Source organism: Ctenopharyngodon idella, chromosome 10 (genome assembly GCF_019924925.1).
Source record: "Ctenopharyngodon idella isolate HZGC_01 chromosome 10, HZGC01, whole genome shotgun sequence".
Lineage (NCBI taxonomy): Eukaryota > Metazoa > Chordata > Actinopteri > Cypriniformes > Xenocyprididae > Ctenopharyngodon > Ctenopharyngodon idella.
In genome coordinates, this window is record NC_067229.1 from 18,745,945 (window position 1) to 18,818,033 (window position 72,089).

Here is a 72,089-nt window from a genome sequence, read left to right on the forward strand (position 1 = left end):
GTCTTGAAGGTGTTTTCAAAGCCCCATGCGAGTTGTTCTAGCTTGTGAAATTTTGAAACAATGCCTCTGTGTTTGGGTTGTAGATATCCTACCTTGGTACATCCTAAAACCAGCACTAAATTATTAAAGTGTATACTTTCTTCAGAGCCCACCCTTAGTCTTGTTGGTCCAACTTGTTCTCTTGTTAAAACAAGACCACCTATAAACAACACTCTGCCCAGCAACACCAAAATAGACTTGCTGGTCTTGCAGAGTTTAGCACAAACTCCAATTCATGCGAAAATGTATTGCTACATGTTCCCGTTCACTACTGCTGTTTAAAAGAAAGCTAAGGCTTGAAACTGATTTGTAAGGCTTGCTTTAGCCAAGAAGGGGTTGAAGGCATTGTTCTGGAAAAAAAATAAAATAAAATAACTGCAGCTCAAGCGCATCTGTTTGGTCAAAGCAACACAATCGGGACTGTGGCATGAAAGGGTGGGGGAGTGCAAACCTGTCAGCACATCTAAATAACAATGACCAGCCAATAACAGTCTGGAATAGAGGCAGCCTGGTGGCGTAGGGCCAATCTCTTCTCACTTTGCAATTACAAAGAGCAGAAGGTTTCAAGTAATCACACCATTGATCTACTTCAGAACGTCCAAATGTCATTGATCTGGTTTAGAGGGATTCTAAAAGAACACTTTGAGATGTTTGAGGCATGTTCATTTAGTATTCTATATCTTTGTATCTGGTATGGAAGTCTGCAGTCTGTTCAAGGCCTTACTCCCACACTTTGACTGTGGGAGTATGTGGAATTCATTGGGTTGGATGGTAGGCGAGGTTTCAGTGGGGGTTGACCTTTCCTCCATGGTTCAATAAGTTTTAAGCAGCCGTGACTGAGTTACTTAGGCCTCAGCGCCATGGAGGGGGTGAACAGGTGGTCAATGGATTACCACAACCATGAGAATGTGCACGGACGCAATGTGAAATCAATGCATTTTGATCTTGAGCAGAAAATTACCCAAAAGCAAGTCGTGCAAAAGGATTCATTTCTGAAAAATACGTTCCTGCTCTTAGGCTTTTAAACATGACTGATGGGACAGCAGTGAAAAGTGCCTCCTTGAGTGCTTTTAGAGACAGTATACTATATTTGTCTGTAATTCCCAATTACACAGTTGTTTAAGTTTCATTGGTTTCTTTCTTCACTAGCCGTGTTTGAAATGGGAATTAAGTACAATAGCATTAGCACATGTTGATTATTTCTGAATTTGATTTTTTCATTTTGTAGATGTTTACACTGTCAAAACTGAATTGCAGTTGTTACCTTAAGGAACTATTTCCACCACATCAGACCCTTAAAATGTACTTTTTAGTGGTATGTAAATGTAAACAGGTTGATGTCATTATTAAATAATTTTGTTTGAATTATTTTTAATTTATGTGTATATTTTTTTTTCATTGGTCATTTCTATGAGCATTTTCATTAGTCATTTCTAATTTTGTAATTAAGGTTTTCATTTTGATGGTTGTAGTGCACAAGATTTAACTATACAGTGTAATTGTGTCTTTATTTACATTATATATAATATTATTTATATTTTGAATTAGCTTTTATTTTTGTATTTCCAGTATTGTTTTAATTTTAGTTTACTTTTTAGTAATTTTTCTATGAGATTTAAACATTATTTGTTTGTTTGTGTGTTTGATTGTTTTTTTTTTTTATTTTAGTTTTAGGTTTTATTAATTTCCCGTTAGTATTTCAGTCCTTCAACTAAATTTGGTTGACTGAAAAAAGTTTTCATTTAATACTTGTTTTATTTTATTTTATTTCAGCTTTATTTAAATGACTAAAAATGTTTTTAAGTGTTTGTTAGTGATAATAACCATGTTTTGCACAATAACAACTACACATAGGAAATGATAAAAATGACAGTACGCTTTCTATTGTTGGTGAATTTGGCATTTTATTTGGTTATGTGTATTTCAGGAGTGCAAACAATAATAAATCGATCGTCTAGATGTAGTTTTTTTTTTTTTTTTTTTTTTAATCCACTTAGGCCAATCAATGAAATGTTTGAAAGACATTTTGCGCCCTTGTCACAAACAAAATTCTCCTACCACTTTCTCCCATCCAACAGTATTATTGTACTGGTTTGGCAGTTATCCTCCATGACCCTCTTCATAAAGCATGCACTTTTGGCCTCACATGATGCTGCGTTCACATGCACCAATTAAACATAAAATTAGAATGAGGAACCATAATTTTGGGTAATGACATGCATGCAAGATAACAGAGCCAAATTATATGTTGCCTAGCAACATTCCATCATTTTAACCTCTAATGTTCACTTTTAGTCCTTTCCTCGACCTAGAGCAGTGTTGCTATCCCACAAGATTTGCATTGCAAATTTATTCAAGACATATTCAATTGAATTAAATTCAATTGAATCCCTCAAGTACAGCATGTACCTGTAGTATTATGAGTCATATAGGCATCAACATCCTGGAAGTCTTGAACAGGCATTTGGGAATCTTTGATAATAAGGTTGGAATTTAAAAAGTGATTTTGCATAATTGAATTGAATATGTATTTATTATTCATAATGACATACAAGTGTACGACAAGAAATAGCCCTTAATGCAGGGCTAGATTTAATATCAGCGAAACAGCATTACGCTACCATCTCATAATGCGATTCATCTAATTCATTTCAATTATCTCAATCTAATGTAATTACTGTACTACAAAATCATCACCATAGAAACAGAGACGTTACTCTAGGGCTTGTGTACACGCATGACTGTAGTCTGGGCAAACTTGACATTCCCAGACAGCCGGTTTCAGCATTTTGCGTCATCCATAGGGCTCCGGTGCAGCTAGAGCTCGGGCTTTATTGTGGTCTCAAGCAAGTAATAAGTCCTTTCCTATTGAGTGGAACCACGATTTGGGAATTGATCAGAAGCTTGATACGCACAAACAGCCCCGGGCTTCACTAAAATGTCATCGTGAGATAGCCGAGATCCAAGGCAACTGATTTTTGCCTTGCCTTTGGACAGGACTGCTGGGAGTGAGGCTGCAAATGTTGGTTTAACAAAATGTAAATTATGGCTCCGAGATGCACTTGTTTACTCTCAAATCGATGGATCATAGGCTTGCATTCAAAGAAGTGTATCTGCCACACTCCTCTCAAAGTAGCTCGCTCACAATCTGGTTGAAAAATGCATTTACGGCCAAGAATTCCCATAAAGGATTCAAAAGAGCCAATTACTTACTATTTACTTTATGGCTCATTGAATACGCCCAACACCCAGAGAGTCCCCCGAGTGTCTTTTTTCTGCTTTACAAAGATAGTGACATCATATAACGCAGAACAGAGTTAAGGGCTTTGCTTTTGCAACCCACTCCAGTGCACAATGACAGTAATTTTCAGGCTGAATAATGATATGCGCAGCTACGAAAACTCTAACCCCTTTCAGATGTGTCTCAGGGAGGTGACTATATTTTGCAACACCGTCTGGGATTGAATTTGCTGTGGAATGCCTCCACGGCTCGAAGGCTTTAGGGTGCTGTTTTTGAGGTTTCCCTTAAGGGATCTCTTGGCACTAAGCAAGCATTCCCTTGGTCTCTACTAAACGCAGGGGAATGTTTGGGGATAAACAAGCTTCTTAATGAAAGAACAACTGATAAGCAAGGTGAGACGCTTCTAGTTTTGGTGCCCTGTGGACGTACATGCTTCTCTCAAAAGAAAGCCTCAGGTGACTACAAAAGGCTGGAATTCCACAGATTGGCTGAAAATACCAATGTTAGGTCAGGGCTTTTGAAGGAATCTCCAAAACAAAAGATCAATGGCTTGACTCCATATGTCGCCCCACTTAGAAACTTTAGTGACCCGTCCTTGCGCCCCAAGGGAACGAAAAGGAGAAGATCGAGGGGTGTTACATGTAGGATAATGAGGGTCTTACCAATTTTCCCATTGCAGAAGGTACACAAGTTAGGGCGGATCCTGTTACCTCCAGGTATTTACAGGTACAGGTACAGATGCATTTCAATAGGTACTAATAGTGTTAAGAAGGATCATACGAAACAGATCTTTAAATAGAAAGATCATGAATAAAATCTCTTTGATATCTCATTTGTTTCTTCCGTCTCCTGCTTCTCAGGTTTGTCTCCTGGGAAACAGACCCTAGGTACCAATATACTGTAGACTTTCAGAAGTCTCCAATCACAAGATCTCAATATCAACTCCAACATTCTGGTTCTCAATGATCTAAGCTATACTACCTACATTCATTATCTAGCTCTTACTGTATGCCTTTTTTATTTTTTTGTTTAGGAACATCTCAGACAAAGTACTTAACCTCTGTATTAGTTTGACCCAAAATGCAAAATTGAGTTGTCAGAAATACTGGTTAACCTAAACTTTTTTGACAATTTGCCATTTAGGGTCATGAACATGCCTGCAAAGTTTTGACACTCTGAAGTGTTGTGTAATGCATGTATAAAATTTGTGATGATTTTGATGCTCGCGGGTCAATTTGACCCCCAATTTCATAGTTAACCACAGCTGCATAGACCCAAAATAAAAATAAAAAAATGATTTATTTTTTTAATGTCAGTTTCTCAGCTACCCTCTGGGGGTATTTAAATTTACATTTATGCAATACAATTTGCAGACACTTTTATCCCAAGAAATGTACACTGTGTTGAGGGCATACATTTTTGTCAGTTCAAGAATGTTAATTTTGCTGGGAGTTGAGATCACAGTTTGAGCTTCAAGAAAGCACACACACACACACACACACACATTTAAATAATAATAATAAAAAAATAAAAATAAAAAATAAACATTTTAAATAAAAAATAGTTACAAAACTGTTTATAATATTCATACTTAAAAAAAAATGGTAAAAACAGTTGTTAATTTTTTTTTTTTTTTTTTATGTTTTTGTTGTAATGTGTGAGAAGTATTAATATTAAAGGTTTACCATTTTAACAGATTTTTTTTTTTTTTTTTTCTCATAGTGATTTTTTGTGAATTGTATTAAATCCAATTGGGTCAATTTGACCCACAACATAAAAATCGTACCCAGAATTCCAACATAATACAAAGGTTAAATGGACATTTTCACCCAAAAATGGAAATTCTGTCATGTGAAATGAAATGGGGTCTGTCTATAAAAGTCAATGGGGTCCAAAACACTCAAAATTGTATGCTACTGACTTTCAGTGTATGTTGTTAAATTATGCTGTATGTTGTTAAATTCTATGATGTTCCACAGAAGATAGTCAAATAGGTTTGGAACAACATGATGGCAGAATTTTCACTCCTGAGCAATAAAAAATGTCCTCAAACCCACAAGTCTTTAATTTGGTAAAGAGACAGGTGCTGCCCCTTTAAAACCTTCTTCCAAACTCTTTTACGAGTCAACATGTCCACTCAGATGTTTATCTTGGCCCCTTGTCATATGATATCAGAGCCTTCCAGCTACCTGAGGGTGACCCTCCCATTAGATGTCGTCTTTTGTGCGCTCAGGTTTCATTGGGAAGAAACGTGAGGAACGTGGGTGTGAAAGTGGGGTTTTGTGTGCGCGAGCGTCTGCACAGGCATAATCAGAGTGATTAGTTCTCATTGTTCCCTTGTTGTTTGCTCAGCTGCTCGAATGTATGTCTGGCGATGCATTTTCTGAACCCAACTGCTGATGTCTACAACTTGCTGAATGATATTAACACCTTTTTTTTAAGAATGAGAAAACAGTTAAAAGCAAATTAAATCAAAGGCAAATTTGTCCATATATAAAAAGATATAATTTTAGCTTTAGTGTTTTTCTTTGTAAATGAATAGTATATAATGACATTTCAAAATAACTTCATAATGTTTAAAGCACATTAAAGATCAATTGTTTTAAATACTCATACAACAGTTAGTTCTGGTCCTCTACCAGAATGTTTTTAAAAACAAATGGTAAAAACAGTTGTTAAATTTAAAAAAAGTTTTTGTTGTAATGTGTGAGAAGTATTAATATTAAAGGTTTACCATTTTAACTGATTTTTATTTATTTTTCTTCTCATTGTGACGTTGTTGATATAATTCATGGATTGTATTAAATCCAATTAGGGTCAATTTGACCCGCAACATAAAATTCCAACATAATACAAGGGTTAAACGAATAATTCACCCAAAAATGACAATTCTGTCATTATTTACTCACCTTCATGTCGTTTTAAAAGATGATTTTTAAAAAACATTTTCAGTCATTTTTGCCTATGAAAGTCAATGGGGTCCAAAACACTGAAAACTGGACGCTACTGATTTTCAGTGTATGTTGTTAAATTATTTTCCATGTTGTTAAATTCTTTATGATGTTCCACAGAAGATAGTCAAATAGGTTTGGAACAACATGATGACAGACTTTTTCACTACTGAGCAATAAAAATGTCCTCAAACCCACGAGCCTTTAATTTGCTAAGAGACAGGTGCTGCCCCTTTAAATCCTTCTTCCAAATCTCCATCTCTTTTAGGAGTCAACATGTTCTCATTAGATACAGATTAGATACAGAATGTCCTGACGTAGAACCTGGAAGCGCTGCACTGTCTATACAACATAAGCAGCATAGGAGACTGACAGGGAAGAGAAGAAATTGTTAAATAAATTTGTTATTTTTGTTTTGTTTTGGCACACAAATAGTATTCTCGTCCCTTCATAACATTAAGGTTGAACCACTGCAGTCATGTTGACTATTTTAACGATGTTTTTACCGTTCTGGACCTTGAACTATGGTAATTACGTTGCTTTCTCTTGGGGATAAGAAACCTCTTGGATTTCATCAAAATTATCTTAATTTGTGTTCTGAAGATGAACAAAGGTCTTACAGGTGTGGAACGACATGAGGGTGAGTACTTAATGACAGAAATTTCATTTTTTGGTGAACTATCCCTTTAAGGAACATGGAAATTCTTTATGATTTTTAGTTTGATCAGTTCTTATTTTAATCTTCTCACATAACAACCGAAAAGGAAAAAAAAAAAAAAAGTGCATTTAGCTCTGTCTTATGATTTAGTATGATTTTGTCTGATTCAGGAATATGGGTTAACCATTGATTTTTTTTTTTTTTTTTTTTTTTTCCCTCTCATTTAGGATTATAAACATTATAAAAATTATGATGTTTGCGGGTCAATTTGACCCACATCTTTCATACGTAAAAGAAGCTGCACAGAACAAAATAAATAAATACATACATACATTTTTGATGTATTTTGTTATCCCCATTTCTCAACTCTAAAGGGTTTATTTATGCATATGGCCGATGCTTTTATCTGAAGAAATTTACATTGCATTGATGCCATATTTTTATCAGTTCATGCATTTTAATTTTGCTGGAAATTCTATTGTTTGAGCTTCAGGAAAGAAATAAGAATAAGTGCCACACTTCAGTTTAAAATGTTAAAATATTTTTAAACATTTTAAACATCACACCCAGATTTTAACATAATAACACACCCACATTGCCTGATTCTGATTCAACTAACATTTAATTTTACAGTTTTTTTTTAGTTTTTGTTTGTTTGTTTGTTTGTTTGACTAAATTTAAATGTCACAACAACACATTCTGATTCCTATCAGTGGTAACAAACAGTGTTTTTAAGTGTTTTTAAATAGATGAGTGATGGATTATGAGTGTTTGTCTTTAAATTCGAGTTAATGATGTAGCTTCTCTAACAGTAGGTGTGCGGTCTAATAGGATATATAACACAGAGATTACATATTTATGTGATTCGTTGGCCTCTGACACACCATTTAGATGCTAATGTGATTCAATCTTTCATTTCCAACAGGATGTTTGTGTGTGTGTGTGTGTGTGTGTGTGTGTGTGTGTGTTGAAAGTACCTGCTCTATCAAAGTAGTCATTAAATAAATGACATATTGTTTTTTTGTTATAATCGTTTTATGTATGTATGTTGATATAATTTTAGCAATGCAGTGTTAGTGTTTTAAAAGAATTTTAAAAACCATTTAAATAAATGACAGTTGTTTTAAAAAATTGTTTTTGTTACAATTGTTATTCATTCATTCATTCATTCATTTACTTACTTACTTCCTTGCTTGCTTACTTACTTACCTCAGGCTGAATGTTTTTCCAAGGCAGTGTTAGTGTTTTAAAAGAATAGATCAATATAACATATATATGATTGCTAGGTTAAGAAATAATAACTTTAGGCGCCACATTGTTTATGTTCAAAACTGATCTTATCAAGGTTATAATTGATGCTGAGCGCTACATTTTCACAATCGCATGTGGAAAATATTGCATGTCACGACAGGCCACCCACAAAGATATGATAATTTCATTTATGAATCTGAATTTTCTGTGTGATGCAGCCGACTAAAATGTTCTAGTCTAGGGAAGCCGCACAGATTGACGCTATGCATTATGGGCTTGCCACATTGCATATGTCAGCATTCATATTTTGCAGCTGTTTTTCTTTTTCAGACATGGATGAACAAAGCCATGTCCTCCCATGCTTCACTGAACTCATTTAACCTAGTAATTGAGACATTTTTGGCTACTCTACAAATAAATTGACCAACAGAGGCGTCTTTATAAAAAAAAAAAAAAAAAAAAAAAAAAAAACAGATGCCATCCTGATGACCGTAAAAGATGTGCAAATGTCCTAATTGGAACAGTTGCTATAGAGCAATGATGCCAAGTTTTTGGGGCGTTCAGCTGTCTTCTTTGTCTGTCTACTAGCTCTCCTCATGCAGCATAGAGCCCATTTGTAGTGGCAATAAATTATTAATCAGAAAGACATTATGTTCACCGAGATGTCCTAGTGTGACTGGGTTAATCGCCTCTGGAGCGGAAAACAAAACAGTCCGTCGCAGGTAGGCATGCGCAAAATGAACGCAGACTTCTTGCCCATCTGCATCTAGGTGTGTGCTCAACTGTGCAGCCAAAACTAAAGCAGACACGCACATTATGTGCAAACGTTCATGCGTCAAAGCATGTAGATGTCATTTTCTAGCCAACGCATTTAAACATAACCTGAGCAGTAAACATATCTTCTGTATTAAATATTCATGGCACTCTATATCCCAGGCAAGCAGATGCTTAATGCTGAGTGCTGCTGCTTTCTGATTTCAAGAACTACTGTGAACAAACTAAATCCTTTGGCGGTGTAGAAACGTTCAGAATCCCATACAGCCAAACTGAAGATGTGAACAGCTGAGACCCAGTCTGATGGCTGGCTTTTATGATACGGTATGATCTGCATAACTAAATCACAATGGGCATGTTTGTTTGTCGCAAATCTGATGTTTCACAGTATTCAATTGTTTATTATAGATGGATAGAATTATGTGAGCTACAATTGCAGTAATTTTTTATCTAACAGTAATGAAATAAAGTGGGTGAATCTCAGGGTCATATTTCACACACAGTACAATAAAGGTAAAATAAATTATATATTGCACAAAAGCACCTTTTTTTAGGAGGATTTATATCTTTTGTATATATCACTTTGAAAATAAAGATGTCACATAATTATTTTCATAAAACAATTGTTTTGATAATTAAGCCCATTTTCTCCAACCATTCTTATTACTGAAGAGTTTTTCGGTTGGTTTACTTTAGAGTTTGCTTCTAAATGTAATTATTTGCTTTGATGATTCTCATTACTGTATAACAGTACATTCAACTATATTTTAATATTAAATTCAGAATTTTGATATTAAACTCAAGGCAGTCAGCACATGCTAGTATTATATATATATATATATATATATTATTTACTAGTGGGTGCAGGACACTATAGTTCATTGATGTAAGTGAGGATAGCAAAATAAAGTAAACTGTGACATATTATACCCAAAAATTCTTCATACAGTGGACTACCAGTAAAATTGATAAAAATTTGGGACAAAAAATTATTCAGACACTTTGACCTGACCATGTTTTGCTTAAGTGTTATCTGACATAATTAAGATTTTTTTTTTTCTGACACAGTTTAACTCTGAGATCTTGTTATAAATTATTACCATTTTTTCAAACTATAGTGAATAAACTGTATTAATGAATTAAATGTTCAAGATGTCTGAATACATTTTGGTTTGACTATGTGTATATATATATATATATATATATATATATATATATATATATATATATATGATCATACTACAACATGTATAAGGATTTAGGATTTAGAGTTATGTTTGGTTTCACTGTGTTTTTGTTCATGTGTTTCAGTTTCCTGTATATCCTTTAAGTTTAGTGTTTTCCTCACCCTTGTTAGTTTCCTTGGTTTATCATGAGGTAATGATTACTTTCACTTGTCGTCTAATTAGTTACCTTGTTATCTCTGTGTCTAAGTACCCCCTGTTTTGTTCAGTTCTTTGTCAGTGATTGTTAACATTATGTGTGGAAAGAGTATATGTTTCTCCTGAGATTCTTCTACATATTTCCGTTGTTGGAATAAAGATGATTTAGACTGAATTCTGTTTCGGATAATTCGGATATGCGGATCCTCCCTCACGGGGAGTAGTCGAGAGTGACTCCGCACTATCTCAGTCTCCCAGGCACATATTCCAACACCAGTAGCAATCTCTCTGCCCGCTCCAGAAGGGATTAACTGCCCCAGCCCAGAGTGTCCCAGACAGCAAGAGAAGACCTTCACCGCAGACCTGATGACGACGTCCCAGCCCACCACAGACCACGAGTGTGAGCCCCCTCCAACCACGAGTCAGAGCCAGACAAAGAGTCCATCCCGGAGCCAAAGCCAGTCGCCACATCCGTCCAGAGACCGGAGCATATCGCCAGATCCAGTGAGGATTTAGTTCCAGTGCAAGAGTCCACAATTGAGCCTTTGAAACCATTGATTAATTTCACTGCAGAGCCAGCTCCCACCCCTGAGCTCACTCAAAGTCACCTGTTCGATATTCCAATCCCACCCTGTTACCTTCCCGTCCCGTTGTCTCCATCTCTGCTGGCTCCGTCAGGTCACAGTCACTCACCTGCTCCACTGGTTTCTCACAGCTTCTCAGCTCCACCCTCGCTGGTGATTACCACCAGCTTTTCGGCTCTGCCTGAGGCCACTTCACCACCAACTCAGCTTTGTGAGGCAGATCTCCTGGCTGAACCTCGGGCCTCCAGACCGGTGTCCCCACCTTGGCCGGTCAGTCCTTCGGGTTTGCCTTGGCTCTTCGCTCCCTCGGCTCCGCCGTGGTCCACCATCACTAAAGCTTGCATACTCGCTGTGCAAGCGTGAAGGTGCATGTGGCAAAAATTACGTCATCGCAGTGTGGGAGGCCATGCGTAAGACCCCATTTGGCTTGGCGGTGTGCACAGCATTTTTTGTAACTTTGCGCGCAACTCCACTTCCAAAGATGCCCAACTTCGAGCCGATTCTGGCCGAGCAGTTACGTCTGTACCGACATCTTACAGGCACCCAGTTTGCGCTTGTCTAAATTAATTGTTTACATTTACAAAATGAGCCTACAATAACAGAAACAAGCCTTTTTAATGAAAATCAAGGTCCATGTTTAATAAAAATGTTCATGAAATTAAATACTGTTTAATGAAATTAGAAAATATTTAAGAGATTGTTGTTTAATTTAGTTTTATACACATGTTCTCATATCCATATGTTTCGTTCTGATGTCACAAGTAATAATCTCAAGGTTTACTGGGTTTTACACGCTTTTTTGGTTCTTTTGTAGCATGGGTTTGGTGAAGTGTGACAAACATTGTCACGTGTACCTTACTTCTTTTCACCTCTCTGCTTCCTAATGGTTTAGAGAACACTTACTCCGAGTCACCCCATGTTGTTTCAAAGAATAGTTCAACGGCGAACGTTGAACGGCAAAAGTATAAACAAAGCTTAAGGCTCCACTGGGCTCCCTCGTCCCTCTGGCTGCACCTTGGTCTCTTGTCACCCTGGTTTCGCTATAGATCCTCTGGATCCTCTTACCCTCTATTTCTGCCTTGGTCCTCACTCCCTCCGGTGTCACCCTATTCTGCCAGGCCCCCGTCCTCGTCTCAGTCCCTCAAGCCAGCGGCATTGCCTTGGATTTCTGGGCCTGCAATGTCAACCCCGTGCTATTGTCCCTGCGGTTTTGCTGCGATCTCCACCTCACCCAGCTCCGCCTCTGTCGATCTGCCCCAAGGATCCGTCCAGGAGAGCCGTCAGTGGTCCCTTACTCATCTTCCTGCAGAGCCCACACCCTCCCTCCATCGCTGTATGGTTTATGGTGCGAGGACACGCCTTGCAGCGTGGGGGGTAATGTCAGAGTCATGTCACTAACCCGGGAAGAAGCTCGTTGTAGTCCCTACCAGCTGTTTGTTGTAGTCCTTAAACAGAGAATTCTTTAAAAGAAAATATCTCCCTTTGCATTGAACTTTGAGCATCATAACTTTGCAGATGTTGATTATGCTCAAACAGCAACATTACACACTAACTAAACTTAAAAAAGTGAAACCACCCCTTTAAGATGTGTGTAAAAAATGCTGAAATTAATTGTCAATTATATGCATATATATAGTAGTCAACAGTTGATGTGGATCAAAAAAGTTCATCAATGTTGTCCTAAGAAGAAGGTTTTAGGACAACTTTGATGAAAGGTTTGGATCCACATCAAATGTTTACTAGAATATATATATATATATATATATACATTTTTTTTTTTTTTTCCAGGATTCACCCTAGTACTTCTTCCAAAGGCTACAGCTGCCTTTTATGGTTTAGTCTGGCATATTCATTCTCTGTGACTCTGTAAAATGTTCTTAGTAGGTTGTTGGGACATGCATACAGTATAGCTGTACAGTATTAGTTCACTACCTCAAAAATCTGTATCGAAAAGAGCCAAGAACAGTATTGTTTCTGGCTTGTCATTCCTTTTTAATACCTTAAGTGAAAAAACAAATAGGATTTGAAGCCCTGCAAACGTGACTGCTCTCAGGGACATTGCTTTGTCACTTTACATTAGACACACTCCTCTGACTTACCTATAAAACTGTGCTACACTGTAGTTTGTGTACCACAATTTGGCATTTGCAATAAATTATTATTTTTTTTTAATCTATTAACAGTATTATTAGCCAGAAGAAAACATCTGATAGAGGTACTGAATAAGAATGCCAGTCATTTATTTTCCTGAAATACTTAACATTCCTAAAGAAGATTAGCTTACCTGTGCGCAGAAAACTGATTTAGTGCATCTGACATGATTTAAAGAGATAGTGCCTTTAAAAAACATTTACTCAACTTCATGTCATTCAAAACTTGTAAAGGCCCATTCACACATAATGTGTTTTTGCATTTAAAATGTGAGACTATCAGATTTTTTCCAGGATTTTTCTCCATATAGTGGACTTTAACAGGGTTCAACGGGTTGAAGGTCCAAATTGCAGTTTCAGTGCAGCTTCAAAGGGGCTCTACACAACCCCAGCCGTGGAATAAGGGTCTTATCTAGCAAAATGATCGTCATTTTCTAAAAAAAAAAAAAAAAAAAAATTATATACTTTTTTACCACAAATGCTCATCTTGCACTAGCTCTGCGATGCGGCACACATTACGTAATCATGTTGGAAAGGTCACGTGTGGAAGTACCGTGGTAGGGCGAAAAACTGTCATCTCATTTTCTCCTACAACTTCAAACCCATATAACTTCAACCCATTGAAGTCCACTATATGGAAAAAAATCCTGGAATGTTTTCCTCAAAAACCTCAATTTATTTTCGACTTAAGCTATAAGTATAATGTGGTTAAATGTAATAACTCCAATTTCATACATAAGAGTTGTGTGTGGTGGTAGTAAATTAAGCTAGACCTGCTGTGACGTCACAGTCGTGTTGCATTGTGGTCTATGGATCTGCCTGAAGTGTACAAATTGAGTAGACCCACTCCCTGGGTCAAAATCGAGACATCAAGGGTCTGTTCAAGTAAACTTCCCTCGTCTACTTAATGAAGTTGAATGCACTTAAAAATGGCGGCGGGGATTTCCCTGAGAGGAAGTGCTTATAGGGAAGTTTGTAAGTGTGTGTCTGAAAGTGGAGTTAAATGCAGCCCTGGAGAGCCACTATCCTGCAAAGTTTAGCTCCAAACCCAAATTAACACACCTGAACCAGCTAATCAAGGTCTTACAAGGCAAACTAGAAACTTCCAGGTAGGTGTATTGAGGCAAGCTAAACTTTGCAGGACAGTGGCCCTCCAGGACCAAGACACAAAAGAAGATGTTTAGCAGAATATCCAGTGCTGGGTAGTAACTGATTAAGCCGGTAACACACTTAATGATCGTAAGACCGATTATGAATGTCATTTGATACTTACGACTGATCATGCCCAAACGCGCCAAGTCAGAGCCAGTTGTGTTCAGTCAGTGTTCACAGTTGGTGTTTAAATGCCGTGTAAGTATTTAAATCTGCTTCAGTCGAAGGCTGCAAGCTGAAGGAAACAATGTCTTTGTGTGTTGAGCTCAGTCTTAGAATGCATAATGGCATAATGTATTGTAATGTTTAATGCACTTTGTGTTGTTGATAACAAAAAATGGAATAAAAATTCTTTGTTTTATATCAATATGGCACAAGATTATCCTATCCAAATCAATGTGATAAATGAGTTAGGTCAAAAGTAATCATTAGTAATCAGTAATCAGGTTATCAAATAGTAGTCAGATTATATTACCTAAAATGTATCTAATGAATTATGTTACTAACTACATTTTTTTTTTTTTTTTTTTTTTATCATGTAATTTGTATTTAGTAATGGACTACAATTTGTAAGTAATCTAACCAGCACTGGGAATATCTAATACGATTTTTTTTGCAGTACCACTAATCACATGCAGTTGGAGCAGTTCTAGAGTAATTCAGATTTTGTTGCAAAAAGCTTTGAATTTAGATTAAATAGGCCTACTAGTGATTTGTATAATTTTTAGCCAGAGATATCAAGCTACTATAAACTATGCAGTAAGGTTGCTTACCGGCCAGCTATATTTTTCTAATCAACTTTTCTGGAAGCTTCCAGGTGTTACCACATCAATCAAATGTCTGGATGCTTTTGGACTATTTCCTTTAAATGTGATCTCAGGTACTGCTTGGGGACATTCACCCTTATTAAAGATGGCCTTTATTGATCTGTGATAGCCACCCCAGGTTGTCTCTCAGATGGCCCCCTTTATATCCAGAAATTGCTGGATATTGATTGCAGAATGAGAAACTGTGGAGATAATCTTATCCTCTGCAGAAAAAGCATAGAAACACCTTGGACCAATGGTCTCCTTGTTTCCCTTCAAATCTGGGTATTCACTGTCCAATTCAAATGCTGGCTGATTCACTAAAAAATGGCTCTAGCGCCAAGGTGTACTGCTGATGATATCTTACCTGGTATTGAGACAAACATTGTGTACATCTCTGTGTCTAAGGGGATTATGTGACCTGTTTGAGACATACAGGGGCCTGTAGACCTCATGAGGAATGAGAAACCTTATCTTACTCTATCCTGGTAAGACATGTCGCGTCAAAGTCATGGAAAAAGTAAGGTTAAGCCTTAACATGGGATAAGAAAGTGTGAAAATATAGAAACACAATATCAATATCTATTTATATCTGTTAATAATAATTATCATTATTATTTCCATATATATATATATATATATATATATATATATATATATAGGGATGCACCAATACCATTATCGGTATCGGCCCGATACTTGTACTCGTAAAAATACCCCGATACCAAAGACCAATACCTCACGTGATGTAACTGACAGAATTATCCGTGCACAGAGACACCGGCGGCAGCAGCAGAAACAATGTCAGCCTCAGGGGTGTCGAAATACTTTAAAATTAATGATGACAACCAACACATTGCGAACTGCATGCAAATCGCGTTAAATGACAGACCAGAAGCGCTCTCTTGCGCGCGCGCTCCCTCTCCTTTTTGCGCGCGATTCCAGTTCTCTCAGACAGCGCGCGATCAGTTCTCCTTGCGCCTGAATGGTCAAATGCACAAACAGTTGTCAAAATGTCCATCGTGTGGAGTATCTCATGTAAATACAGTCGGTTATGGCTTAAGTGGACGCAAACAGGAGGGTGAAAACAGGATATGTGTCAGGATATTACACAGATTCGGTCTTAAAATGAGAGTAGCCTAATTAAATATTTGTCTGTCATTAATGTTAATAAAACAACAAAAGATGTTAATAGATGTTATATATATATATATATATATATATATATATATATATATATATATATATATATAAGGCAGGTTAAAAAAGACTTGATTTTTTTTTAATATTTTTTTTTAATTATGACTTTAATAATTATGCCCTTTGAAGGTTTTTGGACATTGTGAAATATGTGCTTTAAGTTTGTGACAAGAACATAAAAATTATTACTTTTTTCTTTGGAGTAATAATAAAGAAGCTGTCCTGCAATCATTAGTCTCACTGTGTTGTACTTGGAAAACTGCCACATTACCAAAAAAAAAAAAAAATAAATAAATAATAATAATAATAATAATAATAATAATTTAATAAATGTATAGGCATCAGTATCGGTATCTGCGATTACCAGAAAAAAAGTATCGGTACTCGTACTTGGTCCTTAAAAACTGGAATTGGTGCATCCCTAATATATATATATATATATACACTATATTGCCAAAAGTATTGGGACACCCCTGTAAATCATTGAATTCAGGTGTTCCAATCAGTTCCATGGCCACAGGTGTATAAAATCAAGTACCTAGGCATGCAGACTGCTTCTACAAACATTTGTGAAAGAATGGGTCGCTCTCAGGAGCTCAGGGAATTCAAGCATGGTGCTGTGTTGCCACCTGTGCAATAAGTCCATTCGTAAAATCACAGAGCGGGGTTAGCACAAGCTGAGGCACATGGTGCGCAGAAGTCGCCAACTTTCTGCAGAGTCAATAGCTACAGACCTCCAAACTTAATGTGGCCTTCAGATTAGCTCAAGAACAGTGCGTAGAGAGCTTCATGGAATGGGTTTCCATGGCCGAGCAGCTGCATCCAAGCCTTACATCACCAAGTGCAATGCAAAGCGTCAGATGCAGTGGTGTAAAGCACGCCGCCACTGGACTCTAGAGCAGTGGAGACGTGTTCTCTGGAGTGACGAATCACACTTCTCTGTCTGGCAATCTGATGGACGAGTCTGGGTTTGGCGGTTGTCAGGAGAACGCTACTTGCCTGACTGCATTGTGCCAAGTGTAAAGTTTGGTGGAGGGGGGATTATGGTGTGGGGTTGTTTTTCAGGGGTTGGGCTTGGCCCCTTAGTTCCAGTGAAAGGAACTCTTAATGCTCTTAACTCTTAATGCATATCAAGACATTTTGGACAATTTCATGCTCCCACCTTTGTGGGAACAGTTTGGGGATGGCCCCTTCCTGTTCCAACATGACTGTGCACCAGTGCACAAAGCAAGGTCCATAAAGACATGGATGAGCGAGTTTGGTGTGGAGGAACTTAACTGGCCTGCACAGAGTCCTGACCTCAACCCGACAGAACACCTTTGGGATGAATTAGAGCGGAGACTGTGAGCCAAGCCTTCTCGCCAACATCACTGACTGACCTCACAAATGCGCTTCTAGAAGAATGGTCAAAAATTTCCATAAACACACTCCTAAACCTTGTGGAAAGCCTTCCCAGAAGAGTTGAGGCTGTTATAGCTGCAAAGGGTGGGCCAAGAGTTTTATATAATATGATAAATATAAATATATCATATAAATTAAAAAAGTTTTAACACAACAATAATAACATTTAACATTATTATAATGTTTTTTTCATTTATCATATCCTCTGGGACCCAGGAATAGACTTTTGTCCTCTGTAGTGGACATTATATTTTAGTGAATTTCTCTGACAATACATGTCACAGTTTTAAGTCTGGCTGTCTTGTAAAGAGCACATTCAGGGCTTTGCAGAGATACCAAATGTTTGGAAGTTTCACCATGACAACAACTTCTCCTTGGTCTTTAAATATGACTGACATTAATTTAGTGATCAAATTTAGAACTCTTATGGAAATATGATAATATTTTTTAATTATCATTTAAATTGGATTATTTTTAAATTGTTTGTTATAAATCAACATCTCAGGAAAATGTTATGGGGTTTCTAATCAAAATATGACTTTCTGTTACAAAACAGGGCATTGTTTTCATACATGATCTCTGTAGAGGACAACAGGACTTAAATCATGATTATCAGGCATTTTGGAAGACACAACAAGTGAATAGCGAAATAAATTATATATCAATATTCCTATTAATTATTAGATATTATTATGAAAATGTTGCCAATTTTTACTCCCATTATTATACTTTTTTTCATTACATGTTGCTTCAAGAACACATTAATATGCAAATTAGATACAGTGTATAGATGCAATGTATTGAATGGGAAAATCCATGTATGGCCACTTTACCCACATATTGCATAAAGTAAAATGGTATATTGATTCATTCTGTTCTATCTTTCATAACATTGTTGAGAATCATCTTTAAACAAAATTTAGTTAAAAAGTCCTGAAACCTAAAAATGAATTGGTGAATAAAAAAAAAATAAAAAAAATCCATTGTTTTTGCCTATACATGTAATATTTAGTTTTTAAACAACTTAGTCCTGGTGTCCACTACAGAGGACATAGCATAAAATATGAATAAAATATAATTTTTCAAAAATGTTATTTTCCATTTTTTTCTTATGCTCTAAACAATGTAATGATGTGAAACAAAATATTAAATTCAAAAACTTTTTTTTTCTGGGTCCCAGGAGGATATAATATATTTATTACATTAAGTATTTCAGTAATAATAATAAGCATTTTTATCATGTGATATGTGCTAATGTTATTAATTAGTCGTATATATCTAAATGTTTTATATAATAACAAAAATGTTTAACATGTGGTCATCATCATATTTTTTAATAAATATTAAAAGGTTATATACAATTATATATTTGCCATGTTACATAAATATTTCAATAATAATAAGCATGTTAAGCATTTTATAACAAATAATAAAGTATTTGCTGATTTTTAAAGTTTTATACAATAAAAATATATAAATTAAATATATATAAATTATTAATGTATAGGCTATATAAAAATATAAAACATGTGATATATATATATATATATATATATACATATATATATATATATATATATATATATATATAGGCCTATTTATTAATAGTTACATATTTTAATAATATTTATAATAAGCATTGTCATTTTTTATAAACATATAATAATATATGTTGAATGTTTTTTCTATTAGCATTTTAATAATGTAATATTTACTAATGTTGCCTATCTATCTATCTATCTATCTATCTATCTATCTATCTATCTATCTATCGATAGTTCTGTCGTTCTGTCGTTCTATCGTGTGCTTTGTCACGTCAAGTCAGTGGACAGTAGCAGTGAGGTGGAGTCGTGTAAGGGGTGGGGTGTGAAGGTACATGCCTCCTCCTCGTTCTTCTCCTCCTCCTCCTGCATACCCCTTCAAAGCCCAGACACTGAGTTACACAGCAAGTGCAGAGCAGCTCACACTCCGATAAAATACGTTGGGTAGACACCATTTCTTCAGGAACCCTCTTCATCAAGGCGCGAGCCTGCCGAAACCCTCGACATGTGACCGCTCCTGACTGTCGTCATGTAGTTTCATTTTTATCTTTCTTTTTTAATTTGATTTTCTTCGTCATAAAGACTCAAAACAGAACTTGTAATCAAGCGCTGCGCAGTCGTCCTGTGGATTTGCCAGGAATAATTCATCCTCATTTTCCAATTCTTTCTCGTTTGACAAGCGTTAAAGGAACGAGTGAATAAACAAACGAATGAAAACATCACACTGACCTACAGCAATAACCAAACGAGAAGAAATTTGGTTTAAACAACAGTCTGTACTATACGCCATTGAAGAAGCATTGAAACGGATTTTACCACTTTTGGAATCGAGTCTGTTCATCTCCACCGGTGTGAAACGGTAAATATTGCTTGTTTTGTTGTTGTGTGAGAATTGAATCATGATTCACCTCTGTTTTAGTGGTCTCTGGGATCGAGTGGACATACTCTGCTGGTCGAGTCTTGAAGCTGAACAGTGAAAGTTTTTTTAGCAGTACAAATCATTACCAGTAGGCCTACTTTTACTATAGAAAAGACGTTGATATGCAGTAAGGACACAATAATGATGATGATGTTGATAATAGTAGTAGTAATAATAATAATAATAATTAACAATATATTATTAATTATTATTATTATTATTATTATCTAGTGAAAGTTTTTTATATTTTTATTTTTAGTCAAGCAGTACAGTAAGTTAGGCCCCTATAAAAAACAGTTTTTTAATAAGCTGAAAAGCAGATAACAAAATATTAAATAATAGAAAAATAATGGTGTTAAATAGATAAAAATCGAATGTATTTAATCCAGAAGCAAAATTGGGAGCATGTATAGGCCTACTGTAACAAAAAAAAGAAGAAAAAAAAAGAAAGCAAATTAACGTATATGAATCTGGGCTCTGCTGGTCGCGTCTCGTGGTTGCACAGTGAATTGTTCAATCGATGTAGCCGACTCTGCGCTCGGCTGGTCGAGTCTTGAGGCTGGACAGTGAAAGTGTGTGTGTGTGCAGATTGGTTCGTGTAGATGGAGAGAGAAGAGGGGTAGAAGGGCGAGATTTTTTTCTCTTCCTTGCGCTCGGATGCGTCTATAAGCTTGACATCAAGATATTATAATAGCTGCGATGTGACTCCGATCTATTCCCAACGAGGTAAGACATCGTGTAAAGTGCATTTGAGGCAGTTGGACTGAATTATAGCTAATATATTTAGGCTTGGCTGTGTTTGTGCTGCAGAGAGACTGACGCTTCTAATGCAAACCAAATGCAAACAGGTGTAAGACCCCCATCTATACCGCAAACGAGCGCCGACGCGACGCGATCAACCAGGGCGCTTGATTTTTAACCAAATAAGCTCTTTAGGGTCTTTTAGTTTTTCCGCGTCGCGTCAATCGCGTCACGTCGTGAGATGGGCTTTAACGCTTTTACGTTACAGAAGCTGTAATGGTCATATCGCGAATCACAGGATTCACATATTCATAAGATTCGAATCAACGTCGCTTTTGTTCCTGTTTCTCCCCTCTAATGAACGTATAGCGAGCTACGTTTTGGTATAGTTGTGATGTCCATCGTTAATGTTTATTTCAGGAGGTTTAGATGAAGGTCTCGGGCGATCGATTAATTAATCTGTCAAGTTGGTTATCACTCGATATCAATAACCTAAATTTGAAATCGATGTGCTGAAAAAGCGACAAAGGTAACTCGTTTCCGGTATAACACCATTCTCCTCTCTCGCTATTATTATAATCTGGTTATTTATTTCGCTTATTGCCATTTTAAAGGACATTATTGGGTCATTTCAGATGTTATTGTGTTATTGATTACCAACAGATAATCAATAACGTCAGTCTAAGCAGGAAAAAAAAAAAAAAAAGATCTAAATATGTTGTAATGTTAAATATGGGACAGTCAAATTTAATTTCCGCGTTGAATTTGCTTTCCGATGTTGGTTTCGTCGTTTCTTTCTTGAGTTTTTAACCGTTTCTGGCGCCCTTTCAGACTTTTGAAGATTGTATTGTTTTAATACACTGTCTCATTTTTAGTGTTTACACATCAGGTTTGGCTTTGATCTCTTGTTATACGATGTAAATAATATAATGTGTTGTTTCTGACATTTTCGTAAAGAAATGTTGATGAAAGAGGTTTGCATTTGAGTTTAAATCAAATTGTAACTCTCCCATGGTTTTGTGAATTTGTTTTTGTCTCTTCGTCTTCATATAGACATAACAAAGTAACCTCAGTGTGTAGCACTAATGAACCAGGAGGATTTTTTTTTTTTTTTTTTTTTTTTTTACTTATTGGCTTGTTTGGCTTTTTAGCATGTTCATCACGTCTGCCTCTCCATGGAGACGTTTTTAAACCTTTCAGCTGTGTGAGGGGTTTTTTCCCTTCTTGTCAAGGGACACGAAGACCTCCATGCACATGCCAGACATTTGGTTTCCACGCTATCCTTCCATATTTGATTTTTTTTTTTTTTTTTTTTTTTTTTTTTTTTCTCTTACGCTCCTCAGTGAACAGGAAAATGCTCTCCAAGTGCAGTCAGTTTTAACTGAATATATGATTGACTCCAAAACAAGGCAGTGGTGAGACTGTGTACTAATTTGGGAAGAAAAAGCCTCATACAAAGTTTATAATGTTGTGTCTGTGTTTACAATGATTTTAATCAAAAGAATCAGGAATCTGAAGTAACAAAACAATTGAATTGCATGTGTCAACATTTAATCTAAATATTGAATATTGTTGTTTTGGATACAATTACTGATATTTAAATGTCTTTGCAAACCTGATAATTGTTTAATTTCTGCTTTTTGACCCAATAACATCTAAATAATCATTAGTTTCCAACAATAAAAACATGTTATATTACTATTGGAATATTCATAATTCATATCATTATTTTATTTATGCTATGTTGTTTTGCTTTGTTTTTGCTTAAGTTGTTTTGTGTAATGTTAGTAATAGTACATCATAGCTAATAGTTACGTTAAAAATGATGCATTTGAGAACAAATGGATGATGCATAAAAAGTTGTGCAGGTTATGCAGTCGATATAAGAAGCTACTTTACCATTGAGGGGGTAGTGTCAAATTTGAAAAGAAATTTGAAATTTGGTCAAACAGACCATCTGACCAGAAACTTAACATTATATACTGTACATCCAGTTTTCAGTTTATAAAACGACAAAAAAAAAAAAAAAACTCCCACATTACTTTCTCAGTGTTGAGTCGGTTGGTCGTTTAGTCACTGAATATCTCATATGAACGAGGTTTAAAGTGAGTTGTTCTGGAATAAGGCCATATCTCTGCCTTGGCATGTAGTTGAGTCTATTTTCTGCAACCCCCTCATTCCTTCCCAAGGGAAAATCCAGTGAGTAAAGGGGGATAAAATTAGAGGACAGGTATAAGTTTCCTTCCTGCCCTTTTTTCTTGTGTAAGTTCTCTAACATCTTCTATAATTTTCATATTCTTATTGCCGTTTCAAAATTGAACTACGAACCCTATTGAAAGTCTGTGGTGGGGAGCTAATTTAGTCCATTTATTTATTTTTTTTTCCTCAGGTGCCCTTAATTTAATTGCGATTGCAGGTATTGCAATACCCTTTGGGCTGATCGTCTTGCAGAAGATGTTCTAGCCTGTTGTACTGTTGCACTTGTCAAGGGTTATTGATTCACTTGCCCCTGAGAAGAACTCTCTTGGCTCTGTAATTGCATGTTCATTTATGCCTTAATTTGTTTGAGCTAACCAGTGCACGGAGATATTTATTCCTGGTGTACCTTGTAAAAACGTCCTTTTATGGTGCAATCCTTCTGGAGGAGTGCTGAGAAAATGTTAGTAGAGGATGACAATATTGATTTATTTCCTGCACATGTGACTAAGTTGTTGTTTGCTTTTAAAAATAGACATAAGTATGAGGTGCTTCCCCCTGACAGGTGCCTGAAAGTTTATTGTAGATGATTGCATGGTTGAGTCTGTGAAGTACCTATTTGGGCTTTGCACAAATCTCTCCGCACAAATAAAGCCTTAAACTTGGATTACGCCATACCGGTGCTGACCGTGAGGCAAGGCCAAGCGCAAAGGGTGCACCCACGTGAAAATTCCCAGTGTACAGCTTGTGTAGAGTCATGCACCGGACCTCTCATAACTCCAGTGCTTTCGTAATCAGACACGTAATCTTGTAGGGTGATTGGATTTGAGATGACGCGGCGCAGCCCGAGTTGATGGCTCGCTGCTCCTACCACAAACATGTCTTTTTTTCGCACACACATTGTATGCAGATCTATTGTTTATTTTCCAGTAAGCTGCTTCAGTCTTTGGAGGCACTGTCTGCTGCAGTGTGCAATAGTTCACACTTCAATTGCAGCCTAACCTAGATTTCTGTAGCACTGCTTGTAAATAACCCTGGGGCTCTGTTCTGAGGGAGGGGGCTTTAAAGGCAGCGGGAAACGGCTCTAATGCAAGGCTGCGTACTATCGGTACTGTGATAAGACTTGCATCATCAGCAGAGGTGTGGAGCTGAGAAGAAGAAAGCTGAGAAATATCCGTGTTACTGACTGGCACCGAGCAAATAGATTTTCCGTCTAATACGGTGCACTTCTATAATATGCAATAACATGCAGTCCCGCTGAGGAGATGTGCGTTTGCTTAATGAGTTAATGTTCTGCCACATTGCTTTGCCCATGTGGCCCAAGCTTAGTTTGCAATCTCCTAGTGTGTCATAACGTCAGAATTGACCAGTTCTTTCACTGAGGTTTAAAGTTGACAGGAAATCAAACTTGACTCTGTTTACATTCTTAATACACATTCTTGGTCTTATTGTCAACGATTTAACGGTGCACATTAATATCTTTCAGCTGATGTCAGTAAACCCTCATGTTTTTCAGTGCTCTCGTTTCAGTTTTTTGTCTAATCAATTTCTGTTAAATTAATTTACGTTGAATATTCTCATAGAAGAATTGCAATTCTGTTATCATTTACTCATTTACACATTTTGTGAAAGGAAAACACTGGACCCCGTTGACTTTCATTGTACAGATTAAAATAAATTAATAAATAAAACACTGAAACATTTTTTAAAATACCTCATTTTATTTTCCGTAAATGAAGTGCATATTTATATTTGATTAGTACACATTTATCATGGATATTGGGCAATATGACAAATCCTATTAAGGTTGTTACATAGACAAAATTTTAGATGACTTTGAAAATTCTCAATTCATGCTGTGTGACTTGTGACTTTCTGTGTACACACTTATTTGCATGTCATATAAACGTATTTGTTATTTCTTTCGTATAGGGCCATTGCTCAGATGGTTTTTGGGTCTTCTACAAGCTCAACATGTAATGTTATCCTGCAGAACTGTAATGGCAGGGTTCAGCTGTGTAATTCGTAATTGACTAAACCAATATCAGCAACAACAGCTTTACACTTAGTTTTTAAAAGAGAGATGGGAGAGAGAGAGAGGAAAAAGCAAAAATAGTACAGTGTTGAGAAAAAGGGGGAAAAAAACATGTTTCATGTAGTTGTAATGCTGCAGTACAACTCAGGTCAAGACTTTCTGTGGTGTCAGAGGCCTTTAGACTAAAGCTGCACTTTGACATTTTGGAGGAAAACAGCTTTGAGTACATCGTGCGACCTTCTCCTCCGTGTACCTTGAACACAAAGCAGCGATTAAAAAATAGCTTTTCATCGGCGGTCGACATGCCGAGTTCTTGTGGCGGCAAGCGCAACAGTGTTTTTCAGGTGGATTTCTATGGGCTCAATGGAGACGTCCTGGCCTGTGGTCTCAGCAGAGGGAAACCAGGAAGGAAGATTTGTCTTACAGGGAAGGCAGCGTGATTCACTAGCTCAGCATGCTGTAGAAACGCAAGTTTAATGTAGCATAGGATGTTAACGTGATGGCCTGGAGACAGAGACATGTTGTCAGCTCTGGATGGGAGAAACTGGGCAGATAAAGGCCACCTCACACAGACACACTTAAATTACCTGCTTACAAATGCAATAATATTGATTTTTAAAGATGTTGTTTACATATTACCATGTCTGATGTTGTGTCTGGCTGATCGATAACAGTTGGGGGTTGCGTCTAAGCATTTGAGAGGAAAATGAAACATTGGGCCTGTTTAATGTTTGCAAGCACCAATTTGTGTCCAGCAGCCTTTTGGATGAAGGGAGGCTTTCTGTTTACCCCTTCTGAGCTGCTGCTTTGAGTTGATCTTTGACTCCCACGCAAATTGCCTGCTGTTTACCGAAGTGTGACTGTGTCTGTCGTGATCTTTGCGAGAATGCTTTAGGAGGGTAATTGTGGAGTTGTCTTGAGTGAGCTTAGAACTGCTACTACCTTCAGAAATACACCTAGACAGGAGGAAAGCACTCAGTTTGTTAACAGATTAGCCTTGTAAACCGTAAAGAGTGAGGTTGGTTGTGGACTAGAGTGCCAGTTGTATTTAGGCCAGCTGCACATTCACAAAAGTGGTGGTCACGTGAACGCCTTAGGCATTGAAACATCTGCTTGAAGTTAGTGATTTACAATGTGCTGTTTAAACAATGATATATTAACCATTTATGATTTGGCCAAGACTATTTTTCCATCTTCAGCTACTTATTGCATTTAAAAGCTAATATAAGTTGAAACATAAATCTAGGCCTTAGTTTAAGCATAGCTTCTGATAATTTTGGTCATGTGTCTTGTATGTCTGCTTATTGGTTCTCAACCAGGGGGCCTCAGAGTCAGCAATCTTCCAAGGGGGCCCTGAGATGATACAAAATGATTTAAATTAAACAAAACAACTAAAGATCAAGATGTCTTATTTTAATTTACCCCTTCAACAACTCTTATTCCTATGAAGAACCAGGATTATTTAGTAATAAAATAATTCTGTCGGCTGCAAAGATGAAGTTGACGATGCTTCCTCGCCATCTCCGCAGTATAGTTAACGTGCCTATGGAGAGAAATGCACCTTTCATAAGGATTACATAAGCAGAAAGTATTTATTTTTGATTAGGTTCTTTTAAAAGTACACATTTCAAGCTTTCTATAGATATATTTCTCATGTCTGTGAGGCAAGTAGCCTATACGCTGAGTTTCGGTTAATTTTTGTGACTCGCTCTAGTTCCTAGAGACCGAGACGGCAGAAAGCTCATCCTGTTTTTTACAAAAGCACAACATTTTCTTGTTTTTGTGAGTTTACACAAATAAAAGTAGACCCTTTACAGTTTTGAACTGTATTATAATGATGTACTCTTATCTGTATGACCCAAAATGGAGTATTTTAAGTTGTTTCCACTGTTATCAGAAAATATGCAAATGATCGCACTGACGCCCCCATGCCTTGCAGTAAGCATGCTATACTTTAGCTTCCACACAAACACTTGGTTATGCGTAGTGTTGTCACGGTACCAAAATTCCAGTAGTCGGTACCAATACCATACAAATTTACGGTTCTCGGTACCAATTTCGGTACCACAGCAAAATCTGTTGGAACTATTTTACTATTTTATATAGCCTATTTTAAAAACATATTAAATATGGTAATCATACATATAAATATTTGGAGTGTGTGTATGTTTGTGTGTGTGTGTGTATATATATATATATATATATATATATTATATATGTGTATATATATATATATGTGTGTATATACCTCAATGAAATAAATTTTGAAATATAAAAAAAATAAATAAATGTCAAACATCCATTTTGTAACAGACGTGCATGTTTATTTTAGCTATTCCTTCAATGAATTGACACACTACAGCCTGTAAAACTATGAAATAAATATTGGTAAATAATGGTAACCTAAATAATAAGAAAGTTAAATATTATTAAAAAAAAAAAAAAAAAAAAAAAACGTTTTTTTATTTCTACACAAAGATGCGTCATATAGCCTACTGCTCTGCTCTTTGAGAGGGATGTGGGACATGAGCAGGAAAGAGATCATTTCGCTTTAATAATATCTTAATGTTATCTCCTGATGTTACAAGGAACTGAAACTTGTTGTAAAAGGTCTGAAGAGCGAGTTTTATCTTCACACATTCAGGCTATATTTGATTTAGCGCTGCCAGGGAAAGCGAAAGTAAAAATTACCAGCGTTTGTGAAACGCGCTATACAAATAAACTTGACGCGCCTTATAAAGTCTAATAACAAGCACAAACTGTGTTAAATAGAAACTGACGTGCAAGCAAAAAGGTTTCTGTCCTACGATGTTTTTTCTACTTTACCACAGTAAAGATTGCGAATAGCCTATAATAGGCCTAAAAGCGAAAGAAAGAAACGTTATAATCCCCTGTGCGAGTGAAGATTTGGGAAAAGAAACAGTTTCCATGTTCAGTGGAATAACTAGGCTAATGGAATATTGTTAAATTCTCTGCTAATCGGGTGACCAGATCGCGATTCGCAAAACAGAATACAAAGCTTAAATTTATGGACTCGCGTACCTCTCTCATTCGGCATGAACCAAAATGTTTCCATGGCTGCGTTGTCACATTTAATTGCTAACCTATTATTTCTTTTGTAAACAAAGCTTTGTGCTTTACTCGTGTCATATTCAAGTAAATACTGGTACAGCCCTATCAGTGGGTACCGAATATACCCGGATTCTCGGTACTACAGAAATGCTGGTATCGTCACATTTTCAAAATTTCAGTACCAACTTGGTACCGAAGTACCGGTACTTTTGACAACACTAGTTATGCGCCTAATAGCATAACAGATTTATGTAGGTTAAAGTTAGAGCGAGCAGCCATGTAAAGTTGCTACTACTACTTACATGTTTCAAATGATAAGCCATATTTGAGGTTGATGGATGATAGGGGAATGTTTGGATTTCCTCACAGATATACTGTAATTACCACAATGAACCACCATTAACGATCTGTCCCTTACGGACTGCGTGACTTTTTTTTTTTTTTTTTCCTCTGTGACTAACCAACTAAAATTTTGGTCGACTAAGCCTCTTCCAGTCGACCAATCATTAGGGGGCAGCCCTAAAAAATAGAGTGCTTGTTTTTCCCCCCGAATTGATTGGAACTAGAAAAGTGGTCATTCCATTCAGCTCGCTGTCAAGGCTTGCAGCAGACTGACAGTTGGAGAGGATGTTCTACCCAAGATGACAAACTGACCTCATCAGAGAAGGAAGGACATTCCAGTAGGGGAGTACATTTTTAGACTTTAATCAAAGATTACAAAGACAAAAATAAAGTAAATTGTGAATCAACTTGTACGGATGAATTGTTCACCACAAGATTAGTAATGTGCTCTAAGAAAGTAAGTAGGATCAAGAGCTCCCTCTGGCTTACAGATAGAGAAGCATTTACTACTGATCACAGAGCCGTACAGCTCTGACAAGCTGCGCATAAAATAATTGCAGCCTTTGCCAAATTGTGTGCGGTTTAATCGCGATAAATCGTGCAGCCCTAATGCGGGGCCCTGGAGTCAAAAATGTTGAGAACGACTCTAATAGAGTGGAAACTCTTAGCCCACCATTTTCAGTGGATTGTTTTTACGATGTGCAAAAATAGCACCCTTTACTGCCCTCGTGCAGTCTTAACACTCTTTTAGCTGGGCCTACTCTGGAATATTCCTCTATGGTCTTTCGCTTGTTATCAATCTCTGTTTTAACATTCATACGTCCTTTTAGTGTAGGTCATTTGCTCTTTCTTCTCACATTTAGAGATGATCTTCTCATTTACCTCCCTATTAATAAAAATGAATAAATCTTCAGTAGTAAATGCAACACTAAAAACAGACATTTCAACAGAAATGCTTTTGTTATCTTTCCTGAGTTTCTGTCTTCTGCTACCCCACTTCCACCACCAATTGAAATCAGTGTCTGCAATAAGCAGGGGGTCTGATTAGAGTTTAAAATTCAGGGCATGTGCCAGGCTGCGCTCTGTCCGCTCCTTGTGAATCTTAAATCCGTCAATTTAATTTTCCTTGAATGGCACTGGTGTGGAGGAGGGGGTGTCCTCATGCTGCACGACTTGTCAATTTGTGGACTATTGCTTTAAAGAATTGTATCAAGTGCCTAGTGGATTTTACTGTAAACCCACCTTCCCATGAATTCCACAAACAAAGATGTCTGTTCTTTTGAAATAATCATGCAGCATGCACTATGAAAAACAAAATTGTTTTCCTTTTTCATGGCTCATTAGAGATGTTTGCTAAACAAGCATCACTATTATTGCTCATCATTATACCTAACCCTAAGTATTAAACTTTGGGGTTGTGTCTAGCACAGAAGCTAAGCTGTAAAATATGCTGACAATAATTATTAGTTAGGCCTCATCTAACCCAGCAGTCTTTAAATCATTAAACAACTTGGACAGCAAACATCACACTGGCTAGAGTGTGCTTTTCACACTGGCTTTGGTGTCAAGATCTTGGCCTCTGATAATGTATACTCTAAAGAGACGCATAGAGGTGGGGGAAATGGGCCAGACCAGGTGTGTTTGACGCTGACAAACAATGTAACCTTCCAGCTGGTTCATAACTTGTAGTGCTGACCTAGTAAATACAGCAGAACCGCTGTGGAACTTGAGGAATGCATGAGTGTTATTTCTTACAAGTCAACACCACTGTGTGTCTTCACACTGCCTGGTGTCTGTGGAGTCAATGATGGACATTGTACTCATTTTTTGAGACCACCAGGCTCTTGAGTTATTTCATTTTGGTGGATGTAAGTGCTCCCTAGCATAGTGTAAACTAAAACCCAACTGATTCTGATCCCAGTAGCTTCCATTTTGTATGTGTAGAGGGCCTGCCATTGCAAAGGGTGTATTCACATTGTTCAGATTTTCAAATGGGTGTGTGTGGGAAGGTAGTTACCTTGGCAAGGTAAGTCTGCTTCAGGAATGCTTGTCCTCGAGGAGAACGACAGTATTGCTTTGAGAGTATTATCTCGTTATGAATGAAATGCACAAAGTGGGTGGTTGAAAAAAAAAAAAAAATGAAGGCAAGGACAGATGTAAGAAAGAAGGATGGGACGGAAATAATGATGTTCTATAGCTCCATATGACAAAGATAAAGACTTTTCTCATACACTTTGATTTTTATTCATTTATTAAGTCGAGGATCTAGTTCAAGGTTTTTAGATTTCCAAACATCGGTCATTGTTGAATATTTCCATCAACATACCTCTTATGTTAGCTGTAGTTATTAAAGTCTTCTTAGTTTTTCCTTTGGTTACAGGGCTCAATTTTTATTTATTTTTTTTCTGCTGGCCCTTTCAGCCCTCAAATCTCAGGTCAAATTTTGGTGCTCTCATGAATCGGAGATGAATATTTTGTAAATAAAGTTTTTTTTTTTTTTTTGCGCAAAGTAAACACATCACTTCATAAAATTGAGGATAAACCACTAGAGTCAAATGGATTTCTTTAATAATGTCTTTACTACCTTTCTGGGGCTTGAAAGTGTCAGTTGTGTAGCCATCAATGGAGGGACTGAAAGCTCTCAGATTTCATCAAAAAGATCTTCATTTGTGTTCCGAAATTGAACGCAAGTCTTGCGGGTTTGGAACGACATGAGGGTGAGTAATTAATGACAATTTTCTTTTTGGGTAAACTATTCCTTTAATACTTTTGTTGGAAAACAATGGCATGTGCTGCAAAGCATTACTAATTTATGTCACTGATGCTTATTTAACTGATGTTTAACTGACTATATAACTGATATTTATATAACTATTAAATTCTAACTGAATCACATGTCAGTCATTCACACAAATATGACACATCCTGTGTTAATCTTTTAACACTGGCTTGGTGACATTTAAATCAGCACAATTTAACAATACATTGTTAAAATGGTAGAACTAGTATCTAGATTTTTGAATACTTGAATATTTTGTGTAGGGGTGTATCGATTCATGGTGGATCAATGATCCATATGGACCAGGCCCCACGGTTTGGCATGCATGTGATTTGCGGATTAATTGCAAAGTTTAACCATCATAGAGTGAGAATTTATCATTTGCATGTTTTGCTTTGCTAATTTACACGTTCAAGCAATTCCAGTGCAAGAAGAGGGAAAAGAGAACTCAATTCAGTACTCGTGCACTGTTACCTGTGCGCACAGCCACGCACACTCAAAGCACACACACAGAGAGGCGCATTTCATATACACGAACACTGAATTGCTATAGGAATAAAACAGCTTCACAAACTCTTTACAAACACATGGTATCATTATTTCTGTTACAATAATTCAAAATAAAAATTTAAAGTTCAGATATAAGCACTACAGTAGCGATTAAAATAGAGTAAATCACCTTTTGCATGTAGCTTGAAAGATTGTATCAATTACATCATTACACCAGCAGGTGGTGACAAGGGACTGTTAAAATGTGTATGTCATTGAATCATTCAGTCAAGAAGAGATTTGTTCAAAAAGGCTGATTCATCTAGTAATGAAACAAGTGAGGTCTTTGAATGAGTCATTGAATCATTCATTCAAACAATTTTATTTATTTATTCATTTATTTTTTTAAATCAAATTTAATAAAAATGATTTTCAATTTATCCAGCTGTATATCACACCTAAGACTGAAATTATTTACACAATGAATGAATGAGTCTGTAAGCGGTTTGGGCTGATTTCATTGCAGAAATTTGTGGAAAAGAAATTAAAAGTAAGTAAAATTTCAATATAGTGGCAGCCTTCTGCCATCAATGTAATGAAGAAAAGTCGTTTGGTACAGTGAATTAGTTATTTTATGCACATTTTTCAGTTTGAAACTACAGCTCTCTTTAAGCATATGACAAGAAGAATAGGACCACTGGGTGTTCTCATACAAAAAGAGTCAATGTAATTATTTTTCATTTTTGTTCACATTTGGCTTCTCTGGTTTTGTAATATTTCAGTGTGTTTGATTTATGTGGCTTATATTTCAGAATGTTTTCCACAACAAAAATCTATGAGATCTTCAACTGCTGTAGTCTTCTCAAGTATCACAGATATAAGAAGATCTCTCGGCACAGTGTTATCAGTGATTTGCCCTGTTTTGTGTCTGTATCCGCAGGGTACAGTTCCAGCCTTCTTTGTTTCATAACAAACACAAGATATCCTTGAGAATTATTGTCTAACCCAAACCCACTTGTATCTCAGCATCTACGTTAAATACACAGTTGGGTTGCTGATGTCTACTCTGAGGTGTTTATTGACACAAACCATTGATCTAAGACACTTTGTGTTAAACAAATCAGTCGTTATGTCTCTCAGGCCATCTGTTGCCCCCCCCCCCCCCCCCCCGTTTTGGGTTAAGGGCACTACCTACTTCTCTTGCCACATTGAGTCCGTTTACTGTTTGGAAAAAGAGTGGCTTTGATCAGTTCTTGCCATCAAAGTTGCAGCAAGTAAAAAAAAAAGGTTCCTTGCGTTTTGCTGTACTGTCGTTTTGTTCTGAACAAACATTGATCTTCTTTGAAGAGCTCTCCTTTGGTTGCATCTTACTTACGCATATGCTAGAAAAACATGCATGTTTTTGTTGTGTGGATAAGCAGGCCCTTGTCTGGTGGGTTTATAGACTCGAACAGAAATGCTGATTGTTATAGGTGCCAAATACCATTGTTGGCCCCTTGTGAGTTTTCCTTCATTTTCACACATTAGCAAAGTCCAGCGCCCCTCCTCCTCCTATTCCTCACATCTGCCGACCCACCACCCCTCCTGTGCTCCCTGGTCATCCATATCGGTGTGCTGAATGTGACAGTCCCAGCATTGCACTGCTTCAGTCCAGCACCTTGAGACCTTGCAGCTCATTCACAGATATTGCAGATTCACTCCCTCCCTTTGCTGCCAAGAGGCGTTAAGGCCGGTGTGTGTGAAGGAGGGCCATCTGGCCATCTTACGGTTTCAGCCATGATATTCTGAATCCTGAATGAGATTTTTAATGCTGATAAATTCATAAGGCAGGATATGTGTGTTTTGGGTTTGCTTCTGCCAGAAATAAGAGCTGTATCATTCACAGTTTCTTATGTCCTTGAATGGGGTTTTATTGCTGTATCTAATTTAATCTAACCCCCTAATTTAATCTTTTTTTTTTTTTTTTTTTTTTTTTTTTTTTTTTGCATATCGCCATTTCTGATTCATTAGGGCAGGTGATTTGGTTCCCCAACCCTGTGGTTCATCATTCACAGAGCAGTTTTATCCATTTTATGTTTGTGTGCTGATAAGGTGCTGGTGTCTGGTGCTCTTTTGATTTGACCTTGTAGAAACTATTTCTGTATGTGCGTTTGTTGTTTAAAGCCTTCTCAATGATATAAAAGTGAAGATTTTAGCAACAATAACTAGGCCTGTCATGATTACTACTTTTTGTTGTGCGATTATATTGCCCCAGAAATAATTGCGATATGCGATATTGTCATTTTAAGACCATTTTATGCCACTGAATATATCATCATAATATAACAGCATAATGATGCAAGTAGGCCTACACACATTCAAATGACAATGAACTTAACTCTTAAGAATATTTAGATACTGGAATTGAAGCATCAAAAAAATAATGTTGAATAAATAATAAATAAACCTTTGCTAACAAAAACTGCAAAATAACAAGTAGAAAAAAACACTTGCAAATGCACAAAAGGCACTTATATGGAGATTTTCCATCTACAGGTATTTTATTTTCCTTACCCTATTTTTTCAGTAAAGTAAGGGTGCATGCTATTGTCAGATGTCCATATGAGCAAAGACAGATTTAGCAGTCAGATGGCCTGTTGAGGTATCTGTTTTACTAGAGGCGTGTTTGAAAAACTTCTTTTAACTTGAGCGCCGCGTCATGCACGACATGCTGCGAAAGACGCGAGTGCAACAGTCAAACACGTTTCCATGCAAAAACGCGTTCTCTATAAAAACAAACTAGACACTCGCGACTGCCGCGTCCTGTGTGAAACTAGCTGTGAGCGTGCACCATTTCGCACTGTCATGTTTATATTTGCACCAGTAGATTGCGGAAACTGAGTGCATTTGCACTTATTCTTCCAAACTGTCTGTAGTTGTCAGGAAAACACTAACGACTCGAATGGCGCATTTTTCCGCCTGTCGATGTCAGCTCTGTGTATGAAGGAGCTGAGCCCAGCTTTCACCTCGGAGAGCAGACGAGATGACAGAAGCAGCACGATCGGCAAAATGTCAGTGACATTTATTTTTGTGTAAACATTATGAGCAATATATCGCGTCACCAAAAATTATCGAGGTCATGTCCATATATCGTGCGATAAGTCGATATATCGACTATCGCGACAGGCCTAACAATGACCTTTTGTCTGGGTGGCCAAAGACAGTATGGCACGTTTGAAGTATGCTGCTTATGTTTTGCTTATGTTACCAACAGGTTAACATCCCCAATGATTGCAGCTCTGGCTTCTGGCATGCTGACTGTTTACTTGTCTTTTAATATTTGAAATTTATATTAGGCTAGTAGTATAAAAATTGGAATCTAGTATTGTGAAATTTCACTGGTATCTGAAATTTGGTGTCATAACCTTATTTATTAAGGCTGCATGGGTCAGGCACAAAGAAAACAATAACTAGAGCCCGACCGATATATCGTTTTGCCGATTTTATCAGCCGATATGAGCCTGTCGCCGATATATCTGCATCGGTGTATATGGCGGCGATATGGCGCCGATATGAACATTTATTTTTATAGAACATATAACGCAGATAAAATGGTTGTAAATGGTGTGATTATGTTAGTTGTCCAGCAGAGCGCACTCCATTTTTTGCTACTGGCACCAGCCAACCCTTTCACTTCAGTAAAGAGGTCTCTTGTTCAAGCAGCGGCAAGCAGTCAAAGCGTTGTCTTAACGGCAAGTTGCTAACAAGTTTGTGAAATACATAACTTACTGTAAAGTTAATAAACAATGATCCCCCCCATAAGTTTCCTTTTTCAATATAAGTCCATCCAATATAACATTAGCCCCGTCCCTTAAAACTGCCATGTCACTCATGCATATCACATCGCTCACATCACATATCCTAAATTAGCATAGTTTGTCAGTACAGTCAGTTAATGTAGCAGATTGTATCTTTCTGAAGTCCAATAGACCGCGGTGCGGTGGTGGCTTGAGTCTGTTGAATGGTGATTTAATGCTACGTTGTCACCTAGTTGGTGAAACTCACTGCTATAAAGTAAACAAACATGTCCCCATGTTTTACTCTAACAACGAGCTTATCATACTCGTTTGCTACATTAGTAGGATTTCCGTGATGCAGAAAACGCGGACGAAATCACGGTATCCAGTCATAAAACGGATTTTACTGTATAACACAATTTGTCATATTTTTGATGAAGAAATAAAAAACAGGTCAGAACACTTAAATCAAATTGTGATGTCGACTAGTGTCTGTGAATATTAAACTGCAAAAAGACTATTTAAATATGATCCTTATCTTATTATTAGGCAAATATGATCCTTACCTTATATATATGTGTATGTATATGTGTTCTATTTATGTTGTAAAGTTATTTATAATAAGTGAAATTACTGTTCAGTGCACTGATGCCAGGCTTATATTGGATAATAAAGTTTGTTAAATTGTTAAATATCCTGCCTTTATTACATATCTTTATCATGTCAGTATAAGTGTTTGATCGCCACATTTGAGTAATCATTACAAAAAATGTTTATGTATATTCTGTTTAGGTATATATGGTATTCAATATACAGTACCAGTCAAAAGTTTGAACACACAAATGGGAAGTGTGTCCAAACTTTTGACTGGTACTGAACTATAATATACACACAAAGAGTATCGGCCGATATATCGATATCGGACTTTTTTTACTTCCTAATATCGGTAATGGCATCAGTTCCCAAAAACCCATATCGGTCGGGCTCTAACAATCGCTATTTTAGTTGATTTATTTATTACTTTGTGGTGGGGCCAGTGAAAATTTTGGCAAGGCAAGTAAAAATTTAAAATCGTAAACAGTTTAAAACAGCAAAACCACTGGCCCAACCTTACCGTTGAGCCCTGAAAACATATCTAAAATTGATTTACTCTAAGATGGCACATTACAGATTGAAGAAATTTTGAAAAATGTTTTGCAAACACTGTTTCAAGTTGACTTTTTAAAGGTTAGCTGGTTGTCATCTACCATTGTAAATTAGATCAATCTCTGCAATCACGAATTGTGCCAATAATTGGGGGGTTGCCCTTCTAGCAGTTGGGTGTATCTCTTGAGTGTTTTTGGGTCAGGATGGTGTCCTGGTACATGTTAAGAGCCTGGGGGTTCCCAGCTGTCACTGGTATCCTCTACCAACTGGCCCCAATTGTCTATCTGCTCTGCTCCTTTTTTTTTTTTTTTTTTTTTTTTTTTTTTTCTTTAACAAAAATCTGATCCGCCCCTAAAGAGCACCTGCCTGAGAACCAGCCCTTTTAGATCCCAGAGGACCCTCAATGGTTTACTCTTTTTCTATGTGGGAATTCTGTAAAGAGTGGTTATTCTCTCAAGATGGTCATTTCAGGTCATCAAAGTATAGCGACGCTCATCAGACATGATCATAAAGGTCTCCCTACAGAGGCCCGTCTTGCCCTATGTGATTTTCATTTAATGAAGCAAATATTTTCCAGACTTCCAGGTTTCATTCTTGTCCCAGTGTTTCAAGCTCTACTCAAAAATGACTGACTGGATCACCCGAGGACAAATCATTTCATTAATCGAATTAATCGGACAACTCCCTATTAAACTTCTGAGAATACTCCCTGTAGTCTGGATGTAGGCATCTCGAAGTACAGTGCTTTCTTTTTCGTGTCTTTAGGCAAGGTTTGTAAGTAGAGCTTTATGCTGATAAGACATTATCCTGTTACCTACAAATTCTGAGGATTTGACAAGTATGACCAATCTCGTAATTTTGTTGTTTTCAGATAATTACAGGCAACGAAGGAAGCTTTAAAATGGAGCACAGTCAGACTCTTCACAAGCCTTCTGCCATCTGAGAGAAATAGCTGACGACTGACTTTACCGAGTTTTAATCAAAGTGAACATGCGTTCCTTCTCGTTTGGGAAAGCGGCGCAACTCCCTAAATTGTTTCTCACGATTCATTTTAGCTTGTCATCAAATTAAAAACGCGTTAGAGAGGTGTATAGCACCACTACCCTGGCTTTTTTCACATCTTAAGCACAGAGGCATCAAATGCTGCTTTCCATGCAAGATACGAGCAGAAAAATCAAGTTATGTCATTCCTGCATGCCACTATTATGTGATAGGTTTGTTTTCGCAGCTTCTAATGCGTTCAACGTTTATTAACATGATAAGAGAATGTGGGGGTGTACATAACTGCAACATAATCAATTTAAGAGCCTGGTTTTTAAAAACATATTTTGCAGTGGCCTACAGGTGGGCGTTGGAACTCGAGATAGAGTCACTGTAATAAGCCGGAGGCACTAAAGACTCCCATTGTTGTAGGCATGCATGTGGGGTCAATATGTCTTCCACACCCTTTTCTCAAGTATCTGGATGCTGACAGGTCGTCCGGTTCATGTTTGATCTATAAGCATGGACCTATGTTTTTGCGAGAGCGCTTTCCTTTATAAAGGACCCTGGGTGTGATGGTCCATCCCCAGCTGCAGTAGGCCTGCTGATGGCTTTTTATTCGTTCTGTTTCACCCTGTTGTTTTAATATGGATTTACCCCATACTGCTCTTTCCTGTTGTGGACCACAAAGGCTCACACAGACTCACTCATACATCTCACGAATTGAATTGTTAAGGGACATAACATGGCTGCTGTTCTTGGCATGCCTACAGACTAGCATTTACACTGCATTAGGGAACATTGCAAATTCATTGATTTCCATTTCAGGGGATGGCGAGTCACAAGGATATAAAAGAAAAATGAAATACGCCACATGCAACTGGTATTTGCAATTTTTTTTTTTTTCTTCTTTTTCATCATTTTCCTACTGTCAAGGGATCAAACCTCAATTTCATGTAATTTTAAAATTATCGTTTTTTTTAGGTATAGAAATTAATCAAATCATGCAATAAAATATTTAAATATTTCTTAAAATTCTGAAGTTAATATAGTTTATTTTTTCTAGTTATTCTCAGCTCTAAAATATTAAATATTTATCAGCAAAATTCCTCTGAAATCATTCTTTGTAATTGCAGATTCCAACTGTAGAAATGTCAAACTGTCAAAATTACTGGTTTAAAGTGTGAGAACCCTGACTGTCCTTTTTAGATATACAGAAACTTTAATTGTTTCAGTCAGAGTAAAATGAGGGAATGAATTCTTTCTATTTATATCATTCACTGTCTTTGCTCATGTAAACTGGCCAGAGGCTGGGCTGCACTGGCGACTTTTATCCTGTTGCCAGGGTCGGCTTGGTTTTCCAGTCGTGAATGACTTCTTTAGCCAGCCTCTATCTTCTTTTCCTCATGCCCTGCAGTTGCCATTAATAGAAGGCTCAGCTATGTCAGAACAGGGTGGGGAAGGAGTACAGTGCGAAGTGGAGAAGGTCAGCTTTGAGCTGACCAGGGCTTAGGCAAAAGCGAGCCTTCTGATTGGCTCCTGGAGGTTTTCCAGGGGCTGCGGACATCCAGGCTGATTGCTCACGCGTACAGCCTGCTATTGATGGCACCGTATCGGAGTCATTAATCACCGCAGTCAGTCTCTTCAGGGAGAGGCCCGCTCTCCGTTACTCAATCGCCAAATGAGGAGTGTGGTTATAACCTCTGACCCTGCTGAGGGTGCATACCACACTATAATGGGAAAGACTGAGGGTACTGCTGAGGGACTCTCCAAACTAATACTATGACAGTGAGAGCATTGCAGGATTTTAATGTTTTGGCAGTACTTTTTGGTTGGTAGCTATTTTAAGTCTTGGTATCAAGTGGCTTGCCAACACCGGTGAGGAAAATACAGACATGCAGTATGAACTGACCTAAGTGAGCTGTTGCCAGTGGCTTCTAATGTAATTTGTGATCTCTCTCTCTCTCTCTCTCTCTCTCTCTCTCTCTCTCTCTCTCTCTCTCTCTCTCTCTCTCTCTCTCTCTCTCTCTCTCTCTCTCTCTCTCTCTCTCTCTCTCTCTCTCTCTCTCTCTCTCTCTCTCTCTCTCTCTCTCTCTCTCTCTCTCTCTCTCTCTCCCTCTCCCCCTCTCTCTCTCCATGAATACTTCCTTCTCAAATCAGAAATGAATAATTGCTGGTGCACACCTTTCTGCTCATGTCCTTCCTACAATTCTGTATAACTATTTATTTGCGTTTTCGCACAAACAAGAAACTGACAACATAAATTCAAGGCAGTTTACTCTCCCTCCCAAGTTTGTTTAGCTTGAATAAAATTCCTGATTGAGATCACCTTGCCTGTGGTCACATTCTCAGTTCTCAGCTTGCAGAATTTTAATTGTCGAATATTGCTTGAATTTTGTATTTTGCCAGGCTCTAGTTTTATAATTCTGAAAAATAAACCTGAAATTACCTTTCTACGTCAGGTTACTGGGTTTTCAGTCATTGATGTTTATTTATATTGTATTCTTCAGATCTCTTGTGGTGCATTTATATTTTAGTTGAGAGCTCTGAGCATTGGTAAATGTGGTTTTTATAGCATCAACAGTGAATTCTGTATTTGTTCTGAGGGTTGAAGAAAAAAAAAAAAGGAAAAAAAAGAAAGAAAAAAAAAAGTGTATGGAACTAGTCCATACAGTTACAGATGAGTGCAGAATTGTTCTAATCAACTATGAATTTGTATTTGAGTAGATATTTTTTTTTTTTTTGACTGAATTAAGGTGGTCTGACATTACATTGATAATGTAATGAAAAAAAGTGTGCTGTTGGCTCCAACAAGGCACCTTAGCTTATTTTTTCTATGTTGAAGGTCGCAAGTAAACATCTGTGACTTACTCCAACTGGAATATGTGACTCAATGCCTTTTTATAAGCTTGTCCAATAGCATGGGCCCCTGGGGGTGATGAACAAGGGGTGTCACCATGGTACCAGGGCAAAGGGCATTCTTCCCCCTTTGCCAACTAAACTGTTGTCTGCAAACCTATTACTGCTTGCCCTCTCCCCCAACCTACATACATCCCTGTCAAATCCTAATCTCCCGGAGCGTCCAGTGGACTATTTCAGCCCTCCAACACAATGGCCCTCTGTAGTTTTGCTGGCATGTAGGGACTGGCCTTCAGGATTCTCATTTTTTTTTTTCCCACGCATGAAATCATTTCCATTTTGTCTTTGGAACAGAATGGTCCATTTCAAAGACTTCTCTGGACTTTGACTGCTGAAAGGGTCCGAGTCTATTGCTAGTGAGTCTGGCGGCAGGGTTCCTGTGACCAATGCAGCTTCTTGTGCCGGGCTGATCAAGGGAGGAATGCTGTGATAGGCCCCTTTTTCCACCTTTTTGAGATCAGCCCGCCATTCCTGAGAGCTGAAAGGCCGTCTTTATCCGTAACCGGAGATGAGGTTTAAGTTCTTTCATGTACCTGCCAATTTCATCTGGCTCTTTGTGAATGCTCAATAGTGGGACTGTAGTGGAAAAGTGCGGAAAGCTGAAGAGGGTCATGCTACTGACTGTACCTCCAGCCATACCTTTCAGGATAAATGATGTGCGATAAGACTTCAGGCATTCTGCAGATTTCTAATCAAAGCCTTAAAAAAAAAAAAAAAAAAAAAAAAATGGCAAAAGGTGACTGGGTTTTCAGCAGGAGTAACATGAGTTCTCATCTTTAGTCAACAATTCATGTCAAAAAAAGATTGACTTAAGTTTAAAACGGGGAGGATTGGTGGCATTTTAGGCACGTGTTTGGCAGGTTTTACAAACCAGCATGATAATCTGTCTTAGATATGGAATGTGAATTGAAGAGTGAGTGGTTTTTTTTTTTTTTTTTTTTTTTTTTTTTTTTTTGAGCCTGTGGTCTGTGTAATGAGGTACATCAGCAGTCATTATAGATTATCCACTGGCATAAAGACAGTTCCTATTGGAAACTAACAAGTCAGGGACTCTGGACTTCAGTGATTCTTTCCAAATGGCTCTAAACCTGAGAGCAAGCACTGATTAGAGTTGGACACTAACCCCCATTGTATATATCTGTGGTGACTTAATGAATGGCTTATTGAACTGAATGAATCTGATTTGAACTTATTTTTATTTGAAAATCAATGGAGAAAGCATCCCAGCAGTTTGTTGGCCATTGATGATCCTTGGCCTGCACACTGTTAAGTAAATATGAAATGTTTTGTTAAACATTCTCTGAAATTCCTGCTCATAACCTGAAAACATGCCTTATGTTCTATCTCCACATCCCAATGTTATTGCTCTCGGTAGTATCCATGTTTTTCTGTCAACCATGTGTTTTTGATTTTCATTTGATGTCTTTTTAAACATTCAAGGACAGTGTTTTGTCGGCGTCTGGTTGAGACTGCAAAACAAACCTGACTTTGAAAATGGTTGTTGATTATTTGGACTTTGTTATAGGAGTAACTTTCCTGCTGGCTTTCAGAATGAATCTCCAAAAGATAGTGAGTTGGACCTACAGTGTTGTTGTTTGGGAGTCTTCTGAAGAAGCTCCTCTCGAACCCCCACCGAACACAAGGAGTGTTAGAGAGCGTGAGAGACTGCCCCACCCCTCTCGTATCCGCTTCTCTCGTTCATAGGTTGGACATGGGACTAAAGAGCAGTTCTCGGGGGAAATCAGCTGCATTGTATGGAGCTGCTCCCTCTTCAAATGTAGAAAATCTCTAGCCCACCCTGCACTAAACCCATCCCTCTTTTCACCGCAGGCTTTTTCTTCTTCCTCTCTGAATGAAAGACCTGCATGAATAACAAACCTCTAGAGTGTAGAGCTCTCCCCATGAGACAATTCAGATGGGGTGTGCATTCCTCTGAAGTGTTTGAACCAGTTGGTCGCTATGGACTGACCCCCTGTCTCCGACCATTTCTTTCGATACTCATGGAGCAGGTTACTCTTCCAGTGCAGGGTGTTTTTTCAGGGACATGTTCGGTGATGAATGAGGCAGAGCAGGAATGAAAAGCACAGTGTGAGAGGAGAAAAGGGAGAGAAAGCTGTGAATGGTAATCAGATTAGTCTTGATCCACCTGTGTATGTGTGCATGTGGGTAAGCAAGGAGTGTGAAACATCAGCACTGGCAGAGACCGAAGATCTGGCTTATACCATTAACCTAAAGTGATTTACGGCATCGTCATGATACATCACTTATTAGATAGCTTGGTAGTGATCTAACTGACTAATCAACATTTAAAAATCAACTAGTGGATTGGTAAAGTCAACAAGTTTATCTCTTGCACATACTTTTTTGCATCCCTACTCACTATTTTATTTTATTGTTTTGCTTCATGAACATTTAATTTAATATTTCTCAATTTAAAAATGATTGCTTAAATAGTTAAAAACTTATAAGGTACAAAAATAGCTTTGATAATGCATCGCAAGTCCTCTGACTGTTTTAGTCTGCTGCGTCTAGCTGATTTCAAACGCAAGAACGTGTCTTACGTAAATGCCCCCTCAGAAACTGAGGGTCAGATAATCCTGAAATGTAGGTCAGGTAAACCCTAACAAATATATAGTTTTGCACATCTCTAGCTTATACCAGTAACCCATTTCAGGCCGTTTGCAGCGCCGACCTGATGCATTACTGTTAAGATGCGTTGGTGAGACATGTTAGTGTTGTCTTTTGCTATTGAAATGTTTGCTAATGAATTCCTCTCTTTCTATTTCTTAACACAGGTCTTAGAGGCAGCCCCTTAACTATGGGATTTCAAAACTACTGAGGGCACTTTCACAAAAGGAGGGAAAAGAGGCGTAATCGAGAACAAAAGGAGAGGATTGAGCTTTTGAAAAGAGGATCAGTTCTTTCGGACTCTGGGGTGCATGCTGCCCCCTCAACTGAACGTCCTCTTTTGTGCGAGAGAAAATAAAAGCAGGCATGCGCAATAAACTGAGAAAGTTCCGGGATGGGGGATGCCCCATGCTAGGGCAAAGGGACAGGACTCTTCTGGTGCTGCTGATCGCAATGGTGCTGACAGTAACGGAAGTGCGGGCTTCCTGGGATCAGAACCCCATGGAAGTTCTAGGCGACGTAAGGCAACTGGAGGCGTCTATGCACTCGGCGGTGCTGTCGGACCTACGTGAGGCAGAAGCAGCGGTTGTGTCTGTGTCACAGCCCAGTGGCTTCCCAGACTCCTCGGCGGTGGTGGGCAGGGTGTTCCAAATGCGGGTGCCCATCAAAGCGAAGGACTCCAGGGGCATAGTAAAGGTAAGGGGCTCTTCCTTTAAAGTACATGGCATTCTTCAAAATGTGTTGCAAATGTATGCAAACAAATTTGTCCTCTGGTGCTCAGCGGATCGTCCCTGGTATATCAGATAGCGCCACATCAACACTCCCCAGCCAGTGTACTCAGTCAGTGCAAAAGACGTGACTTTGCCCCAAGCACTACTCAAATCTTATTCTACGCTTTCCTTATGACTGATGGACCATAAAATGTGTTGGTCCCTGTAATAACGCAATACTACTTGCAAACACGTGGTCTGCATGCTTGATGGCATAGAGCTCTCTGGGAACTGCGAGCATGGGGTGCACTTTACATTTAGATCAACAGCATAAACAAATCTGTTTGTTTACCAAACTTTTGTGAGGGCATGGCATTTATTTTCAGCTTTTTTGTTACAATTGGTTATTTTGTTACAGTTGGTGCTACGATATATATATATATATATATATATATATATATATATATATATATATATATATATATATATATATATATATATATATATATATATATATATATATATATAAATTTTTATATAAACGAAGGATGCACCGTTACCACTTTTTCCAGAACAAGTCCCATATCAATACTTTCATTGCTTGTATATTCATTGCATTTGTAATTTTTAAAAATACAGGGTAGAGAAACCAAAAGAATATGAATCAAATTAGTTTGCTTAATTCGTTTAGCAAATAGATATTTCCTTCAGTTATTTTCACGCCTAATTATGCCTGTTAAAGTGTATTGTATGAGCTTCTGTTACTTTCACTGTTCATTCTATTGCTCTATCATATTTTCTTTCATTTAATAGCACATTGAATATTTAGAGCTTCTCCAGCAGGGCTCAATGCTAAGGATTTTTTTTCTACTGGCCCTTCAAATTTTTGGATACCAGTGAAACGTCACAATTTTCAGGTACAGAAATTGAATAAAGTAATCAAATGTCAAATAACACTGCATAGTCTTAACTTTAATGATTAATAGACTATTAATCATTATTAAAGTTACAAAAGTCATTCAGTCAAGAGCAGTGAGTGATTTTTCTCTGTCCTTAATGTTCATCTAACAACAAAAGACAGACACAACAAGCTTTGGATGTTTGCGCAGAGAAAAGTACTTGAAAACGTTGTGTGATTATTGTGCCACTTTCTTGTAATAATGTAGGGAACCACTCATTATACATAAATCATGTAACAGTTCATGTTTTTACTTACATATACGATTTAGTTTTAATCCAAATGACGTATGTGTGCTGTAGCAACCAAGAGCATGCAGCAGAAGTTTGCTCTCTCTTTACCATCAGTTGACGTTAGTAATATGCTCCTCATTTTATTTTCTTTGCTATTAACATATCCGACCAAACCACAAACTTTCCAGCGACGTCTATAAAAAAGGGATGCGCTCAATCCACTCCACGTGATTCATTCATTAACTCATGAGCAACATGCTATGAGTGAATATTTCATTCGTTTAATATTCTGTAAACTGTACACATGCAGGGTGGTATTGTGTTTTGGTATCGGAGCATCCCTTGTATAAACGCCAACAAGGTGTGTGCCTATCTTCTGTCAGCTAGCATTTCTTGTTTTCTGAAAACCAAGCAATGCGCTAACGGTACAAACACAATGCAGCCCTGACCAGGCATCTTTTGTTGACCACCCAGTTGATGAGATATTTTTTAACCAACCAGTCCATGTCAACTGTTGTTAAAAGCTTGACCCCTGTCTGAATCTGTTCATTGTGTTTCTCTGTCTCGTCTAAATGTTGGGCGGCTCTCCCAGGCCTTCTGTGTAATCCTACATTCACTGGATCATTTCTGCCCTGTCAAGCGCATTTTTTAAGTTGAAACCACAAACCCCTTTGTGCACTTTCGGAAAATCTGTCTTGACAGCTGTGCCAAAGAATCTAACGCCCAACAGTTAAAGCTGCCTACAGCTGTTCCCTTCCATAGCCATTCAGACCTGTCCAGACCAATAGCCTACAATGAACTTCCCCTTTCATTCCTTAACAGCATTTAGCATCAGCTTTGCAAACTATAAATAATTTTGAAGTCTCAAAAAAGTAGAGAGCCAGGACAAAAATGAATTACAACTATAGAGCACTGTTTTACTACTTGGGAGTGGTGGTACGTGCAAACTGTGCAACAAAAACTGGCCGCTGAAATGGTAGAGTGTTGAAGATTATCAGAGACTAGCTATGAGGTTGCTAGGTAGTTGCTTAGTGGCCCAAAAATAGATAGGGATGCAACGATCCAATACTCAGCAGCGGTATCGGCTCTGATGCTGCCTTTTTTGCCATTTTATTAAGCATGCGCACAGTAAATGGATTTTACTCGTATCTGTCATATCTATTATATCTTGTTGCCCCATTAAAAAGCTTCACAATACATTTAACATAAATCTTGAAATATTATAGTACTTATTTTCTAGAAATTGTTTTTCATGTATATATTTTACAAATAGAATAGTAATTTAGTTTTTATTAACATTTTGCCATATTTAGCACTAGACTTTCACTATTTTTTTTTTTTTTTTTTTTTTCACTAAATGTTTAGATTTTATATAATTTGTGCACCCAAGAATTTTTTTTTTTTTTTTTATATAAAATTACTTTTCCTGGTGTATTGTCATAATATACAATTGCATATATTTATTTTTCTCTATAGTAAAGTAGTGTGTATTGTTAAAAGAGTGATCATCAGTTCTACACAAAGAGGTATAGATATTGTACAGTGATTTGCATCATCTGACAGAAAAAAAAAAAAAAAGATTTATATATATATATATATATATATATATATATATATATATATATCACATTAAACATTTAATTAATGTCTTAAGTTAACATGTTAACAATACATTTTCTTTTTGTCTTTTCTCTGAAATTTTTCGCCCACCCTCATGACCCCCTGGGGGTCCCTGGACCATGGTTTAAAAACCTCAACTTAAAGTCATAGGAGATTTTGAGTATCTTTCACATTTAGGCTTAACAGGAAAATATGTATGTGCAATAGTAATAGTTGTGCTTGCCTTAGCAAACACCAATAATGCATTTCCAGATCTCTTGTTTATATTTTAACATTTTAGTTGATGTGCTATCTCGCGCTCTCTCTCTCTCTCTCTATATATATTATTTATATATATATATATATATATAGATATAGATATATATAGATATAGATATATATATATATATAGATATATATAGATATAGATATATATATAGATATATATAGATATAGATATATATAGATATATAGATATAAATTTTATAGCATAAATGGTGTATAGTATTGCAGTAGGTCTTTGCTGTTTATTCTATAGTATCTTAAGTCAGTCATGTCCAAAGCCCTCTGTTCACACCAGACCCATCAGCATGATTTCCACGAAATACTTGGACCCTCAGATATTCATAAATAACCTACTGTGCAAAAGATCCTTTTGAAGTTACTGACCTACTTCATGCTTTTACATTTCTAGCCTCCATTTTATCAAAAAGGAACCAAGGGGATATGCTTAAAAGAGAGAAGAGCCAAGCTCATCTTAAAAAAAAATCCCTTTGTCCTGTTTTGAACATAAATAAAAAAAAAAGCACAAAGCTCTAGTCTTAAATGCCAAAGCCAATTGACGAATGCTCAATCGTCTCGATACATAGAGGCAGATGTTTTAGTTGCTGCTAATGTTGTTTCTTTTTGAATGAAAGAAACGGCGAGCTTCTCTCTCCCTTGTCTTTTCATTTCTCTGAATTCCTCTCCTCCTGATCCTTCACTCTCGTCCGTGATGGCAGGATTCTTCGTATTCTCCCCAGCCCCTCCCTCTTTCAGCACAAAGACTGGCACTGAAACCTAATTAGCCTCAGCAGTGAGGCAGTGGAAAAGTTGTATTCCTGCAGCTGATAATAAAATGCCTTTGGAAATATGAGTCACTTTATGTTGACTGGGAGATGTATGTAACTCAAGATCACTCCATTTAGGGCTTGTGGATGCTTATTCACATTTATTTGTTATGATACTGTCTGCATAGCAACCAGCTTTTGCGGTGCTAGTTACATTGCAGGCTAGAATTACTCTGCTGCACCACTGCCCTTTCACAGTCTTTATGCAGTCTCGACAAGTCTTTCGTTTTCAGAAAAAAAAGGTCCTATAATTCCTCATTTTAGGTGGGTTTGGAAACAAAGGGAGCAAAACACAGCCCTCGGCTTGTGTGAATGAATCAACAGAGGAACCTGCCATGCGGTTCCTGCTATGTCCACTAGAGGGCAGTTACGGGTTGACTAGTTAAGTGTCCTTGACTGTTCTCCTTGTGATTGTTTCAGGAAATGGAGCTCTGTGGATTTATACCATAAATAAGCCCCTCTTTTAGTATTTATCCCTCTTTATTCAGGGTCCTTATTTTGCAGAAGCCCTGGTAGGTCCTATCTAATAGGTCCTATGTTGAATTCAAATGTCGAGTTACTGCATATGCCCATCTCCACCTGTCCGCCACAAATGACACGGCCCAAGGAGCTGTAATTTTCCCTCTTTCATAACGTGACAGTGTTTCGATACCGATCCACGTTAAAGAATACTGCTTGCCATTCATGAGTTTTATCTTCACTACCCTTTTTTTTTTTTTTTTTTTTCTGCACATCTACTGTTTTCTCCTTTGTTCATGGTTGTTCTGCAGCATGGATCAAAAGCTGACATTCCCTCCTCACCGAATAGCAATTTAAAGTTTTGTCATAAACAAACAGCAGCTCTCCCGGTGAGCCTTTATTCTGTTACCTTTTCTTTCCCTGTCTGAAAAATGTCAGCAAACAGAATCGGCATTCATTTGATAGCTTTCATTTACCTAGATGAAGGTAGAAGAAATGGACTGCCATTGGCAACTTTAAGACTGTTTTGATTTCTGCTACACGGGCAGCTCAGTCGCACATTTTGCAAATCCCTCTCTCTAGTGACCTGAGCACACCCCACATTTCATTTGTAATTTTCGGCAGAAAAATAGGTCATGTTCCACAGTCCGCTGAAAAAGGCCTGCCGTTTTCCCTAGGTAAGAGTGGGTTATTTTCAAAGATCAGTCTGTCGTCATTCTTTCTCAAAATTAGGAGTGCAAGTGCTTCGCTCCTGAAAGTGTTATGGGTTTTTTTATTTAAAGAAGCATGTGTAAATGTATTCAGAGACCAAGATGAGTAGAGTTGCATGAATTTTTAACCAAAGAAAATGGGTTAGTCATTTCTTGTAAACATCATCTTGGCCAAACTAAAGGGCTCTTCAAATGTTTCAAGCCAGTTCCCCCATCGCTGCCTTTGTCTCCATTTCTCTCTCTAATATCACAAAGACATGCCTGAGCCTACTCCTTCAGAACTATGAATCTTATCTTTTCAGCTGTCTTCATATCCCAACAATGGGATCTATTCTTCTTGCAGACTCCCCCACAAGCATGCTCTAACAATGAGCGGCTTTATTCGACCCACAACGAAGGGAGTTTCGATTCATCCATGTAATTCCTTCATTTCAGGTGGGAAAAGTATATTCTTCTCATCAGGTCTTTTTAAATTTTAATATTACAACCCTATCACTGAGGTCCTAGGGGTTGTTAAAGGGATAGTTCATCTAAAAGGTAACATTTTGTCATCAATTTCTCACTGTCATGTTTTTCCACACCTTCTTGACTTTCTTTCTCCCGTGGAGCGTAACAGGTTTAATAAAATGTTAAAAACTGACAGTCGCCATTCACATTTCTTGTATGGAAAAATATTGAGTGAAACTGAGGCTGTCATATTGCTTAACATGACCGTTTGTTTTTAAAAAGGTTTGAAACAACATGAAGGTGAGTAAATGATGACAGTTTTCATTTTTTAGATACCCTGTTGGTCCATTGGTTTTGTGGCCCTGGGATCTGTAGAAGGAATATTTTCTTTCCCATTCTACATGTGCCATTCAGAAGCATCCCAACAGGCTTGCCGCAGCAATTGAAATATGAAAGAAAAACCAACTCCCTAATATTCTTGTTGTTGACATTCTCTCTGCACTCATTTCTGCCTTTCCTTGCTTTCTTCACTTAAGTCAAGAGAAACATGCCTTTGGCAGAAGTTATACTGTCTTTAGTGTGGGTTGCATGAATCATCACTATGGAAACTATGTGGTTCCCTAAATGTCAGTGTGTGTGGCAGTGGCTGTGTGTGTTGCCACTGATGCTCTAGTTTCAGAAGTCGGCGTTGAAGACTTGCCTTAACCTTCCGTTTTATTCTAAACCATCTGAAAAGGCACAAAGTAGACGCATGCCATCTGTACCATATGTTTCATTGCAGGAATACTATCAATTTGACTATAAACAGAATATCTAAGGTATTTTTTTGTCAGTGCTGTATATCTATTAGATGTTGCTGGTTGCTTGGTTTTTACAGATAATGATGATAATGATAATTTTCACCAGATAATGAGGTGAAAAGTAAATATAGATGCAGTGGCATTGCTGAATCAATTCTCTAATTGAAGGATAATTCCACAATTGATCGTAGTTTGACACATTCTGTAATTGATAGCTATGGCCCATTTCTGTGTTTTAAAGGAATAGTTCACCCAAAAATAAAAATTCTGCCATTATTAACTCATTTATGGCATTCCAGTTCTGTTTGACTTTCTTTTATTCATGGAATACAAAATGTGTTCAGCAGAACATTCACACCACACTTTTTCATACAATGTAAATGAATGGGGTGGACATCAAGACTGGGGGGAAAAAAAAAATAATAATAATAATAAAATACGATAGCTTAGTATGATAACTAAATTGTCATTTCACTTTATGGTTTATGGCCCCTCATAAGGTGCCATATTTAAAAATATGCGGAAGCAAATAGGATTTGAGAGCTGCTACTGTGTAAATTATGACAGAATTGTAATTTTTGTGTTAACCCTTTAAGCCCTCAAAATACCACTGTTCTGTGCAAGCTAAGTACCATTTGAAGTGCAGCAGTGTTGATGTTTCAAGCACACTATCAATCAACAAGACTATAGATCAGCCTATAATTAGACTCCCACCTGAATTATTAATGTCTCTAAGCGATCAAATAGGTTCACAACTCGCACACATGCTTTGACTGGTTGATGGGAATATTCAAAAGCAGGATTGCGAAAGGCAGAGAGGGGTGTGATGCTGGTGGATTTTTGTGTCTAAACCTTTGAAGACTGTCAATTGGAGGGGGAAAAAAAAGAAAAGGGAAAAAAAAAGCCTAGCTGCTGATACCATTGCTCCCTTAGTGACTGTTATGTTCTGGATTGAGTTTTAATGAGCCAACCCATGAGCACTGGCTCTACATAATGTATGAACCAGGATGTATTAACAATCAAATTAAGGGCTGGAAGCAAAGGGTGTATTTTTGAATTTGCAAAGAGACTTATGTTAATGGATCGTCGCAATGCCATTGATTCATTATTGGTTATTTTTGACTGAGAGCTCATTGAATGGCTCTCCAGCTGGTGGAGAATCTCATGCCGCAGGGAGCTCTATCCCACTCTGAGAGCACTCATTCATTATAGTCTTCACTCCTCCTGTCTTACTGAATTTGAAGATACTGAATCTGTGCTCACATCCAGGAAAGATTGAATACAAAAACTAAAAATGATGTGTCATTTGAGAAAGACAACTTCGATTCATGTGATTAGTCACATTATAAAGTGGGATTTACTTTGAGGTTTTACATGTTTTACTTGGCAGTGCATATCTGGCATCACTGTAAGCTCATTTGTCTTGTTAAATTTCAGATGTGAGTCATTCAGTTGCAGTAATCGTTATTTCTCTTCCCATTTTACAGATCACAGAAGCAAGCAAGGATGTGCTCCCAGCATGGCTGCATTGGGATGCAGAGATTGGCACACTTCAAGGCCTTCCTCTTGAGACAGACAAGGGCGTTCACTACATATCTGTTTCTGTTTCCAATGAGAGCCAAGTTTCCCAAAGCCCAGATGTGTTCTCCATTGAGGTGCACCCAGAGGAGCATGCTGATACAGACCCTTTTCAGCTTGCAATACAGCAATCAGCCAGCAATGTTGTCCAACCTTTCATCTGTGGCAATGAGGAGCCTGTTACTGTGCTTACGGTCATTCTGGATGCTGACCTTACAAAGATGAGCTCAAAGCAGAGGGTGAACTACTTGCAAACATGAAAAAGTTCTCTGGCATGGGGCTTCAGCACATGAAGATTTTGCCTGTGGTCAACAACCGTTTGTTTGACATGTCTGCTTTCATGGCAGGACCGGGAAATGCCAAGAAGGTGGTTGAAAATGGAGCCCTTTTGTCCTGGAAACTTGGCTGCAGTCTGGATCAAAGCAGCATTCCTGATATTAGTAGTGTTCAGGTTCCGGCAAAAGAGGGGACCATGTCTGCACAGTTGGGGTATCCAGTCGTTGGATGGCATATCGCTAACAAAAAACCCCATATACCCAAAAGGGTGCGAAGGCAGCTCAACAACACCCCCACTCCCATTCCCTCATTACTCCCCCCAACAGCTTACCCTGAGCCCCCCATCCGTATCGTTCCCACACCAACCTCTCCTTCTATTGCTCCTACCTCAGACAGTTCTGCCCCACCTGTTCGTGGTCCTGTGCCACTTCCTGTGAAACCTACCATTCGAAACAAAGATCCTATTGCCTACACTCCAACCTTAGGCCCCCCTCAGCCAACACGTGTAATGGAGACCACCAGCACTATCGGCATCCAGCCCACCATGACCAGGCCTGTATATGTTGGAACCTCTGTGACCCCAGCAACACCCACCCCCAGGAAACCAACAAAAAGACCTGTAAAGAAAGCAAAGACAACACCAATACCAAAAGAACCCAAGTCCACCACAGCCAAGCCACCAAGACGCACCACTCCCTCGGTTATTGTAATTGATGGCAATATAAAACCCCAGCTGCGTAACCCAATCGATCAGGTGAATGCCTATGTTGGCACCTACTTTGAGGTGAAGGTTCCATCTGATACATTTTTCGACAAAGAGGATGGAACTACAGATAAGTTAAGGCTAACCTTGCGCAAAGGCAATGATGTGGTTGGGGATGATTCCTGGATACAGTTCAATAGCACAAGCCAGTTGCTGTATGGATTACCAGACCAGGAGCATGAAGGGAAACATGAGTATTTCATGCAAGCAACTGACAAAGGAGGTCTCTATGCAGTAGATGCCTTTGAGGTCCGTGTCAATCGATGGGGAACCAGCGTTAAGCCACCGGTGTTGTTTACTGCCGTGTTTGACGGGGATGCACGTACAGTTACCAATGACATTCACAAGAAGATCCTTCTTGTCAAGAAACTGGCCCAGTCTTTTGGTGATCGTAACAGCAGCACTGTTACGCTAAAGAACATCACCAAGGGCTCCATCATAGTGGAATGGACCAACAACAGCCTTCAGCAAAACCCCTGCCCAAAAGAGCAAATACAGCTTTCTGAGCAGAAGAATCTCTGATCCTGAGGGTAGACCCTCCTTACAATTCAGTAATGCCATGGCACCAGACTTCGTGGCATCAAATATCACTGTCAGAGGCACAGGAAGCTGCCGTAACTTCATGTTTGTACCGTTAGGTGATATCCCAGATCCAACACAATCTCCTGTTACTCCTGCTGTAGGCGCGGGAAGACAGAGCACTGATGATGTTTATCTTCACACCGTCATACCGGCAGTGGTGGTTGCAGCTATTTTGCTGATTGCCGGAATCATTGCCATGATTTGCTATCGGAAGAAGCGCAAAGGCAAGCTGACTATCGAAGATCAAGCAACTTTCATCAAGAAAGGAGTGCCCATTATTTTTGCGGATGAGCTCGATGACTCTAAGCCACCCCCATCTTCCAGCATGCCCCTTATCCTTCAAGAGGAAAAGCCTCCGCTTCCTCCACCAGAGTATCCTAACATGGCTAGTCCAGAGACAACACCTCTGAACCAGGACCTTTTGGGAGAGTACATACCTCTACATGATGAGGATCCTAATGCCCCTCCCTACCAGCCACCACCACCCTTCTCTGTCCCAATGGAGGGGAAGGGATCCCGCCCTAAGAACATGACCCCGTACAGATCTCCTCCCCCTTACGTGCCACCCTAATGTTTGCTGAAACCTCCGGAGCAGGAGGATGGGGAACTTTTGTAGTTCCACACCAGTGTGTTGTCTCTTTGCATTATGGGATTTTTAGAAGGGGGGCACTGCAAATTGGGGTTTTGGGTTTGAATGTGATGGGATGGTTTTTGTTAAACAGGACTCTTAAGGAGATGTGGGAGGGTGGGGTGAGTGGATAGTCTGCGAAGGACAGCAAGAACAACCTCAGCCTCTGACTACTCTGGTTATTGCTAAACTGTTGGGGATGTACCCTCCAGTCCTGGCGCTTTTGTGTCTAGATGGGCTTTATTATTATAAACTAATTATTGGTTTTGTTTTTTATTTTTTATTTTTATTTTATTTTTATTTTATTTTTTTCCTTTTTTGACTCAGAATCAAACTCCTTGCCTAACAGCACTCTTTCTATCTTATGAATTCGTTAATCTTGAATAATGTAAGCGGACAATAAAGCTGACTGCAGGTGCAAAAGGTTTCATAGAGAAATTCAATAACAGAAGGGGAATAAAAGAATGGCCTTGAGAGACTTGGACAGCCATGCAGACAGTTTTGTGGGATGTCGATTCATTATGGTTTTGCCTTTTAACACAAAATTAAACTGTTTATATTGTTATTCACATGTCTAGTTAAATCACTACAAGAAGAGGTAGCCAAAACGAAAGATTTGTTTAATCCACTGTATATTTGAAAGTTGTGCTAGAACATCTTTAATTTGTATTATATATATTTTTATTACTTTTTTTAAAGTATCACACTGAAAACACTATTTTCCACCCCTAAATTCTGGAGAAAAAAAAAGCTAAAAAAAAAAAAGCTAAATTACTGAGCGAACATATCGCTGAGTGTGTTCTGACTTGAGATATGTGCTATAGTTTCTTGCCAGACATATGAAACTTTTGGAGTAGGTAATCTCATGAGCGAGTCGTCTATGCAGATTCTGCCTATGACCTGGCAGGCTGAAGCCCAGTATTGATCTCACTTAATCATATTTCCCATAGGTCATTAAGAAATCTTGTGATTTAATTGGATATACAGGTTGATGGGGTCTTGACATCCTTAATTCTCTTATAAAACAGCAGGAACAATGTTCAGCACCCTCAAGTCAAAACCACCAATATACTGTTTCACCAGTTAAACTCAAGCTACTGACAGTCATTGAGACAGATTGCTCAATTTCAAAGACTTGATTTAATCAGAACAAGCTCTGATTTCAGATGATTTGCAGTTTCTTTGTTTCTTTTTCTTTTATTTTTATGTTATGTTATTTTTAAAAATATATATATATATTTCAGTGATGATTATGGAGTATATGCCTTGGATCTACTCAAAATAATTCTAAATAAAGACTGAAGATTTTGATAATGGTGACCCATCCTCTACACAACGCCATTGTTTATTAAATGTCATGTCATAACTATATATATTTGCAGTTGAATGCCATATTTTGCCTTGGTGGTATCGCAGCAAGTGTCTTCTGTACATAATATTCTGCCTGTGGATATAACTGTATTTATAGTCCAAACGTGTGTAAATCAGATATGGTTTAAAAAAAAAAAAAAAAAAAAAGAAATAGAGAAAAAAATATTACCGTTTGTTTTAGATGAGGGGTGATTATTTTTTATATATATAGTGATGGTTATTAAAAAGTCTTTGCGCAAGACCTGGAATAGAAGGAGTGAAAAGAACTGGTTTCATTTACAAAATCATCAAAAAAACCTAGGGAAAAAAAAAGAAAAAATCATGATCTAATTTTTTATAAAGTTTTTGATACAGCCTCAAATTGTTTATTAAGAAGAATAAATATATAGTGTACTGCAATTTGTAAATCTTTAGTCTTGGTAATTGATTCATTATATAGCTTTTCCTCATGGGTCTTTTTTAGGTGGTTCTGTTTAAGTTTGCTTTAAATTTATTTAACAAAATGGAAAAGGCGGACTGTGTTGTCAGGAAAAATGTTGCCCTTTGTAATAGTTTTTTTTTTTTTTTTCTTTTCTTTTCTGATTTGTGTTTTACGCTCATTTGTTTTGAGGTTTGATTTCAAAAGTGACATTTGCAATAATAAAGGTGTGGCATAGTCACGGCTGCAGTATGAGTAGTCTGCAAGATATGTGTGATACCTCCTCAAATCTGAGAACCCAAGATGACTGAATTGTTTTGCCACGTAGGGGTTATGTATGGTTGTATTTTTGGGGTGTAATCATAACTCCTTTTTTTTTTTTTTTTTTTTTTTTTAATGCTTCCATTTAGCCTTTATAGATTTTTTTCAGCAAACCAAAATCCACTGAGGTTTGATTTCATGTTTCTTTCGTACATACCAGCAGTTTGAAGGTGGAAATGTTGGTCTTGCAAAGATACAGTAGGATTGAGGTACAAAAACATTGAAACACTTCATCTTGGTGCGGCATTGACAAACTGCAAAAAAAAAAAAAAAAAAAAAATTCCTAATCAGTATTTTTTTTTTTTTTTTTTTTTTTTTTTTCTCAAAGAAGCAAATTTGTGTATTTTGTTAGATTAGTATTTGAAACTAAAATTTTAGCAATTTGTCAGCAAGGTAAGAAAAAGGCTATTATCGTACATAATTTTGCTTCTCGAGTAAGTTTATCTTTTCTTTTACAGGAATAAAAAATCAGCGAGGAAACGAATCCTTTGGTTTCAATGTTATAATACATAATTTACAGGATACATTTATGTAGCAATGAGTTTGTTGCAGTAAAGCTACTGCTTTCTCATTAGCACAACTAAAATATTTTAGTAAATATTTATATAAATATTTTAGTTGGAAAAACCAAAGATGCGGATTACAAAATGGATGTTGTTTGCTAATGTCTGCTGCTTTAGTTCATGTTGTTGATTCATTTCTTTAACAGTTTTGAGTAAAAGGAATGATGAATAAGTAAAAATACAATAGTTTCCCCTTTTAAGAATGTTTATTTGTTTTTCCTATAAAGTACAAGCTCAGTGTTGTAAGTCAATGGATAATATGACATATTCAATCTATATGGTTATTTTCACAAACATTGAGCTAAGGATGAATTTAATCTCTCACAATATTCTTTTTATTCTTTTTATTCTTCGTCTTGATGTCTATAGATTTTTTTTTTTTTAATGTGAAATCAAGTCAGCCTTACAAATTTTTACAGTATTTCAGCCTGCAGAAAACAATTCTTGCAGTTTGTTTGATTATTTTATAATTACTGTATGAATATAACTTTAATCCTTAAAAGTGGAATATCATGCTTTTATGATTGATATGGATAATACAAGAGGGGGAAATGGTCAGTATGTTTTGTGTATATGAGTTTTGTTTCTTTTCATTTTTAACATTTTGTCCAAGTTTTATCTATGTTTCAAAGTGTGCAAGCTGTATCGCAAAGACAAGCTGAGTTGACAAAAGATTGACGTTGAACATTTAGACAATGCGTTTCTAAAGGTGCTGAGGTTGACCTTGGGGGCCAGGTGTAACAAATGACAGTGATGTGTTAAATGAGACGCCTTTTGAGGTCTGACAATACAGATTCTACAACCTAGTAAAGAATTCTACGCCAACGCCAACGCAAGGAAAAACACATTCTCTTTCATGTTAAACAGCGTTGGTTAATTTATACCACCAAACACTGTATGTTTGAATCTTGTATTAAAAAGTGTTCTCACCGGTAATGTGTGTGGGTTCTTTGATAATTCATTATTGAGAGATTTGCGCAAGTTCATGCATATCATTTCATGTAAAGGCCTTTTAACCATATCATTCATAATTTTGGGATTAAAGGAATGTTCTGGGTTCAAACAATTAAGATATATTGACAGGTTCTATGATAATTAATGCTGAATATAATTTGATTTGTGGCTAAGTTTGTTGAAACGAACAAAAATCGTGGTTAAAGTAATGCACAGCACTTACATTGGAAGGCTATATGCTGAAGCACAACAGTCGGGTTCCGGAAGTAAAAATGCTATTCATTTTTTTTTCTATGTTGTTAATCGATAGTTTTTGCTTCTGTTGAAGCTGTCAGCCTGCATCATTTCAACTTGGTCTTAAAATAATCGTCTTTAGCTTTGGAAAATTGATGACAAACTATATTACCCATGATGCTATACAGAAAATTGCACCAATCAGAAACATACAAAACATGCCAAAAGCTCTAATTAGCCCCGCCCACTCCCATGAAGCACCTCGAATGAGCCGCTCTCTCTATGCTCTCAAAATATTTGACTATATATGAATATTTTGAAATAAACTTAAAATATATTGTGTGTGTGTATATATATATATATATATATACATAAGTTTGAAAATGAGTAGTTTTATATTTCTCCATTGTTTTTAATTCGATTATGCTCTTTGCAATTCTTCATGGGATTGTAGTTCTTTCCCTCACTAAAGCCGTTAAAAAATTCTTCCAGAACCAACGCAGCTGAAAAAGCGGCCGGGCACTGTTGCACTCTATTAGTGAATGGGACCTATTTTCATGGATAGTTAAGTTAAATCTGTTACTGGTACTTTTTTAAATTGTTTTTGCAGAAATTACCAAGTTTACAAAATGAAGTAGAAATCAATATTTTCTGAAGTAACTGGCTACATTTCACAACTCGACATGTATTGAACATGTAACATTTCTTTAATTCTGGATTTGCGTATCCGGTTTCCATTTCACATCACTTTTGGAATTCCCCCCAGTCTCATATTTTTATTTTTTTTATTTATTTTTTTAATATTTACAGCATTTTTTTCAAAGGATCCTCCTCAGCAAGACCCCTCATTACCATCAAAGAACATGAACCCTCCAGCAAGTGACCTTTTGGGTAGAGCACCCTTCATAAAACCCTTTCGTTTTTGAGGATCTGAAGCGCCCTCAATGGCATCACGGCCTTTAAAACCTCCTGACAGCTGGAGATCAAGAAGAGAGCCCACATTTTTCTTTTCATTTACTGCTCACCTATCACAAACAAGATTCATTTGTTCTTCGAGATAAATTATACACACTATACCTGTTACATTCCCTTTGTCTTAATTTAGAATAAGGAACAAAGTAGACAAGGTGTCTCTCTTGTCAGACAAATTGAGAAGGCAAAGATGAAAGACGGTAGATGTGTTTCCAACGCGAGTCTTACGCTTGATGAATGTGTCTTTATTTAGCTGTTTTCCCTCGCAGCCTTGAAGGAGAAACTTTGTCAATTACTTCCACATTATTTTCAGGAGATTTCAAGATGAACGGGAGAATTGCCATTGCAAGCTTTCCTAGAGATTTGTTTCCCTCACCATTGTTGGCTTTAAAAACATGTCACATTGTGTTTTTCTCAATGGTTCAGAGCTGAAAAATAGCCAGTTGCTGCATGTTCAGTAATTGTGGGCATTCAATTATTTTAATAATGTTCTCCCAATTCTCTGAACTGTTCAGATCACATTAAGAACAATGTTTTCTTGTCTCCACATGGAATGCGACGTTAAGCCCTTGACATTTCTAATAGGATGCAATGTAGCAGTTTACAGATTGTAGTTTTAGTGCAGAGTACACATGAAGATTAAAGGCGTTTTGCCTCTAAGGACATCTCTTGTTAAAACGTACAGATGGTTCTGTCTCCAAACTCTTGTGTTTACTTAGCCATGGGCATTAGGATGGATGAGCCTTTTACTCTCTCCAGATACTGCAATGATATCCTAAAAAACAAACTAGAGATGGTCGGGTGAAGGTCTTGGTGTGCTTGCTTGAATTTTAAAATGAACATATGTCAAACTTGCTATATCCAGGGAGCTTTATACCATTTTGTGGGCATTATTTGTGATAAATGATGTTATGATGTTTATTTGCGATAAGAAATGGTGCATTTTGTTGTTGCGGTTTAGTTGCTCCTCCTCAGAACTCTTCAAATTTATCAAGAATATGACTGGGTCATATTTCACCCCACAATCTGAAGAAATGAGAAGATTTGCATGACAATTACCCCTACTTCTCATTTCCATAATGCAAAAACATAAACATAATTAATTAAACATCATGGCAGTAGTCGTACTGCTGCTTTATGCAGATTAATGTACAAAAAAAAGTTGGTGCAAAAATTATCGGATCACAGTAAAGAAAATAATTGTGGGGGAAATGCCTGGACACATTATGGTAATGACAATTTTGGGGTAAAATGTGCTTAATTTCCATGAAAAAAATGCAAATTAATGGTCCTAAAATAGGCTTCCTTTTTATGAAAAATATAATTTATTTATTTATTATTAATTTATTTGTTTTAGGGTGAAAGTAGCCTGCATTTTTGTTAGATTCACCCATTTACCACTATGGGGAAAAATAATTGACTGCCATTGTAATTTTTTTTTTTTTTTCTTTTTTTTGTAGCACGTTATCTATGAGTAGCCTACTCTTTGTTGTGTCATTGCATTGATCATGGGTGATATCTGATGTAAAACAAGGAAAAGTTTGTCTTTAACTCAAGAAATTGTTTTCTGAAGTGAGACTGTTCCTATTTTAAAGCCAGAACATAAATGTAGAACTTAGTAACAAATGCAGAAACAATGTTTGTTTTTCTCCCATTGTTCTCTCTTTTTCATTTGACAATATTCAGGCGCCACGCAGTAGACGGTGGAAAATCATCATCTCATATCCGTTTGATACAGCATCGAAATGCATGTGGTTGAGAACATCAAGCGGAGCATCTAGGACTCCACGTGGCAACACAGCCAGGATTTATTCCCAAGATCTGCTTGCAACGTGCTGAAAATCTGGAATGGAGTTCCGTTGGGTCTAAGTACAACATCTGCTTCAGCAATACTGTATGTATAATAAAGGAGAAGAGGAAGAGTTTGACTTTACTATGGTAAACTGTGTTGGGTACTGCTGAATAAAGTTTATTCTAATGGATTTGATTGTCAGAATGTTGGATGTGCAAGTTTTTAATAAATTACTATGAGGTAGAATGCTTTCAAAAGAAACTCTTTGCCACCTTTTAACTTTTGCTCTGAAAGTATAATACCATGGTATTGTGACACAATTTTCTAGACATACCAGAGGTGTAAAGAGTACCTGAAAACATCTTGGTTACGTATGTAACCCTCATTCCCTGAAGGAGGGAACAGAGACGTACGTCGAACGCGACCAACTGAAAGGGACCCATACTTGAGTAAAAGTAAAGATACCTTACAGTGAAAATGACTCCATAACAAGTTACAAGTCACCAATTCCAAAACAACTTGAGTAAAAGTCTTTTTATTAATTCTTAATACTAATTAAGTATTTTACTCATACCAAATATAGGCTCAAAGATGCACTAGTCCTCAACACCAAAGAGACATGCCAGTGAAACACAAGAAACAGTTGATTTGTGCGAAGAGCAATCATGTTTATTTTCTATAAAATAAATCCAAACACCGTAAAACTGCAATAAATCAAGGTCGATACAACAGCCTCTTAAACGTCTATAGACAATCAAGTCTCAGTTAAGCTCAACTGCTCAAAAAGAGCACAATTAAATCAATATCCTTCAAAAAGCTCTCTTCAGTATAACAGACAAATAAAATAAGTAATATTAAAAAATCAAAGCCTTCTTGCACTGCCCTTACAAAAAATGTTTAAGTGTGCTATTAGTATACTTCTATTAGTATATATACTAAGAAAGTATATTTTGTCTACTTTTTATATACAGATTTATATCAGAAATATACTTAAAATTGCACAAGTATACTTGACTTGTACTGACAGAAAGGTCTTAGTATATTTAGCCTATACATGTACTGTAGTCTTTTGATTGAGATATACTTAAAAGTGTAATTAAGTATTCTAAGTATACTTGACTTGCAGTTGTGTTTAATCTTTTGATTGAGTAGCCAATTAAATATACTTTTTTTTTTCTCACATAGTTTTACATAGTATTATAAACTTTGTTTGAAATATTGACTTATAAAGAAAACAGATATGTTCCTAATTCTGAGTATCTGATTTTTTTGTGTGTAGGTTAGGTATAGGTTAGGTGTAGGTGGTCATATAGGATCAATGAATGAAATGAGTGAATGAGTCCACTTAGTGTACATAGGAATTTACTTCAAATCTAATCTTTCCCCACCATTTAACTGAAATTTCTGGCTATCCATGTTTTCACTGTTATATGGTAGGGGGCACTAGTACAGAATCTCCAAATCAAAACGCAGTAACAGACGCCAAGTGAAGCAGAAACAAGCGATAGAAGATTGCTCATGCAAATGTAAAATAATGCGACCATCAAACATTAAACAGCTTATAAATCAAAACGACCTAATGTTAATGAATGAAATGTCAACCCAGGATGAGCTATAGGACTCTGAAGCTTTGGGGATGTTGATGGACTCGATTTACTCCATCTGTGTTTTGATCATCATTCTGAATCCTACCCGGACAAAGTCTTTGACAAAAATGCAATTTTCTCAGGTTTTTGTTTAAATTGTTGCCTTCTTTGAATGAAACTTACCCACAATTAAGTGTTGATAAAAATGGATGCATGAAGCTAAATTTTTTTTTTTTTTTTTTTTTTTTTTTTAAAGTTAAAGTACAGTTAAAGGTATATATCAAGTATAAAAAAAATAATACTTAAATAGGAACATAATAGTATGCTTAAAGTGCAAAAGTAATATAGTAAACTATAAGTATGATGATATGTTCACTTAAAGAAAACTTACAAGTATACTTGCAGTATAAAACTACTAAACTAGTTGTTTACTGAGAGTACACTTCAAAGAGTACTTTCATAAACTAAAAAAAAAAAAAAAAAAAAAATGTACAAGTATTAAAATAGTAAATTACTAGTATACTTATAAGTGCACTTGTAATACAGATGCAGTACAAATATGATACATAGTTGTGAACTAGTTGTGCACTTAAAGTTTACTACTGTTACACTTAAATGTATACTTTTTATATACTTAAAGTGGGCCAATTTAGTCCCAAGCAGTATTGAAATAGTACACTTACAAGTTTACTACTAGTACATTGATATTGATATTAAAAATATACTTGAATATTACTTAAGTATACTTCATAAAATTAACTTGAAATATACTTCTTTTTTGTGCCGGTTTCGGTGTCATGTCCTGCAGTCATGTCCTCATCTCAAAACACTAAAAACACTAGCAATTCACAACTACTTGCTAATGCACTCGCATTCACGTAAAGTAGCCTTGTTGACAAGTTTGGTAAGGAAGGGCAGAGCACACACAAGATGTAGTACTTGCAGTGTCCTGTAGATGGCAATGTTGCTTCTTTTGTAGCAGAAATAAACTTCTGCAGAAAAAGTTAGGTGCCATGCAATATGTAATGAGTAATTGCATTGCTTATTTCAAATGTAGTGGAATAAAGAGTACATATACTTATTAAAAAATGTAGTCAAGTAAAGAGTAAAAGTTTCTAATATTTTTGATATTCAGTAAAACTACAGAGTAGCCATAACGATGCTCAAGTACAACTAATTACATTTACTCATATACTTTACACCTCTGAGATGTACTGCATGATAATCGAGGTAATTTTTATTTAGCATTATTTTTTGTTATAAAATTGGTTAAGTATCTTGTAAAAACCGTTGAATGTCTTTATCACCATGTTTATTTGGACATATTGTATAATGTATTTTTTGTTATGTACCATTTAAAATGTATTTGAATATGGTAAATATTCAGTACCGTGATATAAATCAAACTGCTATGATATTTTTAAACTAACTGTAGTATTACCGTGTTTTTATTACAAGTACCATGGTAATACTTCTTTGAAGTACCGTGTGAATGCCATGGTTAATATGCTAAATATGGTATTGTCATTACTGTAAATTTTAATAGTCATTTAATTTAACAGATAAAGGTTAAAAATTTTATAAAATCAACATATTGCAGAGCTCAAATATCATTAGTTGTCGGGCCGCATAAATGTAACTTTTATTTATTTATTTATTTATTTATTTATTTTTTTTTTTTGCCTGATGCATTTTTTAGATTTACTGGTAAAAAATGAATGAATAAATAAATAAATAATATCAGACTGTTAGTCCTAAAGGGACAAATCATTATGAGTCGGAAATATTCATGAAGTAAATCTATGCAAATTCTAATCAGACATGCACTGTGATGGGAGAGCTTATCTCAAGGACCACGTAGACAGAAATTACCCAAGTCTGTTGTCAATTTAGAGCAGACGTGTGAATAAAATCCACATGTGCCGCTTTAAATCAAGGCTGTTTGCTTGCCGAACACGATCTCTGTTCGGGACCTCACCATATGAGTGGGGAACGCCAGTGGTAACAGATTTAGAGTAATATTCTCTTCCATTTATCCTTTTGAAATGTGAATTCTGAAAGACGACTGTCTTTTTTAATCAGTATGAACTGCTTTGACTTTCCTTTCCCACTGTTACTTAAGGGGTTTTCCAGAGAAAATTTAAAAAAGCAGTTTCTCAGCATCTGAGGAAAAACCTCCATTGCCTGTATGTCATCTACCTGATAGCAAATCCTAAAATGACAGGCTTCAAGGCCAGATGACACCTGGCTTTTTTTTTTTTTTTTTTTCCTATGAGGATATGTATTCTCCGGAGGAACTCTTTAAAGCAATAGGCCTGCTTCAGAATGTCCGGAATTCTGTTTTATTACAAGGAAAATGCTACCAAGCTTCAAGAAGCATCATAAAAGTAGCTCATATCATTTGAGCACTATTTTCCAGGTCTTCTGATGCCATAAAGTATAGCTTTGCGTGAAGAGAATAACGAAATTTATATCAGTATTCTCTGACAATCATCCTAAATTGTTTGTGTTCATCTCCATGCTATTCACAATAGACTTTTTGCCCACAAAATTTCACTAATGTGACTCTACCTTAAGTACTTTACGTTTTGGCATATTGGCGGGGAATTTGTACGATCTCAGTCATATGTTTTAGTAAAATCTACTTACGCCCCAGTGAGGGTTAGGTAGGTTTAGGGGTGGACCTTCATGCTTAGTTTTTTCCCCCAAAATTTTTATTTTTGTATGAATCAAATTGTACGAATTCATACAAAATTGTCAACTTATAAAATACTTGAGTTTTCTTGTGAAATCAGGTTGGACGCATCAAACCAGGTTCATGCAGCCCTGCACAGGTCGATCAGTATCTGACTTAAGGCAGTGCATGCCGGTTCAAAATTTTGTCCGACTTAAGATGGCACTGATGCCACGTCACTGTGACATATGTCATCATCAAAATACCGCGAGAGCAATTCGAAAGCAGCCAACTGGTGCTGTCAGTGCAGTTTCTCCAGAGCGGCTACATTATTAAACTCACGACAGAGTTTAACGATTGGTCGGATTCACCAGTAACCAGTTCACCAGTTTTGTGTTTATTCTGACACCTTCAGTTCCGCTGATGCTCATGAATCTGTTTTTGTAACTGTAACAGTGTTATCTTAAAGGAACACACCATTATTTTTGAAAATAGGCTCATTTTCCAACTCCCCTAAAGTTAAACAGTTGAGTTTTACCGTTTTCAAATCCATTCAGCCGATCTCCGGGTCTGGCGGTAGCACTTTTAGCTGCAGCTTAGCATAGATCATTGAATCTGATTAGACCGTTAGCATCTCGCTCAAAAATGACCAAAGAGTTTCGATATTTTTCCTATTTAAAACTGTAGTTACATTGTGTATTAAGACCGACGGAAAATGAAAAGTTACGATTTTCTAGGCCGATATGGCTAGGAACTATACTCTCATTCTGGCGTAATAATCAAGGAACTTTGCTGCCGTACCATGGGTGCAGCAGGCGCAATGATATTACGCAGTGCCTGAAAATAGGCTAACTTCTGTCAACATAACGAACGTGACCACCTGCTTGCACAGGGAGCGTGCCTTGCAACCATGGAGACATTTGTGAGAGATGACGCACATAACCATGGCTAATCACACACAGGTAAATCCAGCCACTACCCAATTTGCCGGCTGCAACTCTGCAACTACACAAACTTAGTGCCGGTCACATTGGAAGTTACGTAGCTGGGGACTATTTTCAGGCGCTGCGTAATATCATTGCGCCTGCTGCACCCATGGTACAGCAGCAAAGTTCCTTGATTATTACGCCGGAATAAGAGTATAGTTCCTAGCCATATCGGCCTAGAAAATCGCAACTTTTCATTTTCCGTCAGTCTTAGTACACAATGTAACTACAGAAGAGTCAAGTTTTAAATAGGAAAAATATCGAAACTCTTTGGTCATTTCTGAGCGAGATGCTAACGGTCTAATCAGATTCAATGAACTATGCTAAGCTATGCTAAAAGTGCTACCACCAGACCCTGAGATTGGCTGAATGGATTCGAAAAAGGTAAAACTCAACTGTTTAACTCTAGGGGAGTTGGAAAATGAGCCTATTTTCAAAAATAGTGGCGTGTTCCTTTAATGCTAAATTGTGTCATGTTTATAACTGATAAAAAAATAGGGTCCCACTTTATATGAAGTGTCTTTAACTACTATGTACTAACATTTAAATAAATCATTTGATATAATGCTCTTATTGTTACATACATTTCATTACATTGTACTTATATTTTAAAATACCTGCATGTAATTACATTTGTAATTGATTTTTAAATTATACTGTTGACCCTTTTCCTGCACCTTAACCCACCCTTAAACCTAACTATACCACCAAACCTGTGCCTACACATATCCCACCTCAATAGCTACAAAAGTATTTTGTGATATGACATGAACACAATAAGTACTGTAAGAACACAATAAGAACACAAAATACCTAACAATTATTAATTTTTTTTTTATACAAGTATATAGTAGCTAAAGACACCTAATATAAAGTGTGAACAAATATAGATACACTTTATTGGTATTTAAATAATATAGACTTGTGTTGAACTTTATTCTTGAACATAAAGTATTGAATGAAAAGTGTCACTGTTGCATTCTTGTCCAGAAATTTAATTCTAAGCATATCCCTACCCCTAAACCTAACCTTACCAATAAGTTATCCCTAAAATCAAAGGGATGGGTGAATAACACTGATGTAGAAGCATCTAAACCTGGTCGTAAGCCTAAACTTGACATAAACTGTAAACTTAACTGTAAACTGTCCCTCCAATCTGATTAAATCCAGTCGAACACACTCATCAATTCTTGCATGTTATTTAACCAACTGTGCAATGTTGAGTTTAAAAACTCACTCACAAATGAGGTTTGTGAGGAACAGAACTTGTATTAGATCATGCATTGTTAGCAAAGTGCACAACCATATGAGCCACAGGATTGTTCCAATACAATGACATGTATGGAAAACAGAAGCTCTGATATTCTGCTAACTATCTCCTTTTGTGTCTCACAAAGGAAAGAAGATCATAGTGGTTTAAAACAAGATGAGGGTGAGTAAACTCCAACAAAATCCTTATTTTGCGGTGAACTATCCCTTTAAGAATACTATTTTTAACGCAGATCAGATGTGTCGTTATACCAGAGCATAAAAAAGGTCAGCTTGGATGGACTTGAAGATAAAAGAGCAGAGGACATCAGATGAGTATGTTCCTCTCCGCTCTCGCGAGCTCATTCAGATTCGTCCTCAGTAACCCAGGTGTCCCCTCTCGTTGCGCCGTTCCAGGAATGATGAAGCACTGGGCCTCAAGAGCTCCACGCAGGCTGTTGGCACAATCTATTATGCATGATGAGATTTGGCCTCTCTCGATCTCTCTCCCTCCCTTCCTCTCTTGTTGGCCAGCTAGCTAAAACTCATTACTTTGTACTTGTTGAGTGGAAGCCGTTATTTCAGGCCCATTAGTTAGCCATAAGGGATTGTTATGTGACCACAGATGCACATTTTCTACATGCTAGCATGGAATCATTTTTTAATCTTCAGAAGCAAATGGAGGTTTAGGGCAAAGTGCCCCGTTTTGTTACTAGCATGTGCGTCCACGTGTGCACAACGAGTGATTGAAATCTGCTCATATCCAAGAAATTCAATGCAGATACTGAAATGCCAAAATGAAAATTTTAAAGAGATAGTTCACTGATAAAATTAAAATTCTGTCATTATTTACTCATGTATTCTGTCATTTATTTTACCCTTATGTCATTCCAAACCTATATGTTATATACAGTACATCTAAACGTCTCTTTGACATCTGACAAAACATCAGGAAACGTCAGGAAACGTCCTATAGTACGTATTACAGATGGAAACACTCTAAAAAAATACGTCTTCCAGATGTAAAAACACACATCAAATAGATGTCTCCAAGATGTATGTGTGCTATCAGGGATATGAATAAAGGTTTTTTTTTTTTTTTTTTTTTTTAAGAATCTTAAAAGAATATTTTAATATTTTTTTATTTTTATAAAGATATTTCAAATAAAATAATGAGCAATACATTTGTTACAGAATTTGTTAATTTTTATTAATGTTGATTGATAAAAATACAACTGTTCATTGTTAGTTCGTGTTAGGTCAATTAACTAATATTAACAGATACAACTTATGATTTTAATAATGAATTAGTAAATGAAATTATGTAGTTACCTAAAATTAACAAATGGAAACTAACTGTAAAATGTTACCATGTATTCTTTTGGAATTAATTATAATTTTTGTCAACCAAAAATAAACAAGTCATAAAAACAATCAGTTTCCTGTCATTGTGCCACAAATCAAAACAATCTAGCAAATCAAGTTAACCTAATTTACGAGCAAATCAACTTCAGCCTCTATGGTGGATTTCACAGAAACCTCCTTCCCTTGCTGGTTTGGTAACATAAATCTCCTCAGTGGTGAGAATTAATGCAGGCCTGATAACTGCATGATGGCCCTTCAGTGTGATCATTGCTGTTAATGCCAGCTTTCTTGCTGGGGCTACTTGAAGCATATTATTGGATCATTGCAGTAGCGGACTGGATGACACTTCAGCAATCTTTTTCATTACCAGGTCACATAAATCCTTACGTCCTCTTGTCACTCTCTCGTAAAGCCCTCTAAATGTTATTTCCCCTCTAATGAGCTCTTTAGTATAAATACATGCTTTTTGGGGTTTTTGTAGTGATGATTGAGCCCAAAATTACCATAAGTGGGATCTGAGAAAATGGAAATGAAAACAACAGAAATAAGCAGCATAACAGTTTACATCATAATCAGCATAATAGTTTACAATAGTTTACATTTTTTACATCTGACATTGCTCATCATCCCTAAAGAAATCACTAAATTTGTGCTGTTGTGCAACGCCATCTCATAACCAATTCGTATGTATTTTACGAGGTGGCTAATTCGTACAAATTCGTAGGATTTGTCTAAACTCCAGTGACGGGTAGGTTTAGGGGCGGGGTTAGGGTTAGGTCATTCGTACGAATTCATACGAATTTGGCACAAAATACGTACAATTTAGCAAAAAATTGTCTGATTAGCTGAGAGGTCTTTCCAGTCATGCGATATCCTACCAGTATCGCCACGGGAACCGTTTCATCATTTGAATCACTCTGCTGTAAGCTTTCTAAGAGCGAGTGTCATGGCGGACGAGCAAACCCACCATATGTAACGCTCGGCCTTATTGGTTGATGTTACATCAATTAAAAAGGGGTCAGTTAGATTATACTGTGTGAGAGTTTGGTGTGTTTAAAAAGATCAGACAGACAACATGCTAATGCTGCTTCTTTTTTAACCCGAAGTGTCCCGCCGGCGGGATCTATAAAGTATGCCATGGCGACACTGGAAAGAGAGGTCATAGAGTGTTTTAAGAGGAGAGACAAGAAATGGGTGAAACAGCTGGGACAGACAAGAGATCCAAAATCTGCCATCTCCCCTCCTGCTACGACGGCCAGCCCAGTGTCTACCACGTCGGCTCCTGGCTTTCCTCTGGCAAACTATCCCACTGCCTGGTGATCCCACCACTTCACGGACTACCAACAGAGCGACTGATGGAGAATTCTGCGCCACCACTCCAACTGGGCCAGACTTCGACATAATTTTCTCTATCCCCCCCTTCTCCAGAGAGCAGCTCATCAGTGCGCAGGGTGATGACGACATGCTTCAGGGACATTCCATCTCTCCATCCACTCCACTGACCGACAGGATCGAAGTGCGGGAACACCAGGCCTTGCTGCATCGGCGGATCCAGAAGGGGGACAACAACTGCAAGATCCAACTCATTGTCCCAAAGACCCTGATCCAGCAGAAGATACGGCACTTCCATCAAAAGACCGCAGAGAAACATCATGGATGGCTAAAGACCCTCCTAAGGATATTGGAAGTTGCCTGGTGGTCCACGATCCGCAGCGACGTCTGGTTATTCGTCTGGGACTGCAAGTCGTGTGGTGTGGAGACCAAAGAGTGTGCTGTCATCAACCCTCAAAAGAAACTACCTCATTATTGACCTCATCACCTTTCATCATCATCAACAGCATCATTTACTATGTCACACAGGAAATTTTTTAATCCTCAATATATATATATATATATATATATATGTGGTGTGCGGTCCATATAAGCTGCGAATGCTCTGCATACCCAAGCCATTCGTGGACTCGGCAATTAATATCAACATTATAAATTACTATTAAATCCCTTGTTTGAGATAAAGCCTACATGATTGGTAATGCGTATGTAACTGTCCGTAATTTATTTATTTGCCAAACGACAGTAATTTTCTTTAAATCTGCCAGTTATGGAGACTTCCGGGTAAGCTGATCTACAGCAGCTTTTGCACCTTCATGCTTTTGTTATGGAACTTCATCATTGTTCCGTGTTCTCATTGGTTTGCTGGCCTATGGCGGATTTCATAAGCAGGATAAGCTGTGAGCTGATAGCTTGCCCAAGAGAAAAAATTAGCTGCTGCCAGATCTCGATCACCAAAAATCACATTGTATTTGATACAAAACTAACTAGACTTAACCAAATGGGGGAAAAAAATCATAACTAAAACTATTTTCATAGTATTTCATTTTCTCCATAGGGATTTTTTTTATGAAAACTTTTAAATTGTTTAAGACAGTCCTATTGTAACCAAAGAGTATAGAAGTATAAGTTCTTTGCTGTAACTAGGCCTATCAGAGGATGTTAATCGATAGTCTGTGTGTTTGTTAAAGTCATCAGTTTGCATAATTTCAACTTATTTTTTAAAAAATACTGACATTTTTATTTATTATAGCCTACTTATATTATATATATAATGTTGGTTTTATAATAATATTTCAGTTTTAATTGGTTTACATGTTGTCTTAGCCGTTTTATTCCTCTTAACTATTTTAATGTGTGTATGTCTTTAAATGCGTCTGGGTCTGGAAATATAGCATAAAGGAGGCAGCATGGCAAACAAACAATCTCTCACAAACTGGTGATCACCAACTGGCTGGACCAAGGAGTCACTTTTAAAGGACTTGCCTTTCCAGCACAATTTGGATTAACACTTCTCTATACTTTGTATATACACTGGTGGACACTTCTCACTTACACATTGGGACTGGCAACACACTAGGTTTCTTATGGACTGTTTTAGGGTATGGTGAAAATGGACTAAGTTATTCTAGTTTTATTGTGTTGTTTTAAGTTCCTTGTGTTTATTGTAAATATATTTCTTTCATTCGCTATATAACTGTTGTAAGTCTCATCTTTTTAAACACTCCTAAATCTCACACAGTATAATCTGTCCCCATTTCAATTTATGTAAACGTAACAAATTGGGCTGAGCGTTACTGAACTATTGTTATTTTGTAACGGAATGTAGTTTTAAGAGTTTTTTTTAGGTGAGAATATAGTTGTTTAGACCTCGGATATGCGATTTATATGTAAACATAGTGCCTATTTGAAAACTTTTTTAGACGCTTTCGGAGATGCAAGCTCCAGGCCATCAGCGACTGTTCAGCACTCATGTACCCGCAGAGGACAGCTTCATGTCGGCCAGTCCTTTGGGAGTTTGCCGCTGGCTGTTATGTAGATAGTGTTTAAACATGAGGTATAATTCATTTTGGGTTTATCAAACGGGCAATCTTTGGTCTTATTAATCTATTACTTGTTCCAAAGCTAATATATTTGGCTTAAGGGCTATATTAAGTTCCCTTTCGAAAGGGAACTTGCACTACATCGAAATGCTAGGGAAACACCTCCATGTGAACCGGTGTCTGAAACGCTTATCAAATCATGGCAATATCATATTGACCGGCGACA

The 72,089-nt window shown here is 37.2% G+C and overlaps 1 protein-coding gene across 1 annotated transcript; it reads left to right on the forward strand.

Moving 5' to 3' along the window:
* Positions 1 to 20,333: 20,333 nt before the first annotated feature.
* dag1 (dystroglycan 1) lies at positions 20,334 to 57,614 on the forward strand. Its single transcript, XM_051909109.1, is given in 5 exon segments — positions 20,334 to 20,775; positions 43,321 to 43,849; positions 51,666 to 51,996; positions 51,999 to 53,290; positions 53,292 to 57,614. Coding segments are annotated over 4 exon segments (2,610 nt in total). The 5' UTR covers positions 20,334 to 20,775; positions 43,321 to 43,519; the 3' UTR covers positions 53,949 to 57,614.
* The last annotated feature ends 14,475 nt before the right edge of the window (positions 57,615 to 72,089 follow it).